This window comes from Scyliorhinus canicula, chromosome 9, assembly GCF_902713615.1.
Source record: "Scyliorhinus canicula chromosome 9, sScyCan1.1, whole genome shotgun sequence".
Classification (NCBI taxonomy): domain Eukaryota; kingdom Metazoa; phylum Chordata; class Chondrichthyes; order Carcharhiniformes; family Scyliorhinidae; genus Scyliorhinus; species Scyliorhinus canicula.
Genome location: NC_052154.1, coordinates 158,484,664 through 158,556,752, shown reverse-complemented (window position 1 = coordinate 158,556,752; position 72,089 = coordinate 158,484,664). Strand labels below are relative to the sequence as shown.

Sequence of the window (72,089 nt, the reverse complement as noted above, 5' to 3'; positions counted from 1 at the left end):
TGGGGCTCGTGGAATACGAGCTCCCCCGGTTTTGGGGGGGGGGGGGGGAGGCCCAACAGGGGGCTCGTTAATTCCCCGAGATAAAAGCCAGCCCAAGAAGGAGCTAACATCTCAGGATGGTCCCCGCTGGAATGTTGCTCAGTTGTTGTATTTCCTAACTGAGTAGGAAATCAACTACTTTTGACTGATCTTTTCGGGGCTCCAGTATTGGCAATGAGGATAAAACAGAACACCAGGTGGCACTGCTGAACACTCAGACCACGACTGCATCTCAACACAGAGGAGCAAGGTTAGCACTGTTTCAGAAATGCCATTCTCCAGGAGACTCAATGTTTTTGAACGGGTGCGGAAGATTGGGCTAAGTACGCGGAGCATATGCAATATTTTTTCAGGGCGAACGCTATTATAGAGGAGGCCTGCCAGAAGGTGATTGTTTTGCCTGCCTGTGGGGTTCCCACTTTCAGCATCGTAAAGAGGCTAACTTACCCGGCTGCCCCAGAGTCTAAGACTTTTGACAAATTGGTGGCGCTCGCAACGAATCACTCTGACCCCAAGTCATCAGTTGTTGTCGAAAGATACCGATTCAATATGGCTGAGAGAATTCCAGGGAGTCTGTTACTGAGTTTCTTTTTTTTTATAAAGTTAGAGTAGCCAATTATTTTTCTTTTCCAATTAAGGGGCAATTTAGTGTGGCCAATCCACCTAACCAGCACATCTTTGGGTTGTGGGGGTGAAACCCATGCAGACATGGGGGGAACGTGCAAACTCCACACGGCCAGTGACCCAGGGATGGGACAGGGCTGGTTTAGCTCGTTGGGCTTGACAGCTGGTTTGTGATGCAGAACAAGGCGGGCGGGCTCAATTCCCATACCTGCCTCCCCGAACAGGCGCTGGAATATGGCAACTAGGGGCTTTTCACAGTAACTTCACACTTGTGACAATAAAAGGTTATTATTATCATACTGAGTTTCTGACACGCTTGCACAAACAGGCAGAGCACTGCGACTACAGGCCACCCCTACTGGAGATAGTACCCGACCGCGGAGTTAACAACATGGTAACCTAGTGGAAATTGCTGGCTGAACCATTTTTGGATATGAAAATGGATGATTCCTAGGCTCTCCAAATCTCTCTCTCCTGGAGAGCACGGGGAAGGGAGTCCAGGAGTTCAAGGGTACATCAGAGATGGAGGTGAATAGCGTAGGACAGTCCTAATTCAGGCGAGCAAAGCCCCCGAGGAACAAAGGCTCTGGGAGCCAGCCCTTTCCCACATACCGGAGCCAGGCCCATTGGCCAACGGCCACTCCAGCCAGGCACTACACCTCCTCTGAACCACTGGAGGAGGACTCCAGAAGTGCTGCATCTGTGATTAGACAAGCATTGGGACCAGCAACACCAGGACCGCCAACAAGCCATCGCCCTGGTCAAAGGACATGCTTGCCTCAAGCCAAGACCTACCACTTAGAGCAGCCTGACAAAGATAAGTGCATGCAGTTGAATTGCATCACCACGCCACGGGTTGCCCACATAAAAGTCACAGTTGAGATGAATGGTCATGCACTCGTAATCGAACTGGACTTGGGGGCTGCGGTCCCAGTGATAGGACAGCAGACCTTCGAAAAGATCCGGACGTAAACCAGCGTTTGAACTGAAAGGACACCAAAGCAAGGTTGGCAATGTGCAGGGGAGAACCATGAGCCATTACAAATACAACAATGGCCCCAGTTGCCTCTGGACAGCAGTCCGTCAGGATGCTCTTGATAATCGTACAGGGCCCTGGCTCAAGTCTGCTGGGCCATGATTGGCTGCAGAGGCACCGTTTAGACTTGCAGCGGATTTTCAGGATGGGTACTGGGGGATTATACGAGGTCCTGGGGACGTACCGAAAAGTTGTACTTGAGGGCCTGAGTAAGATCAAAAGAGTTATGGCCAAGATTCATGTGGACCCTGAGGCCCAAGCGAAGTACTTCAGCACCCGCCCAGTTCCCTACGCATTGCTGACAAAGGTAGAGGATCAGCTCAACTACTTGGAGAGCCAAGGAATCATCCAGTTGGTAAATTTGCAGATTGGGCAGCGCCTGTAGTCCCGTTACTGAAACTAGATAAAACCATCCGCCTCTATGGGAATTACAAGCTAACAGTGAACAAGGCCTTTGGACAGATACCTGATGTTGTGAATGGAAGACCTCCATGCAAATCTGAGGGGGGGGGGGGGGGGCATTCTTTTACTAAACTCAACATGAGGCACGCATACCTCCAATTGGAGCTAGACGTGGCTTCCAGAAGGTTTGTGACCATTAATACCCACCAAGGTCTCTATGAATATACAAGGATGTCGTTCAGAGTGTCATCGGCTTACGCTATTTTCCAGAGAGTTATGGAGAACATCCTGTAAGGAATGCCATGAGTGGCGGTCTACCTAGATAACACCCGGTCACCAGAACATTGAAAAGAAGCACCTGCCCATCTTGGAGGAAGTCCTCCGCTGGTTTTCCAAGACAGGCATCCGCCTTAAGAGAGGAAAATGCATTTTCCGCAGCAAAGAGGTCACGTACTTAGGGTAGTGTGCTAATCGAGATTGCCTGTACCCAGTAGAGGAGAACATGCGAGCAATCAAACAAGCCCCCCATGCCTGAGAACACGACCAAATTGAGGTCGTTCTTAGGACTCGTGAATTATTACGGGAAATTCATTCCTAACTTGGCGACCTCGTACTGCTGCACGTGCTACTGAAAGAAACTCCAGGATTGGGCCTGGAGAGCGCAGGAAGAAGGAGTGTTTGCCAAGGTGAAGCAGTAACCGCCGGCATCAGTTTGTTGAGCCATTATGACCCCTCAAAGCCACTTTTAACCACTTTTGAAGCCTCCTCATACGGAATCGGGGTGGTGTTACCCACCGCATGGACAACAGAACAGCGAGACCGTTAGCCTACGCGTCTAGGACTTTGGTCGCTGTGCAGCACAACTATGTCCAGATTGAGAAGGAAGGGCTGGCTGTTGGTTCTGTGGTGAAGAAATTCCACCAGTATGTGCATGGACGGCATTTCACCTTCATGAGGGACCACAAGCCATTGCTCGGATTGTTTAAAGAGGACAAGGTAATTCTGCCAATAGCATCTGCCCAGAAAAAGCAATGTGCTCTATTGCTAACGGCGTACGGGTACGTGTTTGAGTGTCGCCTGGGCATGCAGATCGCAAACGTGGATGTTCTGAGCCGACTCCCATTGCTGACACCTCCCCCCCCACCCCCACCCAATGGCATAACTTGACAAAGTTACACCATGTTGTTTTACATGGCAATGAGCAAGGGAAACTGCCTAAAGAGCTGTGGGTTTTTGAGGCCAAGCAGCAAGAGCTCAGCTTGGTGGACAGCCTCCTGTGCGGAGCCCACGTTCTGTTTCCAAGTCAGGGCAGACAAGCCATACTCCAAGATCTACACACTGGACACCCAGGGGTGTCAAAGACGAAAATGTGAGCCAGGAGCTAGATATGGTGGCCAGGCCTGGATGGCGACATCGAGCGACTGGCCCCACATTGCACCACATGCCAAGAACATCAGAAGCTCCCGCCATTCACAGCCCTCCACCCATTGGAATGGCCGGGCGGCCTTGGGTTCGTCTGCATGCAGATTCTGCAGAACCGTTTCAATGCTCAATGTTCTTGCTGATAGTGGACACCTATTCCAAATGAGTAGGCAGCCATCATTGGTTGAAGCTGCCCCCACCCTAATTGCTGAGAGACAGTTATCTGTCAATCACCTGAGGCCTGTTTAGGGGCACATTGTATTCTTCTCTTTGAAGTTTAGGTATTTTTTGAGTCATCGATTAGCTGAGGTCTGTATAAAAGACAGACAGAGAGCGCACTCAGTAAGCTAGCGCTTTTCCAGGAGACACATCCAGAGTGAGACTCATCTAGAGTGGGATTGCAACTTGGTAATTTGGTGCAGTGAGGTAATTCGGTGCAGAGTGTGAGGAGGTGCTTTTTCAGAGGTGCTTTTTAATCCTGGTAAGTGACTGGTAAGTCGTTTTTCTTTTCATTCTTTTCATTGTCTAATTTATTTATTTTTATTTTGAAATTGTTGTTGTATAAGTTTACCTAAGGTTTAAGACATGGCAGGAGATTCCAGATGCGTATCATGCTCCTCGTGTGCGATGTGGGAGCTCAGGGACACGTTCACTGTCCCTGGCTCTTTCACGTGCAAGAAGTGTGTTCAGTTGCAGCTCTTGTTAGACCGCTTGACGGCTCTGGAGCTGCGGATGGACTCACTTTGGAGCATCCGCGATGCTGAGGAAGTCGTGGATAGCACGTTTAGCGAGTTGGTCACACCGCAGGTGAAAATTAATGAGGGAGATAGAAAATGGGTGACCAAAAGAAAGAGCAAGAGTAGGAAGGCAGTGCAGGTGTCCCCTGCGGTCATCTCCCTGCAAAACAGATATACCGCTTTGGATACTGTTGAGGGAGATGGCTCACCAGGGGAAGGCAGCAGCCAGGTTCATGGCACCGTGGCTGGCTCTGCTGCACAGCAGGGCAGGAAGAAGAATGGCAGGGCTATAGTGATAGGGGACTCGATCGTAAGGGGAATAGATAGGCGGTTCTGTGGACGCAATCGAGACTCCAGGATGGTATGTTGCCTCCCTGGTGCAAGGGTCAAGGATGTCTCGGAGCGGCTGCAGGACATTCTGGGGGGGGGGGGGGGGGGGGGAGGGTGAACAGTCAGCTGTCATGGTGCACATAAGCACCAACGATATAGGTAAAAAACGGGATGAGGTCCTACAAGCGGAATTCAGGGAGTTAGGATTTAAACTAAAAAGTAGGACCTCAAAGGTAGTAATCTCAGGATTGCTACCAGTGCCACGAGCTAGTCAGAGTAGGAACGTCAGGATAGATAGGATGAATGCGTGGCTCGAGAGATGGTGCAAGAGGGAGGGATTCAAATTCCTGGGGCATTGGGACCGGTTCTGGATGAGGTGGGACCAGTACAAACCGGACGGTCTGCACCTGGGCAGGACTGGAACCGATGTCCTAGGGGGGGTGTTTTCTAGAGCTGTTGGGGAGGGTTTAAACCAATGTGGCAGGGGGATGGGAACCGATGCAGGAAGTTGGAAGGTAGTAAAACAGGGACAGAAGCAAAAGGAAGTAAGGGGAAAAGTGCAAGGCAGAGAAGACATAGTCAAAAATCTAAAAGGGCGACAGTACAAGGTACAGTGACTGAGGGGAGCTCAGTGAATAGGCCCAGTAATAACAAAAGGAATAAAACTGGAGATGTTAAGATTCAAAACAGAGGTAAAAAAACCAACATAAGTGTACTTTACCTGAATGCTCGTAGTATTCGGAATAAAGTAAACGAGTTGATGGCACAAATCATCGTAAATGACTATGATTTAGTGGCCATTACTGAAACATGGTTAAAGGATGGTCACGACTGGGAGTTAAATATCCGAGGGTATCAAACTATTCGGAAGGACAGAGTGGATGGCAAGGGAAGTGGTGTTGCTCTGTTATTTAAGGATGACATCCGGGCAATAGTAAGGGATGACATCGGTGCTATGGAGGATAAGGTTGAATCCATTTGGGTGGAAATCAGGAATAGTAAGGCGAAAAAGTCACCGATAGGAGTAGTCTATCGGCCGCCAAATAGTAACGTTATGGTGGGGCAGGCAATAAACAAAGAAATAACTGATGCATGTAGAAATGGTACAGCAGTTATCATGGGGGATTTTAATCTACATGTCGATTGGTTTAACCAGGTCGGTCAAGGCAACCTTGAGGAGGAGTTTATAGAATGTATCCGCGATAGTTTCCTAGAACAGTATGTAATGGAACCTACGAGGGAACAAGCGGTCCTAGATCTTGTCCTGTGTAATGAGACAGGATTGATTCATGATCTCATAGTTAGGGATCCTCTCGGAAGGAGCGATCACAATATGGTGGAATTTAAAATACAGATGGAGGGTGAGAAAGTAAAATCAAATACTAGTGTTTTGTGTTTAAACAAAGGAGATTACAAGGGGATGAGAGAAGAACTAGCTAAGGTAGACTGGGAGCTAAGACGTTATGGTGGAACAGTTGAGGAACAGTGGAGAACCTTCCAAGCGATTTTTCACAGTGCTCAGCAAAGGTTTATACCAACAAAAAAGAAGGACGGTAGAAAGAGGGAAAATCGACCGTGGATATCTAAGGAAATAAGGGAGAGTATCGAATTGAAGGAAAAAGCATATAAAGTGGCAAAGATTGCTGGGAGATTAGAGGACTGGGAAATCTTTAGGGGGCAACAGAAAGCTACTAAAAAAGCTATAAAGAAGAGTAAGATAGAGTATGAGAGTAAACTTGCTCAGAATATAAAAACAGACAGTAAAAGTTTTTACAAATATATAAAACAAAAAAGAGTGGCTGAGGTAAATATTGGTCCTTTAAAGGATGAGAAGGGAGTTTTAATAATGGGAAATGAGGAAATGGCTGAGGAACTGAACAGGTTTTTGGGTCGGTCTTCACAGTGGAAGACACAAATAACATGCCAGCGACTGATAGAAATGAGGCTATGACAGGTGAGGACCTTGAGAGGATTGTTATCACTAAGGAGGTAGTGATGGGCAAGCTAATGGGGCTAAAGGTAGACACGTCTCCTGGCCCTGATGGAATGCATCCCAGAGTGCTAAAAGAGATGACTAGGGAAATTTGCAGATGCACTAGTGATAATTTACCGAAATTCACTAGACTCTGGTGTGGTCCCGGTGGATTGGAAATTAGCAAACGTGACACCACTGTTTAAAAAAGGAGGTAGGCAGAAAGCAGGAAATTATAGGCCAGTGAGCTTAACTTCGTTAGTAGGGAAGATGCTGGAATCTATCATCAAGGAAGAAATTGTGAGGCATCTGGATAGAAATTGTCCCATTGGGCAGACGCAGCATGGGTTCATAAAGGGCAGGTCATGCCTAACTAATTTAGTGGAATTTTTTGAGGACATTACCAGTGCAGTAGATAACGGGGAGCCGATGGATGTGGTATATCTGAATTTCCAGAAAGCCTTTGACAAGGTGCCACACAAAAGGTTGCTGCATAAGATAAAGATGCATGGCATTAAGGGTAAAGTAGTAGCATTGATAGAGGATTGGTTAATTAATAGAAAGCAAAGAGTGGGGATTAATGGGTGTTTCTCTGGTTGGCAATCAGTAGCTAGTGGTGTCCCTCAGGGATCCGTGTTGGGCCCACAATTGTTCACAATTTACATAGATGATTTGGAGTTGGGGACCAAGGGCAATGTGTCCAAGTTTGCAGATGACACTAAGATGAGTGGTAAAGCGAAAAGTGCAGAGGATACTGGAAGTCTGCAGAGGGATTTGGATAGGTTACGTGAATGGGCTAGGGTCTGGCAGATGGAATACAATGTTGACAAATGTGAGGTTATCCATTTTGGTAGGAATAACAGCAAACGGGATTATTATTTAAACGATAAAATATTAAAGCATGCCGCTGGGCAGAGAGACTTGGGTGTGCTAGTGCATGAGTCACAGAAGGTTGGTTTACAGGTGCAACAGGTGATTAAGAAGGCAAATGGAATTTTGTCCTTCATTGCTAGAGGGATGGAGTTTAAGACTAGGGAGGTTATGTTGCAATTATATAAGGTGTTAGTGAGGCCACATCTGGAGTATTGTGTTCAGTTTTGGTCTCTTTACTTGAGAAAGGACGTACTGGCACTGGAGGGTGTGCAGAGGAGATTCACTAGGTTAATCCCAGAGGGGGGGGGGGGGGGGGGGGGGAGTTCAGATGTTCAAAACTTTTTTCAGAAGGAACTTTCTCCATTTCTGCGGTTGCTGCCCATCTCTGATGGATAAGGTGGTGTCTGTGAATGAGATAGGGGAAGGAAGGATTTCAGATATCTATGGGCTGTTGATGCAGAGGAGGGAGAGCTACGCTGGAGGAGATAAAGAGAATATGGGAGGAAGGTTTTGGTTGCGCATTTTAGGGGGGATGTGGAGTGAGGCCCTTCAGAGAGTAAACCCTGCCTCCTCATGCGCAAGACTGAGTTTGATTCAGTTTAAAGTGGTGTACAGAGCACATATGACTAGGGCACCGATGAGTGGGTTCTTTCTGGGGGTGGAGGATAGATGTGAACATTGTTCAATGAGGCAGGCAAACCACTCGCATATGTTTCAGTCCTGCCCTAAGTTGGTGGAGTTCTGGGCTTCCTTTTTCAAGATAAAGTCAGAGGTTTTGGGGGTCACGGTACCTTGGGAGGGGGAGAGGGCTGATGTCTTGGCCTTCATCTCTCTTATAGCCCGGAGAAGGGTTCTGCTTGGGTGACAGGAATTGGAGTCACCTGAAGCGACGGCATGGCTGGGGAAATGTCGGCGATTTTGCACCTGGGAAAAAATCAAGTATTCCATTAGGGGGTCAGAGGAGGGGTTCTAATGGAAAATTTATTGAATAGAAGTATTTAACAAGGTGTATAAAACATCCATTATACATAAGAGGGAGCTGAAGGCCGTACCAATAGCTGAGGATTGAGAAAATGGGAAAACCTACTGATGGAATAGCAAGACAAGTTAAAAAAATTAATGAGAAGCATTATGATCAAGATAAGTATGTGCTGTAAACCCTGTAGCTTTGAGAGATGATCTTTGGTTGGATGAGGTGCTCTCACTCCATTGCAAGTCCTTGAATTAAAATCTTTGCTTACTCGAAGCTCATAGATTCGAGAGTGGTCAATTTTACCACAGCTGTGGATACTGTCCCAGATACAGATGAGGGCACATTATGAAGTGATTGCTGCACTTACACATATGATGGTGGTCCATTTGCCCTCATTTTCAACAGTTTGACCAATAGCTTTTTTTAAATTCCTGGATTTTATATTCACCGATTGAAGTGGAATGCAGTGCTCCAACACAATTCTCCTTGGCTCACAGTTGTCTTTGAGACCTTGGAGACAAAGGCTCTGCCTTGATCATAGTGTAGGATTCTCAGTGCACCAACTATAATAATAATATCAGTCATAATACTGATGAGTGTGTTTTCCGAAACAGCTTTTGTAGGGACAGCCAGCAGAGGCAACATAAACGAAAACAGCTGGGGAAAGGGAGGAAATTTGAAATTGGCAACCTATTTCACTGCGGAATGTGGACTATAAAATGTTGTCCAAGGTCATTAACAATCGGGTCAAGTCTGCTCAGCAGTGGGTGGTCCACCCTGGCCAGACCTGCTTTATACCCAGCAGCAAAATCTCTGATAGCCTTCACTGTTCAGGGATATGATTTCTTATGTACAGCACAGGGATGTGGCAACCTACCTCATCAGCCATGACCAGGAGTCGGCCTTTGACAGAATACCACACATCTACACAATGGATGTGCTCTCCAAAATGGGGTCTGGGGAGGGAATCCGCAATTGGATCCAACTTCTCTAAACAAACTGGAGAGCGGATGGTCACGTGATGGTGCGGCGACAAAAAGGGTCACATGATGGTGCGGCGACAAAAAGGGTCACGTGTCGGGAGCACACGAGTTCTTCCTGCAGCGCAGGCAGAGCACAAGCACGGAGGTGGCTGCTCGGCTGGTGAATACAGTGTTGATTGTTGCAAGTCTTTCTTGTCAGTGCTTGGGAACCCTGCATTTCTATAGGGTGTCAGGAGTTGGCAGTATGGCACAAGGATTTTGCCGCATTTACCCACTTTTTGTCTTTAATGAAAACATTGGTGACAGTTGGGGAAAGTTTGCAAAACAGTGGTGTATTTACTAGAGTGCTGCATTACCTGTTAATGCGTGTTCTCAGACTTTTGTATCTCCTGCTCAATGGAAGAGGTTGGAAGAGTGAATAATCTGGGTTGGAGTGGTCTTTGATTATGCCGTCTGCTTTCCCAAGGCAGCGGGAGGTGTAGACAGTCGATGGATGGGAGGCGGATTCGTGTGATGGACTGGGCAGTGTTCACGACTCTCTGTAGTTCCGGTCTTGGGCCGAGCAGTTGCTACACCAGGCTGTGAGGCAGCCAGATAAGATGCTTTTTATGGTGCATCTGTAAAAACCTTGAAAAAGTTTGCGAAAAGCTGCAGATTGAAATCACAGTAGCCTTCCTCTACCACCAGCCACATTGTAGTCAGTCAGTCCTCCAAGGCCAGGAGTTCGGGCAAAGCAACAAAGCCACTGAACCTCCAACAATATTCTATTGCGAGAATGTTGACACAGTCACAGAAAAGGGTGAGATCTTCACAGCCCTCAACATGATTTGCAGCAACACAAGACTAAAGGTAAAGATTGACTCTGAAGCAAAGTGTACGATATTGTCCAGCAGAATGCTCCAGGAACTAGGGGTGGGATTCTCCGATCCTGGGGCTAGGTATTGACGCCGTTGTAAACGCCGGAGCATTTTGCGACGGTGTCATCTGGCCCCTAGGAGCAGCAATCCTGCGCCGCGCAGGGGGCCAACAAAGCACTGGAGAGCTTCAAGCAGCTCCAGCTGCTGATACGGGTGCCAGCACGGCCGGCTCAAGCTCGCGCTTGGGTTGCATTCTCCACGCTAGCCCCTGGGCAACATGGTGGAGCCCTACAGGGGCCCTAACCTCCCCCCCCCCCCCCCCCCCCCGAGATACGCCAACCCACCAATCGGTAGGCCCCGATTGCGGGCCTGGCCACCACGGAGGCCCTCCCCAGCGTCGGATCCCTCCTCCCCCACACCGGAATGACCCCCGCAGCATGAACGCCGAGGTCCTGCCGGGTAGGACCACACGCGAACGACGCCGGTGGGACTCAGCCAAACCCGGCGGGCATTTAGCCCGTCCAGCGCGGAAATTCGCGCCGGCGCCATTGCCGCCGATTCTCTGGTTGCCAGAGAATCGGCGGATTGGTGTTAGATCAGCGTCGCGTGATTCGCGTCTCCCCACCCGGCGGTACTCTGACCCGGTGCGGGGGTCAGAGAATCCCACCCTAGATTCGCATGCAGCATCAGACCCCAGTACCCAGGTGGACCTCATGGCGGACAAACCATCCACACTGAAGGTGTGGCCACTTTCCACTCCAAACAGGGCAGTTTTAAGTTTTCTATAATTTTTTTATTTAAAAATAAATTTTGTGTACCCAATTCATTTTTTCCAATTAAGGGGCAATTTAACATGGCCAATCCACCTGCCCTCCACATCTCTGGGTTGTGGGGGCGAAACCCGTGCAATCACGGAAGAATCACGGAAGAGGGGCCTCACGGTAGCATGGTGGTTAGCATCAATGCTTCACAGCTCCAGGGTCCCAGGTTCGATTCCCGGCTGGGTCACTGTCTGTGTGGAGTCTGCACGTCCTCCCCGTGTGCGCGTGGGTTTCCTCCGGGTGCTCCGGTTTCCTCCCACAGTCCAAAGATGTGCGGGTTAGGTGGATTGGCCATGCTAAATTGCCCGTAGTGTAAGGTTAATGGGGGGGGATTGTTGGGATATGGGTTACGTGGGTTTGAGTGGGGTGATCATTGTTCGGCACAACATCGAGGGCCGAAGGGCCTGTTCTGTGCTGTACTGTTCTATGTTCTATGTTAATGTGCAAACTCCACACAGACAGTGACCCAGAGTCAGGATCGAACCTGGGACCTCGGTGCCATGAGGCATCTGTGCTAGCCACTGTGCTAACATTTCCTATAATTGACCAGAAGGTAAGGCCACTGCTAGTTCTTTGGGACAGCATCACATTGGGGCTCATCCAACTTGATCCAGAGATCCATGCCCCAGAAATGATAAAGTATAAAGAACTCTTCAACAGTGACGTCATTGGTAAGCTACCAGTAATATAGCACATGAGACTAAATGACTCGGCACCACAAACAGTTTACGGTCTGAGAAGAGCACCAATAACCAAGTAACAGAAAGTAAACACTTGGTGCCATAGCCCCGATAGACGAGGCCACAGAATGGAGTTCAGCAATGGTGGCTGCAGTACAGAAAGATGGCACAGTCAGCATATGCATCGATACTGTGCACTTAAACAAGGCGCTACTCAGACCTCATCACCTCATGAAGACAATGGAACAGGTGATAGCCGACATGCCAAATGCTAAGGTATTCAGCATTCTGGATATGAAATGCAGCTTCAGGTAGATCCCACGAGATGAAGAATCCTTAAAACTTACCAAATTCATGTCTCCAGTCAACAGATATCATTTTCTTTACATGCCCCATGGGATCTCCACTGGCTGTGAGGTCTTCCAGCGGTGCATGGAGCAACTCTTTGCAGGCCAACCCTGTGAAATCATTGTTGATGACTATTATTGATGTGTTGGGTAAGCTGGGTCTGCGAGGACTGCGTTTACTGCAGCAGTGAGAGAGACAGGCTTCCAACACTTGAAGAAATGCAACTCTATTTTATTCAACTCTTAACTGTTAAACGTACTTTAACTGTGGGTTGACACTATGCTGAGTTGACTGGAGACCTGAGGCTAACATGATCAGACTATCTTACTACCAGATGGTGGCTCACAGGCTCTGACTGTCTCAAAGGCTGCATCCTCAGTGAGCGGGAAAACTGGTGCCCTCTGGCTTCATAGTGGCCGTGTCCTGTCTGGTGATTGGCTGCTGTGTTCTGTGTGTTCATTGGTCATCCTTTGTGTCAATCAATGTCTGTCATATACTTGTGTGTATATTATGACATCTCCCCCCCCCCCCCTTTTAAAAATGTGCATGTGTCAATAAATAGTGTGTGTGTATGAGCCTGACTATGTACAAAGTATGGGAGCTTACTTACATGAGTAGGAGCCTAACTATATACAAAATACGTGAACGTATTTACATGGGAAGGTGCCTAGTGTAGATAGAGGGCATACAACAAATTAGGAAGAAACAATATGTACAAATGTATTAACGAAGCACAAGGCAATGCAACATTCAGTCTATAAGTTCAGTCTCTGTGGCGGGCGACAAATTCTGGTTGACTGCCTCAAGGGTGGGTCAGGGGCCGCCTGCTCTGGAAAGGGCGGAGCTGCATCCAATGTAGAGGGTGGCAAAAGAAGCGGCAGATCGGTGACCTCTTGGAAGGGTATGTCTTGAGGAATCAGCAGGCGAGGCGGGACATCACGTTCAGGTGACGGGCGTGGAAGCAGCCGCAGTGCCCGCCTATTACGCCGAAGAAAAGAGCCATCATGCATGCGAACGAGAAATGATCTGGGGGCCACTTGCTTGACCACCACAGCTGTGGCAGACCAGCCACCGTCAGGTAGCTGAACACGAACTCGGTCAGCAGGGACCAGAGCAGGGAGATCTGTGGGATGGGTGTCATACGCCAACTTGCATTGGGCCCGAGGCAGTTGCATTCTTTGCAGGACCAAAAAATTGTGATGTGAATAGATGGCACCATCGTCCAGAGTGTGCAGTTCATTAGCAGCTGTGCTGGGGACAGACCAGCGGACAAAGGAGTCGCCCTATAGGCTAGCAGCACCAGGTGAAAATCTGAACCCGAATCAGCCGCTTTACACAGGAGTCGTTTGACAATGTGGACCCCCTTTTCAATGTGTACCCCCTTTTCAATGTGGACCCCCTTTTCTGCTTTCCCATTCGATGAGGGGTAGTGGGGGCTTGAAGTGACATGCGTGAAATTGTACTGTTGGGAAACATCCATCCACTCCTGACTGAAGAAGCACGGGCCATTATCTGTCATGACCATAAGTGGAAGGTCTCTTTGCACGCCCTGATGACTGTTGCTGATGTGAGGTCGTTCAGTCTGACCACCTCGGGGTAGTTTGAAAATTAGTCCACGAGGAAGACGTAGTCCTGGCCTTTTGCGTGAAAGAGATCAATGCCAACCTTGGTCCATGGGGACGACACCAGTTCATGCGGCTGCAAAGTCTCTTTCGGCTGAGCCGGCTGGAATCGTTGGCACTTCGGGCAATTGAGGACAGTGTTGGAGATATCCTGATTGATGCCAGGCCAATATACTGCCTCTCGGATTCGCCGGCGACCCTTTTCCACCCCCAGGTGACCCTCGTGGAGTTGGCCGAGGACGAGCTCTCGCATACTCTGTGGTATTACTATCCTGTCCAGTTTCATGAGTATGCCATCGACCACTGCCAGGTCGCCTTTTATATTATAGACCCATGGGCACTGGCCCTTCTGCCAGCCATCTGTGAGATGGCGCATGACCCGTTGGAGTAAAGGATCCCTGGCCGTCTCTTGACGAATCTGCACAACCCTTTCATCAGTGGCCGGAAAGTTGGATGCGCAGAACTCAACAAGGGCGTCGATCTGGCAGACGAAGTCCGACTGCTCACACGGTGTGGTGATGGAGTGAGAGAGTGCATCGGCCACAATGAACTCCTTGCCCGGGGTGTAGACCAGTTTGAAATCGTAGCGTCGGAGTTTGAGGAGGATACGTTGTAGGTATGGCGTCATATCGTTGAGGTCCTTCTGTATGATGTGAACCAGTGGCCTGTGGTCCGTTTCGACCGTAAACTTGGGGAGTCCATACACGTAGTCATAGAATTTGTCAATCCCCGTGAGGAGGCCCAGGCACTCTTTCTCGATTTGAGCATAGCGCTGCTCAGTCGGTGTTTTTCTTTTACAAGATTGCGGAGAGCTGTGGTGTGAGATGCAAGGTTGAGGATAAACTTCCCAAGGAAGTTGACCATCCCTAGGAAGTGGAGGACCACTGCCTTGTCCTCCGGAGTCTTCATGGCATTGATCGCCGACATCTTATCTGCGTCTGGCTGCACACCGAACTGCAAAATATGGTCGCTGAGGAACTTTATTCCTGCTTGACCGGACAGGCATTTGGCTCTGTTGAGTCAGAGGTCATGTCCGTGGATCCTATGGAACACTCGTTTGAGGCGATTGATGTGTTCCTGAGGAGTTGTGGACCAGACAATGATGTAATCGACGTACACTCGCACCCCCTCGATGCTCTCCATCATTTGCTCCATTTTCGGTGGAACACCTCCAAGGTGGAGATGATGCCAAAGGGCATCCGGTTGTAACAGTAACAACCAAATGGAGTGTTAAAGGTGCACAGCTTTCGACTGGACTGTAGTCCAGCTGTATTTGCCAAAACCTCTTTGAGGCATCTAGCTTCATATTGGCGTAAACTTGGCGTGAGCCATTTCGCTGGTGAGCTCTTCTTGTTTAGGTATAGGGTAGTGTTCCCTCATGATGTTACGGTTCAAGTCTTTAGGGTCGATACAAATGCGAAGTTCCCCTGACGGTTTTTTGACACAAACCATGGAGCTAACCCAGTCCGTGGGTTCCGTGATCTTAGAAATTATGCCCTGGTCCTGGAGGTCTTGCAGCTGCTGCTTGAGGCGGTCCTTAAGGGGTGCCGGCACCCGACACGGTGCATGAACCACAGGTGTGGCATTCGGCTTCAGCAGTATCTTGTATGTGTAGGGGAGTGTGCCCATACCCTCGAAGACGCTGTGAAATCGTGCTATGATGTCATTTAATTGGGTTTGAAAGTTGGCATCTGGCAAGGTCGATGCCTCAGTGGGAGTGAACCCGCAGCACAAGATTCAGGATTTAGCAGGTCTGAACACCGAGCAAGAAAGCTTTGTTGGACCCTACTATTTCAAAACGCAGGGTGGCTCTTGAGGAATGATGAGAAACCACAAGCTGGCATGAGCCACTGGCAGCAATGGCATTGCCATTGTAGTCGAGAGGCTGGCAGGCCGATGGAAGAATGCTTGGCTTGACGTGGATGGTATCCAGGTCAGACTTCGAAATGAGGTTCGCTGAAGCGCCGGTGTCCAGCCTGAATCGTATGTGAGATTCATTGATCATAAGGGTGGCACACCACTCGTCGTCCGGATCAATACTCATCACTGGGAGTGGTTTAGCCTTTTTTTTTTAGAAAGCATTGTATGCTTGGTGATGATGCCCACCCGGAATGGGGATGTGAGATCCTCGGTGTCGGGATCTGGAACCATGTCAGAGTCGGAGTCTGCAACGGGTTGCTGCACTGACCGGATGTTTCTGCGCTGCGGCTGGGATCACTGTGTGGTGGGCAGTTGAGCAGATCTGCACAGGGCTGTGTAGTAGCCAAGCTTGCCACACTGGAGACAGCGTCGAGATTTCGCAGGACATTGCCGCTTTAAGTGGGCGGAGCCACAGTTGTTGCACGTCATGACGCCGACGTCAGGACGTTCCGCGTGCCACTGCGCATGCGTGGTGTGGTCAAAAGATGTGCGCACATGTGCAGTTCGATCCTCGGCCTCGCCGTCCGCTCGGTCGTTGTGTGCATGCGCAGGAGCCCGGGAAAAAGCGCGCGAAATGGCTGCCTTCATCCAGACTCAGGCCCTGGAGCTGTTTTACAGCCTGCACCCGCTCCGCATCGAGGGGGCCTTGTCTCGCCGTCTCTGCCGCCTTGATATGGGAGTACCGGTTATTAGCGTGCTCATGTAGGACGCAGGTTTTGATGGCGATGGTGAGGGTGAGCTGCTTAACTTTGAGGAGTTGCTGGCGAAGGGGGTTGGAATGGACCCTGAAAACGATCTGGTCGCGGATCATGGAGTTGGAAGTGGAGCCGTAGTTGCAGGGCTGCGCGAGGATACGGAGATGGGTTAAGAAGGACAGAAAAGGTTCATCCTTACCCTGAAGCCTCTGCTGGAACACATAGCGTTCAAAGCTCTCGTTGACTTCGATGTCACAGTGGCTGTCAAACTTCAGCAGGACTGTTTTGAACCTTGTCTTGTCCTCACCTTCAGCAAAGGTGAGGGAGTTAAAAATGTGGATAGCGTGGTCCCCGGCTGTAGAGAGGAAGAGAGCGATCTTCCTGGCATACGATGCGGCTTCGAGGTCGGTGGCTTCAAGATACAGTTGAAACTTCTGCTTAAAAATCTTCCAGTTGGCACCGAGGTTGCCGGCGATGCAGAGCTGCGGGGGAGGGCGGACGCTGTCCATGTTACCGGATGGCTGATCGCTGATCAAAGGCAGATTATCTCAAGGTGGGTCCGTGAAACTCAAACATAACTCACTGGTACCCTGATGTGTTGGGTAAGCTGGGTCTGCGAGGACTGCGTTTACTGCAGCAGTGAGAGAGACAGGCTTCCAAAACTTGAAGAAATGCAACTCTATTTTATTCAACTCTTAATTATTAAACATACTTTAACTGTGGGTTGATACTATGCTGAGTTGACTGGAGTCCTGAGGCTAACCTGACCAAACTATCTTACTACCACATGGTGTGTGTTCTAGTTGCTGCTCACGGGCTCTGACTGTCTCAGAGGCTGGATCCCAAGAGAGCGGGAAAACTAGTGCCCTCTGGCTTTATAGTGATCGTGTCCTGTCTGGTGATTGGTTGCTGTGTTCTGTGTGTTCATTGGTCATCCTTTGTGTCAATCAATGTCTGTCATATACTTGTGTGTATATTATGACATCTCCCCCCCTTTTTAAAAATGTGCATGTGTCAATAAATAGTGTGTGTGTGTATGAGCCTGACTATGTACAAAGTATGGGAGCATACTTACATGAGTAGGAGCCTAACTATATACAAAATACGTGAACGTATTTACATGGGAAGGTGTCTGGTGTAGATAGAGGGCATACAACAAATTAGGAATAAACAATATGTACAAATGTATAAACGAAGCACAAGGCAATGCAACATTCAGTCTATAAGTTCAGTCTCTGTGGCGGGCGACAAATTCTGGTTGACCGCCTCAAGGGTGGGTAATATACTTGTGTGTATATTATGACAATTATGTCCACAGAGGACTCCACACAAGAGGTGTGAAGGAACTGGTCATTTATTTATATAAGTAACTATATACACGATGTACACAAATCCCAGTTGGGACTTCTCTGCTCGGCTCCCACTCCGGCTGAGCTTTTATACATACTGCCCACAGCTCCACTGATAGCGGCTCTCACCCCTCAGAAGGAAAAATCATACTCAACGAGACTCCCTGGGAGACTAATTGGTCTGGCCCCATAGGTCTCGTGCAGGTTATAACAATGACATTCTGATTTGGGATCGTACTAAGCAAGAATATGAGGCATGCCTTTGTCTCGTCCTTGACAGAATCAGGACCCCACAGCTGAAGCTTAACCCTGTGAAATGCAGATTCAGGGTCAGTCACATTCCCTGTGTGGTCCATCACAGCAGATGGTGTAAAGCCTGATCCAGACAGGGCAAAGGCTATGTCACAGATGACCAGCCCCGTGGCTTTACACCATTCCTTGGTGTGACAAATTGTTTTTGTAAGTTCATCCCGTGTAATAGTCAGGTCCCTGGGCCTCTTTGTCGGCTCCTCCAATAGGCCATTGCAAGGTGCTGGCAAGGTCACCACACAGCGGTCTTCAACAGACTCAAACAGGCACTCACCACCCCATTGATGCTCTAGTACTTTGACATTTGAGCACCCAGAAATGTATCAGCAGACACCTCTCAGCACAGTATCCAGAATGCAGACCAATAGTCTTTGCTTCAAGAGCCCTCACTGAGACTCGATATGCACAGAGCTAAAAGGAACTCCTCGCTCTCATCTTCGCCAGTCAGAAATTTCATGGCTTCATATATGGTCATCCTGTAAGTGATCATTAGCCACTCATAGATATCTTTAAAAAGTCTCTTCACATTGTGTCTGCAGTGCATGATGCTAAAGCTACAACGTGACAACCTCAGCATTGTCTACAAACACAGTAAGGAGCTGGACTTGGCTGATGTCCTCTCCAGAGGCTTCCTGCCCACCACTGACCAGGCAAATCATGAGTATGACATAGACATCATGGCAATAGAGGTACTGTCCTCTTGTAGAATCCTGGAACTGCCTTCCAGACAGACATCACATGCAGACAACTGCACAATATCATCATGAGGGGTTGGCCAGAGTTCTCAAGGGAGCTTCCCCACAAGCACCACACATTCTTCATCATCAAGAGTCTCCAGATGTGCACCATGCAATGCACTCGAGCTACATCAAGCAAAAGAACAGCTGCACTTATTGAGTTCCAGACCTCCCATAGTCATTCACAGCAGCTGATATGGTAAACAACATTTAATCTTAGTTAATTTGTATTCTGGGTGGTTTGAACTGGACTACCTGGCAAACATGATGAGGGAAACAGTCATCATCGAGCTCAAGAGAAACTTCGCCACTCATGGCAACCCTCAGAGACTCATGACGGACAAGCTCACCAATTTGCCTCTCCTGAATTTAAAAACTTTGCGCACACATAGGACTTTCAGCATACCATATACAGTCCCCGATACCCACAGTCCAACCACCTGGCTGAACGGGCGGCATGCTCAACCAAGCATCTTCCAGAGAACTGTGCACAGGATCACGCAGATTACTAGGCTGCACTACTCAGGCTGTGAAGTCTGCCACAACAAGGCCTCATCAGCACAATGATTCTTTTCCCAATGCATGAGGACCGTGATTTCTACTGCTGTAGCTCAAACTGGAAACCGTGTGAATGATGCCTTCATCTGACTCTGTTTGTTCTGGTTTCCTTGGGCACAATGCCAGTAAGGGTCTCCATGTACAAGTACCGTTGGATTCTCGTTTGCTGGGACCAATAGCTGAATCATTTCCGCATGGTTGCCCTTTTTGTCCCAGTGATAACACTAACTTTTTTCAGGCCCTTCTTGAGCGTGTGTCTTGTGGTAATCACCTGTTTGTTCCGGAGGTCTGGATGGCGGGTTTCGGGGGTGGCATCGGGTGGGCATTGAGCGGTTTGGGAATCTGTTCATTGACAGTGGCTATCTGAGCTTGGAGGAGTTGGAGGAGGAATTTCAGCTGCCCGCCGGGAATGGGTTCCAGTATTTGCAGGTGAAGGGCTTTGTTTGGAGGCAGGTACTGTCCTTTCCTCACCTACCACCCCAGGGGCTGCAGGACAAGGTGGTGTGAAGAACCGGGGGAAGGAAGGGGAAGGTGTCGTAAATTTACAAGGAGCTGATGGACTGGGAGGGAGCCCCGATAGGGGTAGTGAAGCACCAGTGGGAGGAAGGGTTGGGTGGGGAGTTGTAGATTGGGCTGTGGGAGGAGGCCCTGAGGAGGGCAAATGCATCCTCGTCATGTGCTAGGTTTAGCCTTATCCAGTTTAAGGTGGTCCACAGGGCACATACGACTGTGGCCAAGATGAGCAGGTTTTTTGAAGGGGTGGAGAATAGGTGTGGGCGGTCTGCAGTGGGGCCCGCGAATCATCCATATGTTTTGGGCTTCTCTGAAGCTTGAGGGATTCTGGCGGGGGTTTGCCAATGTTATGTCGAAGATCCTGAAGGTGAAGATGGTCCCGAATCCAGAAGTAGCAACCTTCGGAGTGTCAGAAGACCCGGGAGTCCAGGGGGCGAGAGAGGCCGATGTCTTGGCCTTTCCCTCCCTGGTAGCCGGGAGACGGGTATTGTTAGAATGGAGAGACTCGAAGCCCCTGAAACCGCGTGTGTGGGTGAGTGACCTGGCAGAGTTCCTCAGGTTAGAAAAAGATAAAGTTCGCCTTGAGAGTGTCTGTGGAGGGGTTTGCCTTGAGATGGCAACCGATTATCGACTTCTTCAAGAAAAGTTAAAGTGTCAGCAGTGGAGTGGGGGGGGGGGGGGGCACAGTTCGCGTGTTTTGATTTGTGATTATGTTTGTTGTGTGAATATATAAATGCCTCGATAAAACATTTTTTTTTAATTGTATCTGCCCCAACCTCCTCATGCAAGAGGTTGAGCTGGTTTAGGGGCTGGTTTAGCACAGGGCTAAATCGCTGGCTTTTAAAGCAGACCAAGGCAGGCCAGCAGCATGGTTCAATTCCCGTTTCAGTCTCCCCGAACAGGCGCCGGAATGTGGTGACTAGGGGCTTTTCACAGTAACTTCATATGAAGCCGGCTTGTGACAATAAGCGATTTTCATTTCATTTTTTTTCATTCACCCTTCGCAGGACCTCGTACCACAGGCCCTCTTTCACCGTTCTTCTTCCCACTTCACCTTAACCCCCTCCATGGACACCCTACCCTCCTCCAGAATCCTCCCATAAATTGCCGATACCACACCATTCTCTACCACTACGTCTTGGTGTTTCCCCAGGATGCACATCTAAAGTGGATGCAGCCAGCTGTTTACTTCGTCCTGTGGCCCTCGATGCCCCTGGTGGGCGTCCTCTTGGGGCCAAAGGGCCCCAGCGCACTTGTCAGCGGCACATGCACAGCCGTGCCGATCTGTCCCGTGTGCTGCCTGCGAGATGCAGCCTCATCAGTGGGGCGGAACTCAGGGGATTCTGGAATTGCTGGCCACCATCGCCACTCCATGGGACGGGTCCAGGTTGGCACCCAGTGCCCCCTCCTCCCATAGGGCCCTGGGTGTTCATCTTGGGACGGAGGGGCAGCTGGGTCGAGCTCCGGCTACCCCTGCATCGTCATACCCCTGGATTGGCCAGACCTGTGCAGTGTTGGTGATTGTCACTGAGTTTCAGGGTATTAAGTGGTTATAGGGTTAGTAACATATGATACGGGGGGGTTAATGGCCCAATTTCAGTCAATAAACTAACAATCACAGGTCGAATTAATGTTCCTCTCGCCTCCGATTCAGCAAAGTTTTCAGTAGCTCAGTTTTGACATAATTTCCTCACCCTCTCCTCTTTTCCCTTCAATTCTCCCTCCCTCCCTATTTCCTCCTTCTTTGCCACCCCCCTTCCACAATCCCCTCAGTTTTTTACACTCTCCTGTTTCTCTCCTTCTTCACCCGCAGGTTTGCCCCCTACAGCTCTTCCCACCCCTTTCCCCCGCCCACAGTTTCCACATCTCACCCCTTCCAGTGCTCAACACACTTTCCACAATTTATTTTCCTCCCCCCCAAGTTTGTCCCTCTTTATCTTCTCTGGGCCCCCCAATTTCTCCCCCAGTTTCTCGCCCTCTTCTACCCACAAGCTTCCCCTATCCCTCTCCCAGTTTCTTCCCCTATCTATGCCAGTTTCTCTGTCTCCGCAACCCCCCCCCCTCAGCCCACTGCAGATTTCGCCCACTCTTCCACCTCAATACTGTTTTTCTCCGCACAACCCCGTTTCTCCTCCGCTTCCCCAACGCTCCTCTCCCTCATTCCCTCTTCTCTTTGCCCCTTCCCCTGGTTTTACCCATATTTCTCTTCCTGCTACTCCCCGTCTCTCCCCCAGTTTCTCCCCCTTCCATTTGTTTTCCCCCTTCCCTCCAATTTCTCTCCCTCATCCTCGCAATCTCTCACATCTTGCCTCATTTCTATCCAAATTCTTCCCCTATTCCCATCTCTCCTCAATTTCTCCTGATCCTTCTCCACCATTATTGCCCCTTCTTCCCCGACAGGTCTCCTCTCTTGCCTGTTTAGTTTCACCCTCTCTTGCTGCCTCAGTTTCAACCTGAAATTTTTCCTCTCTTCCCCCCTCCCCACAGTTTAACCACCTCTCTCTCCCATTATCCCACCCTCTAGTTTCTCCTCCTCGTTTCTCCAGGACTCCTCCTCTAATTTCTCCTTCACTTTCTCCACCGTTCCTTCCCCACTTCCATATTTCTTCCAATATTTTGTCCGTTTCCTCAATCCTCCCCCTTCCCTTCATTTTCACCTTGTGCTCCCAGTTTCTCCCACTCTTCACGCCCCCCCTTCCACATGTTTATCTCCTGCCTGACAACCCCAGTTTTTCCCTTCTTCTCTCCTTCCCCTAATTTCTCCCCCATCCCCGCCCTGCCAGTTTCTATTCTCCCCTTCTCTCCAGTTCCTCCCTCGCCTCCCACTCCCATTGGCGTCTTCTCTTCCTTCAAGTTTCTCTCTCTATCTCATCCTTTAATGTCTCCCCTCCCTCTTTTTTTATTCTTTCACGGGCCGTGGCGTTCCTGGCTGGGTGAGCATTTATTGCCCTCCAGACGGTGGCGGTGAGCTGCTTTCTTGAATATTTCCAGCTTCTTCTCTCCTCCAGTTAATGCTCCTTCTTCCCGATATCCACAATTTCTCTCATCCAATTTTTCTCCCTCATCCCCCTCACTTCTTCCCCCTCTCTCCCTCATGTAATCCCTCTTTCCGGTTTCCATGACTCCCCAGATTTTCACTCAGTTTCTCCCCTTTCCCCAATTTTGCGGGCCGGGTCCGCAAACGACATCTGCCATGAAGCAGGGCATGGCCGCTGCAGGCTGCCAATGTGTGTAAAGCTCCGCGTTAAGGCTGCCGTAGCCGTCCTGGTGTGGGGCGGGGGATCTTGCCTTCTTCCGCGTCGGCCCGCTGTGTGGGTCGGCCATGTTGAGCAGGGCCCCCGTCGCAGGAGGCTGTTGCGAATGCGCAGTCCAGCGGTGCAGGGCACCGTATCGGCAGCAGGAGCTCCACTGGGCACGCTGGGGCCCTGCTATCCCTCTTAAAAGCGGAGAATCACCCCGGATTTTTTGGGGGAAAAGTCCGGAGTGATTCGTGCCCGTTTTCTGGTGGGCCTGGGGACATTGTCCTATTATTGGTGAATCCCGGTAGTCTCCAGAACGGAGAATCCAGCCCCCAGTTTTTTCTTCTCCACGCCATTTTTCCTCTGCCAATAAGTCTGCTTCCTAGTTTCTCCCCAACGAATTCCTATCCCTCTATTCATTTCTTCCTTTTTCCCAATTTCTCACTCTTCTCCTGTTTCCCCTTTCCTCCGCAATTTTCTCCCAATTTCCCTTTCCCCGCTCTTGCCTTACCCTCAGATGAAGCCATTTTTCTCCCTCCCTCTTTGTGACTCTCACCCCTTATCCGCAGTTTCTTACAATCTTCACCACTTACTCCCCTCCTCCAGTTTCTCCCAGGTTTCACCCACTCTTTCACTTTGTTTTGCCCCCTCTTCCCCCCCCCCCCCCCCCCCGCAGTATCTACCCAGTTACCTCCTTCTTCTCCCAAGGCCACCAGGTTTCCCCCATCTTCCCACAATTACTCTCCTTAATTTCTTCCCCTCTTCCCACCCCAAATTTATTCCACCCTCGCCCCCCCTCTCCCTCGTTCCTGCCCCATTACACGTTTCTCCTGCCTTTAACTCCAATTTGCAACCTCGTCCAACAAGCTTTTCCATTTCTTTTCCTGATTTCAATCCCTCTTCTCCATTCTTCCCTCATTTATTCCAATTCCCCCCCTTCACCTTTCTCTCATCACCCATTTTTATCCTCGATTTCTTCCCGTGTTCTCCCAATTTCTTCTCCCCATTTCATCCCTCTTCCCACCAAAATTTACTCCCTCTTCACCATGGTTAATCCCCTCTCTCCTCCCCCTCCCCAGTTTCTCACCCTCTTCCTTGCCCTAGTCTTAATTCAAACCCCACACCCCCTAAACCAGCACGGTGGCACAATGGTTAGCCAGGGACCCGGGATCAATACCAGCTTCAGGTGACTGTGTGGAGTTTGCACTTTCTCCCAGTGTCTGCGTGGCTTTCCTCCGGGTGCTCCAGTTTCCTCCCACAGTCCAACAAAGATGTGCAGGTTAGGTGGATTCGCCGTGTTAAATTGCCCGGAAGTGTCCAATGGTTAGGTGGAGTTACAGGGATAGGGCGGGAGATTGGACTTCGGTAGGGTGCTCTTTCAGAGTGTTGGTGCAGACACGATGGGCGATGGGCTGAATGGCCTCCGTCTTCGCTCTAACAATTGTGACCAGCCCCCCCCCAAAACCCCAGGACAGATCAAGGGAACTCCCAAGTTTTAATTGGTAGAATCTGAAAAAATACTCTTTCCCAGAACAAAGAACATCACTGTCATGGAAACCCAGCACTTCACCGTGGATGAACATATTCGATGCAATGTGGTTGCAAGTACAAGGTTTTTTTTTTAAAAAAGGATCAACAGCAAGTGTTTGCAATTCAACACAGAAAGCTTCTTATCATGAAACTACAAGACACCCCAAAATATAATCAGTTGCTTTATTATTACAATCAAGGTCACACCTTGTCCAAAGCTTTATAGTGAAAATAGAAATCTGTACTACTGCGAATTTACTTTGAACATGCCAGTACTAGTTAAGATATTAAAGAAGCAAAAATATAAAGAGGTCGGAGAGCATGAAAAGAGTCCGATCATATAACAGCTCCGGCCATGGAAGATGAGGCGCTTACACCTTAGCTTCAATTTTAACCATGATGATATGGATTGACAGACTGTGCATGAAGCATTTTACCGGCACCAATAACTCCACCGAACATCAAGGCAATGATGATTATGTACAGCAGGGTATTCAGCACTGTGGCCGCAATGTTGAGTGAGCGGGCTGTCGACCCATACTGCCGAGCTCCTTCGGTATCTCTCATTAATTTCCGATCTCTAGACTGAATGAAAACAATTGTGAATGCACACAACCAGGCATGAAAATCTCAATGCTCGAAGACACGATAATTCAGCACTTAAGATTCACTAACTCTGAAACTGTCTCTGTGAGGAGAGGTAAATGAGCAATCTCAGTGTCCAAGTTCGCACTGTGTTATCCAGATTAGTTTTAGCTGTTAAAAATCGATATTGCACTCCACAATTTAACTAATTTAATTGCACACCACCCCCTCCCATGCCCGCGCTCCCTGCACCACCCCCATTTCCCTCCCCCACACCTGCAACCACCTCAGTGGTTCCTACCTGCCTCACTATGGAGTGAGGGGGCCATGGGTTGGCAGTATCAGCGGGTCTGGTTCATGGGATGGAGGATGATGACAACCCGCTCTGTGATGAGCTCTGTTGCTCCACATCGTTTGGCAACATCTGACTCCTGCCCATGGTAGCACTTTCCACTGTCCACCTGGGTGATCGCTACCTGCAAGCTGACCATTCCATCACATGGTGCCACAGAATCCATGGGGAGGCGGGGGGGGGGGGGGGGGGGGCGGAGACAGGATGCAGTGTGGGGTGAGTGGTCCACCTCCAATGGACGCTCATTAATCCCCCCCTCCCGCCTCCTTTGCAGAGAGCCCAGCCCATCCCTTTGTGTCTGAGCCCCTAATGCTATCCTGTATTCTGTACCCATGTCAACTTAACTGCTGTCTAGCTTTCTGGCCTTACGGGCCCTAACACTCTGTCCAAGTGGTTCCCCAGGCAATATATCAGGGTAGAGGCAATCTGATGCAATTCCTGCCCTGTGACTTGGGTCCCCTTTGGCAGCCATCCTCTGGCATAATCAAGCCTGGATGGGCCCGGCAGTCTCTCAGTTGTACCAGGTGATGTGGTGCCACCCTGTTCTGCCTGCAGCCCTTCAGGTGTGCCAGGGATGGGGGGTTGGGGGCGGAGCCTGAGGCACTGTAGTGTTCCAGCAGCTCCCCTGCGAGGGTCACTGAAACGGACCCCATCACCTCTGCCTACCTCGGGGTGCCCGATAGGCCCCGAGGTACACCTTGGGACAGGGGTCCGGCCTGAGCGTGCTCCGGGGGCTCCCCCACCATCTGGAGCTGCCAATCCTCGAGGCCTACTCTCATCTTGACCAGGGTCTCAATGCCCGTGGCCATAGAGCACAGGTACTGGGCTACCTTCCTCTGGGACTGGCTCAGGTCAGCTAGCGCCTGGGCAATGCCATCGACGCCCGCAGCCATGACCCGTTGTGACTGGACCAAGCTCTGGAGCGCTGCTGCAAAGTCCAGATGGCCCTGGTACATGGTTGCCTGTGACAGTGCCGCACTGTCAGGCGCCTCGTCCACTGCCTGCACAGAGTACCCCAGGCCTTGGACATCTTGACCCATGGCCGATACCTTAGCCCTCCAAGGCCTCCACCGTGGATGCCACCCTTTCAATGTTAGCTTGTATAGCACGCATGTTGTATCACCTCCTGTCCCTGCAGGCGGTTGGACTCCTCCAATTGCGCCTGCAGGTGCCGGATGGTTGCTGACACCCCCTCTTGTAGTCCCTGGCTCTGTGTTTGCATCTCGAGCATTGATGGGACCGCCCTTTCCGGAAGCCAGTGACCCAGCTGGACAGCAGCTCGTTCCCGAGGTCGGCCCGCCCTCCAACCGTCCGCCCCCTTGGGGGTTCCTCCCTCCATCTGATGTACCACCGCACGTGTGTGGTACGCACCAGATAGTGCCCCAGGATCTCTTCACCACTATAATGCCCAGTGTGTCCCTGGGATGGTGGAGGGTGTTGAAGGCAGCTGTGATGGAAAGTCGGTGTTGCGGGCTGGTGTTTGGTGGCTTGCGTCGCTGTCTGCTACAACATTGTTGCTCGATGTGTCAAGGGGTTGTGACCAGGGGCACCAGAATCACCCGGCAAATCACCAGATGATCCTACAAGGCACAAGACATGATGTATGTTTGGATCACGGGTGGGGTTGCTGGAGGGGCAGTGCGGAGGTGGTGGGTGCTGAGGTAGGGGTGGTGTAGGGATGCTGAGGTGGGGGGGGTGCAAGCAGGTGGTTTGGAGGTGGTGGGGTGAGGTGATAGAGGGGAGGTGTGGAAGTGTGGTATGGGGTGATGGGTTGCTGGGCTGGGGCTGGTAGAGGTATGATAGGGGGTGGTGAGGTGCTGGGATGGGGCTGGTGGGAGGTGGTGTGGTGCTGGGGTGGGAGGGTGGGTGAGTGGTGTGGAGGTGGTGGGGTGCTGGGATATGGGTGGTGGAAGCGTGGTGTGGGGTGCTGGGGGCAGTGGGATGCTGGGGAAGGAGGACGGTGCAGTAGGGTGAGGGTGGTGCCTCATTTGCCATAGGGACACCGCAACTCAGCAGGGTCGCATTTGGTTCCCAATGTCTACCTCTGCCACGGCGACTGCCCGCTCTCCATGACCAGGTCCAATACCTGCTGCTCTACAACAGTGAGGAGCCGCAGGTCTGGCGGGCCCCCTCCAGTCTACTTTCTCTCCCTACGGTTGTGCACCTTCTTTTCCAGGAGGTGGGAGGGGGGCGGGGGGGGGGGGGGGGGGCAAGAGAATAGGGGGACATAAATGCTCAGTGTGAGGAAGTCGGACGCAGGCAGCATAAAGGGTAGCCAGCTAGTGGCCTTTGTGAACAGAGCACCTGGCCATGGCGGGTGGTATGGGTATTGTCATATGGTGCAGAGTGGTGTGCGAGCAGACTGCCGAAGGGTGGGGTTCGGTTGCCCTCCAGGTGTGGGAGAAGGTGGTGTGGATATGGGTGTATTTGATGGCGTTGACGCTGGAGAACGATGCTGGTTACTCATCCTGGCCGTCCCGAGGAAGTTGTGCAGCTTTTCACGACATTGCTGACCAGTCCTGGCGGTGGGGCCCACAGTGCTCATGACCTCTGCCACCTGTGCCTGGGAGTTGGCTCTTTCCCATGCTGGGGAACAGGGTGCCCTGTCTCTCCTTTGCAGCATCGAGCAGGGTCTCGAGCTCTGCATCTGCAAAACAAGGAGCCGCCCTTTGGGATACCAAAGTGTGTGTGGGGAGTGGAGAGCTTATGTGCAGCTGCAGCTTGTCAACCTCTCAAATGCCAATTCCAACCCCAGTGTATTGGATACCATTTTGCATTGGAATTGCACTAGTTCCACGTGGCGCCAATGCTAGTCCATTAACGGATCCTGAATTGCTCTGGGACCGGCGTCGCTCTTAGGGTCAGAGGTCACCACCGATTCAGTGCCGGCGTCAGCACTTAGTCTCTGAAACTGAGAATCCAGCTCCCAGTTCTTAAAAATAACTCGTATTAGTGATATAGAAGTGATCAAATTATTTGTTTTCTCATCCGTAAAATTGTTTTGGGAAGTGTCTACAATCTGTGTTCTGTAGAAATGCCTGATCCAGTGTTATCTTCAGGAGAATGGAAGTTATCCGCTGTGAGACTAGATAAGCAGACTGGACTGCACCAGTGGATTATGTGACATCCTAGAGCTCAAACTAAAATAAATGGTTGTGTCAGTGTCAGCTTGGTGCGCTGGAAGCTCTCGCAACTCTCACCAGACATGGGTTCAAACCCCACTCCAGGACCTGAATCCAATTTCATCCAACACTAACAACATAGAAATAACAGCACAACAACAGAGCATTTGGCCCAAATGTATTTTGCCAAACTTGGATGCACCATACAAGCTTCCTCACACCCTCTGAATCTCAGCTTAATCAGTATACTCTTCTGTTCCTTCCTCCAAAGTGTGCTTATAAAAATAGAAAGTGTTAGAAAAACTCGGCAGCACGGTGGCGCAGTAGTTAGCACTGTTGTCTCACGGCGCCGAGGTCCCAGGTTCGATCCCGGCTCTGGGTCACTGTCCGTGTGGAGTTTGCACATTCTCCCCATGTTTGCATGGGTTTCGCCCCCACAACCCAAAGATGTGCAGGCTAGGTAGATTGGCCATGCTAAATTGCCCCTTAATTGGGAAAAATGAATTGGATACTCTAAATTTTTTTTAAAAAAAGAAAAACTCAACAGGTTTGACCACTTCGGTGGAGAGAGAAACAGAGTTAACGTGTTAAGTTAAATATAACTCCCCTTCGAATAGTGTCCCAAAGAGGGGTCGTAGTGGACTTGAAACATTAACTCTGTTTCACTTTCATCCCATGTGCGCAGAGCTGCTGGGACTTTCTAGAACTTTCTGTTAACGTCTCAGATCTCCAGCATCTGTGTATTATGCTTTTATCCTAAATGTGCTTATCTTGTTTCCTCGACCACTCCCTCTGGTGGAAAGCTTCACTTCCTCACCATTCTCTGGGTAAACATCCCTCTAAAATGTCCTTGTTTCCATACAGTGTAACAGTGACTGAAACTCATGGAGACATCTGGTGGTCATGAGAACAGTGATAGAGGTGCAAGTCTCTCTTTCATTGAATTTATTGTTAACTATCTTATCTTTATGCTGCCTGCTCTTTCTCCATCCAGCACGTGGAAACATCCAGGACCAGAGGGTATAGGTTTAAGGTGAGGAGTAAGTAGTTCAGAGAGGACCTAAATGGAACAGTGTAGGATTTAATTGTCTAATATGACGTCAAGGGGCTTTTCACTATAACTTCATTGACGCCTACTTGTGAAAACAAGTGATTATTATGGGGCTGGTTTAGCACAGTGGGCTAAACAGCCAGCTTGTAATGCAGAACAAGGCCAGTAGTGCAGGTTCAATTCCCGTACCGGCCTCTCCTAACAGGCGCCAGAATGTGGCGACTAGGGGCTTTTCACAGTAACTTCATTGAAACCTACTTGTGACAATAAGCGGTTATGTTAAAACTGCCATTGGTTAGTAGATTACATGGACTCAATCTGTAATGCTTTGTTGCTTTCAGATACAAACAGATCATTGAGTCAAACAGTACAAATGAGACTATTCAGCCCATCAAACCTGTACTGACAAAAAACTATTCTGAATCGACACTAATCCCATTCCCGCTCTTGAATGTTATGGCATTCCCAGTGCTGATCCAAGTACTTTTTAAAGATTGTGAGGTTTCCTGCCTCAACTATCTTCCCAGGCAGCGCTTTCCTGATTTTAAAAAAAATCATGCCCCTTTGTTACTGACCCTTCAATGAAGGGGGGCATCTGCTTTCTATCCACTGTGTCCATGCTGCTCATAATCCTATACACCCCAATCAGAACCTTTCACATCCTTCTCTGCTCCAAAGAAAACAACCCGTGTTTATCCAACCTCTCTTGACAGCAAAAAGATGTACAGACAGAGGTTAACGAAGGAAAGCTAGATCGGATGGTTTAAGACAAAATCAGGTGTAAAATGATTGGATTGTTTGATGGAGTAACAGAGAAGGTTGGTCAGGGATGCTGTCAGGGACTTCAGTTATGATGAGAATTTGGACAAGTTAAGAGAAGTTAAAGTTAAGTTAAGAAACGTTATAGCACTGCTAGGAAAGAAAACTAGGCGATCTGGAACATTCCACTGGAAACGCTGCTGGATCGTCAATCCGTGAATAATTTGGGGCAGGAGTTTGAGAATGAGGAATTTCCAGAGTTACGGTCAATAAAACAGGAGTGAGCGACTGAGCGTGACTGCTCTTTCAGAGAGTCAGCACAGACTGGATGGGCCAAATGGTCACTTTCTGTGCTGTCAGTTTCTGTGACAGTCAGTCTGTGACACTTTGTAGATTACATGTGTTTGATTTGTAACAGTTGGCCGAGTAAGAAATAGACACAAATGATTAACAACACGGCAGAGATTGCCCAGTGAGACTTTCTCATTGTTAAACACAGTCCAGCAGCCCCGGGATATCGCAGCTCTGTGAACTTTTCACAGGCATTTTGCAAAACTGACAAACAGCTTCTGTCCCTCTCAGGGGTCTGTGTCCGCTGCGCAGCGCTCTGCCCCCGCCCCCAACCCCACTCCCCCTCCCCGGGGTCTCTGCTCCCTATCCCCCACTCCCCTCCCCGGGGTCTCTACCCTCCCCCCCCCCTCCCCGGGGTCTCTGCCCCCCCCCCCTCCCCGGGGTCTCTGCCCCCTACCCCCCTCCCCGGGGTCTCTACCCCCACCCCCGGGGTCTCTGTCCCCCCGCTCCTCCCCGGGATCTCTGCCCCCCCCCCCCCCCCCCCCCCCGCGCCTCACTCACTTTGACGGAGAAAACCAGCGCCACGAATCCCAGGCAGCAGAAATTCATGTAGAAGAAGTTGAAGATGGACCAGGGCAGGTGGTCCCGGACGGGGGGCACATTCGGGGCCATGGTAATGACGGTGGACTGGACCTGCTGCTGCCCCTGGTACGGATAGACGCCGGGATTCATCGGCACTTGGTCTGCTCTGTACTCCATCCTGGTCCCGGTGGCAGTGAGAGGGGAAACTGAATGCGGACCACCTTGAACTTGGCAATTTATAGAGCGGGGCGGAGCGAGAGACTGAACCCACCCCCAACAGCCCAACTGATAGAGTCTGTCATCCTCCCAGAGACACACACCCAGAGACAGGCTACATGCAGAGGCAAGTTAGACACACACTCTGTATTCCTCCCAAAGACAGGCGGCAGAATTCTCCGTTCCCGAGACTAAGGGCAGGATTCTCAATTGACAGACGTGCAGGTCATATATTCTCTTGCATCACTGGGTGGGCTGTACTGTACTCAGCCCCACGTTAACCCTATATGTGCCAGATCCTTCACACTGCACAAAGATCTGTCCTATTGCAGATTTCTGAGCATCCACAAGCTGAGAGCCAGAATGTGGCAGGTGGAAAGTTGGAAATATTTTGGCCCTCAGATATGGCATTCTCAGCATCTCCCCCCAGTTACTCCCATCCCCCACCACAGCATCTCCCCCGCCATCTCCCAACCACCACCACAACATCTCCCACCCCCCACCACAGCATCTCCCCCACCATCTCCCACCCCCCACCACAGCATCTCCCCCACCATCTCCCCCCCACCACAGCACCTCACCGCCATCTCCCACCCCCCACCACAGCATCTCGCCCACCATCTCCCACCCCAACCACAGCATCTCCCCGCCATCTCCCACCCCCCACCACAGCATCTCCCCCACCATCTCCCACCCCCACCACAGCATCTTCCCCACCATCTCCCACCCCCCACCACAGCATCTCCCCCGCCATCTCCCACCCCCACCACAGCATCTCCCCGCCATCTCCCAACCACCACCACAACATCTCCCACCCCCCACCACAGCATCTCCCCCACCATCTCCCACCCCCACCACAGCATCTCCCCCACCATCTCCCCCCCACCACAGCACCTCACCGCCATCTCCCACCCCCCACCACAGCATCTCGCCCACCATCTCCCACCCCAACCACAGCATCTCCCCGCCATCTCCCACCCCCCACCACAGCATCTCCCCCACCATCTCCCACCCCCCACCACAGCATCTTCCCCACCATCTCCCACCCCCCACCACAGCATCTCCCCCGCCATCTCCCACCCCCACCACAGCATCTCCCCGCCATCTCCCACCCCCCACCACAGCATCTTCCCCACCATCTCCCACCCCCCACCACAGCATTTCCCCCGCCATCTCCCACCCCCACCACAGCATCTCCCCCACCATCTCCCACCCCCACCACATCGTCTCGCCAACCATCTCCCACCCCCACCACTGCATCTCCCCCGCCATCTCCCACCCCATAACCACAGCACCTCCCCCCCCAATCTCCCACCACCCACCACAGCATCTCCCCACCATCTCCCACCCCCCACCACAGCACCTCCCCCACCATCTCCCACCCCCCACCACAGCATCTCCCCCACCATCTCCCACCCCCCACCACAGCACCTCCCACCCCCCACCACAGCATCTCCCCCACCATCTCCCACCCCCCACCACAGCATCTCCCCGCCATCTCCCACCCCCCCACCACAGCATCTCCCCCACCATCTCCCACCCCCCCACCACAGCACCTCCCCCACCATCTCCCACCCCCCCACCACAGCATCTCCCCCACCATCTCCCACCCCCCCCACCACAGCATCTCCCCCACCATCTCCCACCCCCCCACCACAGCATCTCCCCCACCATCTCCCACCCCCCCCACCACAGCATCTCCCCCACCATCTCCCACCCCCCCACCACAGCATCTCCCACCCCCCACCACAGCATCTCCCCCACCATCTCCCACCCCCCCCCCCCCACCCACAGCATCTCCCCCACCATCTCCCACCCCCCACCACAGCATCTCCCAACCCCCCCACCACAGTATCTCCCCGCCATCTCCCACCCCCCACCACAGCATCTCCCCCACCATCTCCGCCCCCCCCCACCACAGTATCTCCCCGCCATCTCCCACCCTCCACCACATCATCTCCCCCACCATCTCCCACCCCCACACCACAGCATCTCCCCCACCATCTCCCACCCCCCCACCACAGCATCTCCCCCACCATCTCCCACCCCCCCACCACCGCATCTCCCACCCCCCACCACAGCATCTCCCCCACCATCTCCCACCCCCCCACCCACAGCATCTCCCCCACCATCTCCCACCCCCAACCACAGCATCTCCCACCCCCCACCACAGCATCTCCCCCACCATCTCCCAACCCCCCCACCACAGTATCTCCCCCGCCATCTCCCACCCCCACCACATCGTCTCGCCAACCATCTCCCACCCCCACCACTGCATCTCCCCCACCATCTCCCACCCCCCACCACAGCATCTTCCCCACCATCTCCCACCCCCCACCACAGCATCTCCCCCGCCATCTCCCACCCCCCACCACAGCATCTCCCCGCCATCTCCCACCCCCCCACCACAGCATCTTCCCCACCATCTCCCACCCCCCACCACAGCATCTCCCCCCGCCATCTCCCACCCCCACCACAGCATCTCCCCCACCATCTCCCACCCCCACCACATCGTCTCGCCAACCATCTCCCACCCCCACCACTGCATCTCCCCCGCCATCTCCCACCCCCTAACCACAGCACCTCCCCCCCCAATCTCCCACCACCCACCACAGCATCTCCCCACCATCTCCCACCCCCCACCACAGCACCTCCCCCACCATCTCCCACCCCCCACCACAGCATCTCCCCCACCATCTCCCACCCCCCCACCACAGCACCTCCCACCCCCCACCACAGCATCTCCCCCACCATCTCCCACCCCCCACCACAGCATCTCCCCGCCATCTCCCACCCCCCCACCACAGCATCTCCCCCACCATCTCCCACCACCCCACCACAGCACCTCCCCCACCATCTCCCACCCCCCCACCACAGCATCTCCCCCACCATCTCCCACCCCCCCACCACAGCATCTCCCCCACCATCTCCCACCCCCCCACCACAGCACCTCCCCCACCATCTCCCACCCCCCCACCACAGCATCTCCCCCACCATCTCCCACCCCCCCACCACAGCATCTCCCACCCCCCACCACAGCATCTCCCCCACCATCTCCCACCCCCCCCCACCCACAGCATCTCCCCCACCATCTCCCACCCCCCACCACAGCATCTCCCAACCCCCCCACCACAGTATCTCCCCGCCATCTCCCACCCCCCACCACAGCATCTCCCCCACCATCTCCGACCCCCCCCACCACAGTATCTCCCCGCCATCTCCCACCCTCCACCACATCATCTCCCCCACCATCTCCCACCCCCACACCACAGCATCTCCCCCACCATCTCCCACCCCCCCACCACAGCATCTCCCCCACCATCTCCCACCCCCCCACCACAGCATCTCCCACCCCCCACCACAGCATCTCCCCCACCATCTCCCACCCCCCCACCCACAGCATCTCCCCCACCATCTCCCACCCCCAACCACAGCATCTCCCACCCCCCACCACAGCATCTCCCCCACCATCTCCCAACCCCCACCACAGCATCTCCCCGCCATCTCCCACCCCCCCACCACAGCATCTCCCCCACCATCTCCCACCACCCCACCACAGCACCTCCCCCACCATCCCCCACCCCCCCACCACAGCATCTCCCCCACCATCTCCCACCCCCCCACCACAGCATCTCCCCCACCATCTCCCACCCCCCCACCACAGCATCTCCCCCACCATCTCCCACCCCCCCACCACAGCATCTCCCCCACCATCTCCCACCCCCCCACCACAGCATCTCCCACCCCCCACCACAGCATCTCCCCCACCATCTCCCACCCCCCCCCACCCACAGCATCTCCCCCACCATCTCCCAACCCCCACCACAGCATCTCCCAACCCCCCCACCACAGTATCTCCCCGCCATCTCCCACCCCCCACCACAGCATCTCCCCCACCATCTCCGACCCCCCCCACCACAGTATCTCCCCGCCATCTCCCACCCTCCACCACATCATCTCCCCCACCATCTCCCACCCCCACACCACAGCATCTCCCCCACCATCTCCCACCCCCCCCACCACAGCATCTCCCCCACCATCTCCCACCCCCCCACCACAGCATCTCCCACCCCCCACCACAGCATCTCCCCCACCATCTCCCACCCCCCCACCCACAGCATCTCCCCCACCATCTCCCACCCCCAACCACAGCATCTCCCACCCCCCACCACAGCATCTCCCCCACCATCTCCCAACCCCCCCACCACAGTATCTCCCCCGCCATCTCCCACCCCCCACCACAGCATCTCCCCCATCTCCCACCCCCCCCCACCACAGTATCTCCCCCGCCATCTCCCACCCCCCACCACAGCATCTCCCCCACCATCTCCCACCCCCCCACCACAGTATCTCCCCCGCCATCTCCCACCCCCCACCAGAGCATCTCCGCGCCATCTCCCACCCCCTACCATAGCATCTCCCCGCCATCTCCCAGCCCCACCACAGCACCTCCCACCCCCCACCACAGCATCTCCCCCACCATCTCCCACCCCCCAACACAGCATCTCCCCCACCATCTCCCACCCCCCCACCACAGTATCTCCCCCGCTATCTCCCACCCCCCACCACAACCTCCCCCCCCACCATCTCCCACCCCCCCACCACAGTATCTCCCCCGCCATCTCCCACCCCCACCACAGTATCTCCCCCGCCATCTCCCACCCCCCACCACAGCATCTCCCCCACCATCTCCCACCCCCCCCACCACAGTATCTCCCCGCCATATCCCACCACCCACCACAGCACCTAGCCCACCATCTCCCAACCCCCCACCACAGCATCTCCCCGCCGTCTCCCACCCCCCACCACAGCATCTCCCCCGCCATCTCCCACCCCCCCACCACAGCACCTCCCCCGCCATATCCCACCACCCACCACAGCACCTAGCCCACCATCTCCCAACCCCCCACCACAGCATCTCCCCGCCGTCTCCCACCCCCCACCACAGCATCTCCCCCACCATCTCCCACCCCCCCACCACAGCACCTCCCCCGCCATCTCCCATCCCCCACCACAGCATCTCCCCCGCCGTCTCCCACCCCCCACCACAGCATCTCCCCCACCATCTCCCACCCCCCACCACAGCACTTCCCCCACCATCTCCCACCCCCCACACCACAGCATCTCCCCCGCCATCTCCTACCCCCCACCACAGCATCTCCCCCGCCATCTCCCAGCCCCCACCACCACAGTATCTCCCCCGCCATCTCCCACCCACCACCACAGCACCTCCCCCGCCATCTCCCACCCCCCACCACAGCACCTCCCCAACCATCTCCCACCCACCCCCCCACCACAGCATCTCCCCGCCGTCTCCCACCCCCCACCACAGCATCTCCCCCACCCGCCCACCACAGCATCTCCCACCCCCCACAACAGCACCTCCCCCGCCATCTCCCATCCCCCACCACAGCATCTCCCCGCCATCTCCCACCCCCCACCACAGCATCTCCCCCACCATGCCCCACCCGCCACCACAGCACCTCCCCCACCATCTCCCACTCCCCCACCTCAGCATCTCGCCCACCATCTCCCACTCCCCACCACAGCATCTCCCCCACCATCTCCCACCCGCCACCACAGCACCTCCCCACCATCTCCCACTCCCCCACCACAGCATCTCGCCCACCATCTCCCACCCCCCACCACACCATCTCTCCCACCCCCACCACAGCATCTCCCCCACCCCCCACCACAGCATCTCCCCCGCCATCTCCCACCCCCACCACAGCATCTCCCCCACCATCTCCCACCCCCACCACAGCACCTCCCCCACCATCTCCCACCCCCCCACCACAGCATCTCCCCCACCATTTCCCACCCCCCCACCACAGCATCTCCTAACCCCCACCACAGCATCTCCCCCACCATCTCCCACCCCCCCCACCACAGCATCTCCCACCCCCACCACAGCACCTCCCCCGCCATCTCCCACCTCCCCCACCACAGCATCTCCCCCACCATCTCCCACCCCCCACCACAGCATCTCCCCCGCCATCTCCCACCCCCACCACAGCATCTCCCCCACCATCTCCCACCCCCCCACCACAGCATCTCCCCCGCCATCTCCCACACCCCACCACAGCATCTCCCCGCCATCTCCCACCCCCCACCCCCCCACCACAGCACCTCCCCGCCATCTCCCACCCCCCACCACAGCATCTCCCCCGCCATCTCCCACCCCCCCACCACCACAGCATCTCCCACCCCCCCACCACAGCATCTCCCCCGCCATCTCCCACCCCCACCACAGCATCTCCCCACCATCTCCCCCCCACCACAGCATCTCCCCCACCATCTCCCACGCCCCCACCACAGCACCTCCCCCACCATCTCCCACCCCCATCCCCACCGCAGCATCTCCCCCACCATCTCCCACCCCCCACCACAGCATCTCCCCGCCATCTCTCACCCCCCCACCACAGGACCTCCCCGCCATCTCACACCCCCTACCACAGCACCTCCCCGCCATCTCCCACCCCCCCCCCACCACAGCACCTCCCTGCCATCTCCCACCCCCCACCACAGCACCTCTCCCGCCATCTCCCACCCCCCACCACAGCACCTCCCCCACAATCTCCCACCCCCCACAGCACCTCCCCGCCATCTCCCAACCCCACCACAGCATCTCCCCGCCATCTCCCACCCCCACCACAGCATCTCCCCCACCATCTCTCACCCCCCACCACAGCATCTCCCCCGCCATCTCCCACCCCCCCACCACAGCATCTCCCCGCCATCTCCCACCCCCACCACAGCATCTCCCCGCCATCTCCCACCCCCACCACAGCATCTCCCCCACCATCTCTCACCCCCCACCACAGCATCTCCCCCGCCATCTCCCACCCCCCCACCACAGCATCTCCCCCGCCATCTCCCAGCCCCCACCACAGCATCTCCCCCGCCAAGGGAATAGTGTAGAGGGACATTAGAGGGGTTTCACTGGACGGCGCAACATCGTGGGCCGAAGGGCCTGTACTGCACTGTAATGTTCAATGTTCTATCTCCCACCTCCACCACAGCATCTCCCCCACCATCTCTCACCCCCCACCACAGCACCTCCCCACCATCTCCCACCCCCCACCACAGCAACTCCCCCGCCATCTCCCACCCCACACCACAGCACCTCCCCCGCCATCTCCCACCCCCCCACCACAGCACCTCCCCCGCCATCTCACACCCCCCACCACAGCATCTCCCCGCCATCTCCCACCCCCCACCACAGCTCCTCCCCGCCATCTCTAACCCCCCACCACAGCATCTCCCCACCATCTCCCACCCCCCACCACAGCATCTCCCCCGCCATCTCCCACCCCCCACCACAGCATCTCCCCCACCATCTCCCACCCCCCCACCACAGCATCTCCCCCGCCATCTCCCACACCCCACCACAGCATCTCCCCCACCATCTCCAACCCCCACCACAGCACCTCCCCGCCATCTCCCATCCCCCCACCACAGCACCTCTCCGCCATCTCCCACCCCCCACCACTGCATCTCCCCCGCCATCTCCCACCCCCCCCCCACCACCACAGCATCTCCCCCCCCCCCACCACAGCATCTCCCCCGCCATCTCCCACCCCCACCACAGCATCTCCCCACCATCTCCCCCCCACCACAGCATCTCCCCCACCATCTCCCACGCCCCCACCACAGCACCTCCCCCACCATCTCCCCCCCCCATCCCCACCGCAGCATCTCCCCCACCATCTCCCACCCCCCACCACAGCATCTCCCCGCCATCTCTCACCCCCCCCCCACCACAGGACCTCCCCGCCATCTCATACCCCCCACCACAGCACCTCCCCGCCATCTCCCACCCCCCCACCACAGCACCTCCCTGCCATCTCCCACCCCCCACCACAGCACCTCTCCCGCCATCTCCCACCCCCCACCACAGCACCTCCCCGCCATCTCCCACCCCCCCACCACAGCACCTCCCTGCCATCTCCCACCCCCCACCACAGCACCTCTCCCGCCATCTCCCCCCCCCCACCACAGCACCTCCCCCACCATCTCCCACCCCCCACAGCACCTCCCCGCCATCTCCCACCCCCACCACAGCACCTCCCCGCCATCTCCCACCCCCCACCACAGCACCTCTCCCGCCATCTCCCACCCCCCACCACAGCACCTCCCCGCCATCTCCCACCCCCGCACCACAGCACCTCCCTGCCATCTCCCACCCCCCACCACAGCACCTCTCCCACCATCTCCAACCCCCACCACAGCACCTCCCCGCCATCTCCCATCCCCCCACCACAGCACCTCTCCGCCATCTCCCACCCCCCACCACTGCATCTCCCCCGCCATCTCCCACCCCCCCCCACCACCACAGCATCTCCCACCCCCCCACCACAGCATCTCCCCCGCCATCTCCCACCCCCACCACAGCATCTCCCCACCATCTCCCCCCCACCACAGCATCTCCCCCACCATCTCCCACGCCCCCACCACAGCACCTCCCCCACCATCTCCCACCCCCATCCCCACCGCAGCATCTCCCCCACCATCTCCCATCCCCCACCACAGCATCTCCCCGCCATCTCTCACCCCCCCCACCACAGGACCTCCCCGCCATCTCATACCCCCCACCACAGCACCTCCCCGCCATCTCCCACCCCCCCACCACAGCACCTCCCTGCCATCTCCCACCCCCCACCACAGCACCTCTCCCGCCATCTCCCACCCCCCACCACAGCACCTCCCCGCCATCTCCCACCCCCCCACCACAGCACCTCCCTGCCATCTCCCACCCCCCACCACAGCACCTCTCCCGCCATCTCCCACCCCCCACCACAGCACCTCCCCCACCATCTCCCACCCCCCACAGCACCTCCCCGCCATCTCCCACCCCCACCACAGCACCTCCCCGCCATCTCCCACCCCCACCACAGCATCTCCCCGCCATCTCCCACCCCCACCACAGCACCTCCACGCCATCTCCCACCCCCACCACAGCATCTCCCCGCCATCTCCCACCCCCCACCACAGCATCTCCCCCGCCATCTCCCACCCTCCCACCACAGCAACTCCCCCGCCATCTCACACCCCCCACCACAGCACCTCCCCTGCCATCTCCCAGCCCCCATCACAGCATCTCCCCCGCCAAGGGAATAGTGTAGAGGGACTTTAGAGGGGTTTCACTGGACGGCGCAACATCGTGGGCCGAAGGGCCTGTACTGCACTGTAATGTTCAATGTTCTATCTCCCACCTCCACCACAGCATCTCCCCCACCATCTCTCACCCCCCACCACAGCACCTCCCCACCATCTCCCACCCCCCACCACAGCACCTCCCCCGCCATCTCCCACCCCACACCACAGCACCTCCCCCGCCATCTCCCACCCCCCCACCACAGCACCTCTCCCCGCCATCTCCCACCACAGCACCTCCCCCGCCATCTCACACCCCCCACCACAGCATCTCCCCGCCATCTCCCACCCCCCACCACAGCTCCTCCCCGCCATCTCTAACCCCCCACCACAGCATCTCCCCACCATCTCCCACCCCCCACCACAGCACCTCCCCCACCATCTCCCATCCCCCCACCACAGCATCTCCCCCACCATCTCTCACCCCCCACCACAGCATCTCCCCACCATCTCCACCCCCCACCACAGCACCTCCCCCACCATCTCCCACCCCCCCACCACAGCACCTCCCCGCCATCTCCCACCCCCCCACCACAGCATCTCCCCCACCATCTCCCTCGCCATCTCCCAGCCCCCACCACAGCATCTCCCCGCCATCTCTAACCCTCCACCACAGCATCTCCCCGCCATCTCTAACTCCCCACCACAGCACCTCCCCGCAATCTCCCACCCCCCACCACAGCATCTCCCCCACCATCTCCCACCACAGCATCTCCCTCGCCATCTCCCACCCCCCACCACAGCATATTACCCCCACATTTTTCCCATTTTTACACTTGAAGATACTTTCAAAAATGAACCATAAGTGTTCTGTAGAAATGTCTGCTCCAGTGTTATCTTCAGGAGAATGTGTGAAGTTATCCGCTGTGAGAGTAGATGAGGCACACTGGACTGCACCAGTGGATTATGTGATGTCCTAGAGTTCAATATCCCCCCACCATCTCCCACCCCCAACCACCACAACATCTCCCCAATTTCTCTCCCTCTTCCTCCCTGCCTCTCTCCCCTATTCTTAGTTTCTCTCCCTCGCCGTCCACCCCAGCAATCACTGACGACCTTCAATTCTTGAACTTATCGCACAAGTCCATGAGCAGGATAGCCAATTATCAAACCCCACGGAATGTCTTCAATCAGATTGGTGAACTCAGGACAGGGCGTAACAGATTCCGCACCATAACTTCGGCCTCGCAGAATGAAAGCGAGGCAATCAGGGAACGCTATCAAAATCCTTTCGACTGAACCACCAGAATCCGGTCTCCTCAACTTACTGGCACTCATAAAATCTGTTCAGTCCAGTTCACATAGGAACAGAGCGGCTGGTCCATCTAGATTGTCCCATAGGGCAGTGATAACCGCCTCTCACAATTCGGAAACTCTGTACCTACCTGCAACCTCCAAGGAGAGAGCTTTCTCTTATCTATACACTCAATGAATTGGTCCACTGAGCAGACCAATTCAAAGCACTGACCTTTTACCACCCAGGACCTATCACGACAACTTCAAGTTTTAATTAGCAGTATCTGAATAATAAAATGTTTCTCATTTGCTCTTTGCCAGAACATCACTGCCATGAAATAACAGCACTTAATCGCAAACATATTCGATGCAATGTGGTTGCAAGTTTTTTTAAAGGGTCTGCAGCAAGTGTTTGCAATTCAACGCGGGAAGTTATCATAAAACTCCAAGAGTCCCCAAAACAGTCAACAGTTGCTTTATTGATACAATCAAGGTAACACCTTGGCCAAATGTTATAGAAAAGGTATATGTATCGCTACAAGGTAATCACTTTAAACATGTCACCGTATACATTATTATCAGAGAAGCAATAGAGAGAGTTCCGGCGAGGGAAGATTAGGCACTGCCATCTTGGCTTCAGTTCCAACCTCCTTCTGAATTCTGAGACTGTCAATTATAATCCTTAATTGCAATAACTCCAGTGATCAGCAAAGAAATGATGATTATGAACGTCAGGATGCATAGCACTGTGTCCGCAATGTTGAGTGCTCGGGCTGTCGACCCATACTGCCGAGCTCCTTCTACATCTCCCACAACTTTCCGATCTCTAGACTGAATGAAAACAATTGTGAATGTACACAACCAGGCTTGAAAATCTCAATGTTCGCTGGACACGATAATTCAGCACTTGAAGTTTGCTAACTTTGAAACTTTGGAAAGGTCTTTGCAAAATGCCTTACCGGAAGGGGCACGATTATACTGTTTGAGTTAGCACCGTGATATCCAGTTCAGTTTGTGTTGTTTAAAAAAAAGCTTCAACATTGCAAACCATCTCCCGAAACAAATACAACTGGATTTTGTCACCCCACTCGATAATATTGCGCAATATGTTTTAAAAAAACAAAACAATTACTTGCCCATGATTGACATCCACAAACATAAAGCAGTATAAATAACCGGTTATTCGAAATAATTCTTATTACAGTGACATTGAAGTGAGCAATGGTTTGTTTTCTCATTTTTAAACTTGTAGATACTTTCAAAAACAATCTGTAAGTGTTCTGTAGAAATGCCTGATCCAGTGTTATCTTCAGGAGAATGGAAGTTATCCGCTGTGAGAATAGATAAGCAGACTGGACTGCACCAGTGGATTATGTGACGTCCTAGAGCTCAAACTAAAATAAATGGTTGTGTCAGTCAGCTTGGTGCGCTGGAAGCTCTCGCAACTCTCACCAGACATGGGTTCAAACCCCACTCCAGGACCTGAATCCAATTTCGTCCAACACTAACAACATAGAAATAACAGCACAACAACAGAGCATTTGGCCCAAATGTATTTTGCCAAACTTGGATGCACCATACAAGCTTCCTCGCACCCTCTGAATCTCAGCTTAATCAGTATACTCTTCTATTCCTCCAAAATGTGTTTATAAAAATATAAAGTGTTGGAAAAACTCAATAGATCTGTCAGCTTTGGTTGAGAGAGAAACAGAGTTAACATGTCAAGTTCAATATAACGCCCCTTCGAATAGTGTTCCAAAGAGGGGTCATCCATAGAACATACAGTGCAGAAGGAGGCCATTCGACCATCGAGTCTGCACTGACCCACTTAAGCCCTCACTTCCACCCTATCTCCCGAACACAATAACCGAACACTTCCACCCTATCTCCCGAACACAATAACCCCTCTTAACGTTTTGAACACTGAGGACAATTTAACATGGCCAATCCACCTAACCTGCACATCTTTGGACTGTGGGAGGAAACCGGAGCATCCGGAGGAAACCCATGCAGACACAGGGAGAACGTGCAGACTCCGCACAGACAGTGACCCAGCGGGGAATCAAACCTGGGACCCTGGTGCTGTGAAGCCACAGTGCTAACCACTATGCTACCATGCTGCTCTTTATGGACTCAACATGTTAATTTTGTTTCACTTTCATCCCATGTGCCCAGAGCTGCTGGGTGTTTCCAGAATCTTCTGTTATTATCTCAGATTTCCAGCATCCTTAATGCTTCACTTTTACCCTCAATGTGCTAATATTGTTATTCCCTCTGGTGGAGAGTTTCACTTCCTCACCATTCTGTGAGGCAGCAGTGCTAACCACTGTGCCACCATGCCGCCAACGCGAATAAACAGATGTACAGGCATGGGTTAATGAAGGAAAGCCAGATCAGATTGTTAAAGACAAAATCAGGTGTAAAATGATTGGATTGTTTGATGGAGTAACAGAGAAGGTTGGTCAGGGATGTTGTCAGGGACTTCAGTTATGATGAGAATTTGGACAAGTTAAGAAAAGTTAAAGTTAAGTTAAGAAACGTTATAGCACTGCTAGGAAAGAAAACTAGGCGATCTGGAACATTCCACTGGAAACGCTGCTGGATCGTCAATCCGTGAATAATTTGGGGCAGGAGTTTGAGAATGAGGAATTTCCAGAGTTACGGTCAATAAAACAGGAGTGAGGGACTGAGCGTGACTGCTCTTCAGAGAGTCAGCACAGACTGGATGGGCCAAATGGTCACTTTCTGTGCTGTCAGTTTCTGTGACAGTCAGTCTGTGACACTTTGTAGATTACATGTGTTTGATTTGTAACAGTTTGCCGAGTAAGAAATAGACATAAATGATTAACAACACGGCAGAGATTGCCCAGTGAGACTTTCTCATTGTTAAACACAGTCCAGCAGCCCCGGGATATCGCAGCTCTGTGAACTTTTCACAGCCATTTTGCAAAACTGACAAACAGCTTCTGTCCCTCTCAGGGGTCTGTGTCCGCTGCGCAGCGCTCTGCCCCCCCCCCCCCCCCCCCCCCCCCGGACTCTGCCCCCCCCCCCCCCCCCCTCCCCGGGGACTCTGCCCCCCCCTCCCCGGGGACTCTGCCCCCCCACCCCCTCCCCGGGGTCTCTACCCTCCCCTCCCCGGAGTCTCTGCCCCCCATTCCCGGGGTCTCTGGTCTCTGCCACCCCCATCCCGGGGTCTCTGCCCTCCCTCCCCCCGCCCCCGGGGCCTCACTCACTTTGACGGAGAAAACCAGCGCCACGAATCCCAGGCAGCAGCAATTCAAATAGGCGAAGTTGAAGATGGACCAGGGGAGGTGGTCCCGGATGGGGGGCAAATTCGGGGCCATGGTAATGACGGTGGACTGGACCTGCTGCTGCCCCTGGTACGGATAGACGCCGGGATTCATCGGCACTTGGTCTGCTCTGTACTCCATCCTGGTCCCGGTGGCAGTGAGAGGGGAAACTGAATGCGGACCACCTTGAACTTGGCAATTTATAGAGCGGGGCGGAGCGAGAGACTGAACCCTCCCCCAACAGCCCAACTGGCATATTGGCCAAGTGCATCATGTCCTCCTCCTGAGGGCTCGGCAACACAGATGTTCATTCCATTCACTCCACATGATATCAAGAAAGGACTGGATTGCAGCAAATTCTCTGGGCCCTGACAACATTGGACAGTTACAGCACAGAAAGAGGCAGTTCAGCTCCTCACGTCTGTGCCTTATCTCAGCAACGTTTTTAATTAAGTAGGGCTTAAGAAGGGTGGTCTTTCCAAGGGCCGGTGAAATGAAATGAAATGAAAATCAGTTATTGTCACGAGTAGGCTTCAATGAAGTTACTGTGAAAAGCCCCTAGTTGCCACATTCCGGCGCCTGTCTGGGGAGGCTGGCCGGTGCAGACACGATGGGCCAAATGGCCTCCTTCTGCACTGTAGGGATTCTATTTTATCATTCTATTATATGGTGGAATTTGGGATTTCATTGGTGAAGCTTGCCCAGCCCTGAATTTCCCTTGGACTGAGGGGCAGAGGACAGTATTGAGTAAATCAAATTTCTCTGGGTCAACTGACAACAGTTCCATTGTCACATATCAGACAAGCTTTTAATTGCAGATTTCATGAATTGAATTTAAATTTCATCATTTGCTCCAGAATTGGTTTGGGCCTCTGGATTACTAATCCATGAGTAAAATTACCCTCCACTGCAACTCAGCTGGTCCCACTCATTGGCTTTTTCCCCATGCTCTTAATTTTTTTTCTCTTACCAAATTGTCCAATTCTCCTTTGAATCTGCTCCCTCACACTCTCAGGCAATGCATTCCTGATCATAACCAGGAGCTTTGCTGAATAAATGTTCTCCTCATGTTTCCTCTGAAATATGAGCAGATGTAGGTCATTTGCCCCCTCGGGGGCCTGCTCTACCATTCAAAGAGATTAAGGGCGTGATTCTCCGGAACAATTTCCAAGTGCCGTAGCGAGTGGGAATTGCTGTGTGTTTCCCGGTGCTCGGCCCGACAAGGCCGGTGTCATGGAACTGTCCCTTTAAGAAATGTTTTGTCTTATCACGTGGCTTCAGTGATGTCATTGTGTGGGTGGAGCTGGGCTGTGGCACTGGGTTTTACTTTGGTTTTTGAGCTGGGAGCTGTGTGGCTCTGGGTTCTTTGCTTTCATCTTCACATTTGGCTGCTGTATTCAGACAGACAAATATTTTGAAGTGTCTCCCTCTACCTTCAGTTTAAAAGCTGTCTCCAGATGACTTGTTAACTTAAAAGTGATAACTGTTTTCTGGAAGAAATTCAAACCTACTGTTTTGGTAAAAGGTGTTTCTGGTTTATGGGATGGTGTTATTAAATAGGAACAGTTTAAAGAGATAAATTTATTAAGGGTTATACATATAGTAATGTAGCTGTCTGGGGTATTTATGTTTGTAGTTGATTAAAATGGCTACTGTGTGTGTTTATAGAAATGTTAAGTGAATTCATAGAATAAACTTTGTTTTTGATTAAAAGTGCTTAGAGCTTCTGTTGAATAACGCCTGAAAGGTAGGCTCTTGTGCTCCCTGTAACCAAAATCAATAAACAGTTGCAGGTCAGGTGAACTCCATGATATACTTTGCTGTTTTTGAAACCCTGACCGGCAACACTAGTCAACGTTAATTGACCCACTTAACGAGGCCTCACGGGCTTCCCGCCCCAAATGCTCGCCAGCTGATTCGCCGGGACCGCGCTCGCCAACCCCCTACTAATAAGGTCGAGCAGCACTGAGGCTGCACTTCCTCAGCCAATCCCAGGCTTCTCACAACAATGGCACCGAGGAGCCTGGCACCAAGATTCAGGGATGCTGACCTGGGGAGGTTCCTCGATGAAATAGAGACCAGGAGGGATGTCCTGTTCCCCCAGGGGCCAGGAGGGTGAGGTACAAAGCAGCCAGTGCTGCCTGAGATGAGGTGGCGGCAGCAGTCAACTCGGGCAGTGTGACCAGGGGGGCTCGCCTCCAGTGCCGGAAGAAGGTCAATGACCTACACCAGACAGCAGGCGTGAGTAGACATCAATGTCCCAACCCCTAACACCCCCCCCCCCCCCCCCCAAGCAACATCTCCAACAGCAGCGCACCCCTCCCCGATGAGCTCAATGCATTCTATGCTCATGATGTGGAGATGCCGGCGTTGGACTGGGGTGAGCACAGTAAGAAGTCTTACAACACCAGGTTAAAGTCCAACATGTTTGTTTGTTACAAACACTTGCTTTCGGAGCGCTGCTCCTTCCTCAAGTGAATGAAGAGATATTGTTCTTGAAAATACGGAAAAATGTGTCATTTGAAACATGGAAGTCTGGCAATATCTGGTCTGAGAGAAACCTGAGAGGATACAGGGAAAGATCCCACAAAAGGTTAATAGCAGCTGCAAAGAGCAGGATTATAAAATGAAGATTATTTCTCACAAATAGGTTTAGCAAACACACAGGATTCATGTATTAAGCTAAAACAATGGCTCACACCTTCATTGAATGTAACTATCTTAGGAAGCATCTGGAAAAGCATGGATGAGAGTTTCAATTGAATTAAGTGATGAATGTTTAAAACAGGCAGGTCTTTCAAGTCATAACCAAGTTAAATTTTAGCATACAGCTAAAAGCAAAGGTTTCACACCTTCATTGAAATTAACTCTCTTAGTAAACAGCTGGAAAGGAAATGAATGTTCAGTTGAATTTGGTGTCAATTCTAAGTGTGAAATTCTACTAATACCAAGTAAATTAAAAGAAAATTGGAGACAAAATCAAAGACAAAGTTATGAGCTGGGGACAATTGGAAAATTAACCTATTGAAATTACAGGTATTAAAAGTAACACCTCTATTGAAACCAAAGCATTTTTGAACATCACAAAGGACAATGTAATCAGATATGAGAGGTGAGGCCATGCCCAAAATGAATACTTAGTTGTATTAGAATGTTTAGATCAAAGATACTTTTTTACAATCAAAGTGAAATAAGCTAATTTATAATAAAGTCGTCAAAACATAATAACTGTTCGAAAGAGAATATAAACCCGAAGAAAGGGGACAGCCAGCAGAGCCAGCTCTCACAGCTCGGTACATGGGAAGGATAGGACACAGCAACCGAGTTCACCAGCGAATACATCTAAAGAAGACCAGATTTTAAAAAGAAGATTGAGTGTCAAGGTGGGCCTGAAGGTCCCTTCAACCAACAGGAAGGATCCAGAAGCAAGATCGTTTTACCTTTCTGTAAAGAAAGTGCTTGCAGATTTTAAAAGAAAAATTATAATAATAAAATAACTTAAAAGTTTTAACCTGAAACAATAGTTATTAGCCTACTTTGTGATTTTCATTAATGACTTGGATGAGGGAGTTGAAGGGTGGGTCAGTAAATTTGCAGATGATACGAAGATTGGTGGAGTAGTGGATAGTGAGGAGGGCTGTTGTCGGCTTCAAAGAGACATAGATAGAATGCAGAGCTGGGCTGAGAAGTGGCAGATGGAGTTTAACCCTGACAAGTGTGAGGTTGTCCATTTTGGAAGGACAAATAGGAAGGCGGAATACAGGGTTAACGGTAGGGTTCTTGGCAATGTGGAGGAGCAGAGAGATCTTGGGGTCTATGTTCATAGATCTTTGAAAGTTGCCACTCAAGTGGATAGAGCTGTGAAGAAGGCCTATAGAGGGCAGCACGGTGGCCTAGTGGTTAGCACAACCGCATCACGGCGCTGAGGTCCCAGGTTCGATCCTGGCTCTGGGTCACTGTCCGTGTGGAGTTTGCACATTCTCCCCGTGTCTGCGTGGGTTTCGCCCCCACAACCCAAAAATGTGCAGAGTAGGTGGATTGGCCATGCTAAATTGCCCCTTAATTGTAAAAAATAATTGGGTAATCTAAATTTTTTTAAAAAGAAGGCCTATAGTGTGCTAGCGTTCATTAGCAGAGGGATTGAGTTTAAGAGCCGTGAGGTGATGATGCAGCTGTACAAAACCTTGGTCAGGCCACATTTGGAGTACTGTGTGCAGTTCTGGTCGCCTCATTTTAGGAAGGATGTGGAAGCTTTGGAAAAGGTGCAAAGGAGATTTACCAGGATGTTGCCTGGAATGGAGAGTAGGTCATACGAGGAAAGGTTGAGGGTGCTAGGCCTTTTCTCATTAGAACGGAGAAGGATGAGGGGCGACTTGATAGAGGTTTATAAGATGATTAGGGGAACAGATAGAGTAGACAGTCAGAGACTTTTCCCCTGGGTGGAACACACCATTACAAGGGGACATAAATTTAAGATAAATGGTGGAAGATATAGAGGGGATGTCAGAGGTAGGTTCTTTACCCAGAGAGTAGTGAGGGCATGGAATGCACTGCCTGTGGAAGTAGTTGAGTCGGAAACATTAGGGACCTTCAAGCGGCTATTGGATAGGTACATAGATTAGGGTAGAATAATGGAGTGTAGGTTAACTTCTTAAGGGTAGCACGGTAGCATTGTGGATAGCACAATTGCTTCACAGCTCCAGGGTCCCAAGTTCAATTTCGACTTGGGTCACTGTCTGTGTGGAGTCTGCACATCCTCCCCGTGACTGCGGGTACTCCGGTTTCCTCCCACAGTCCAAAGATGTGCAGGTTGGGTGGATTGACCATGAAAAATTGTCCAAATTTCTATGATTAACCTAGGACAAAAGTTTGGCGCAACATCGTGGGCTGAAGGGCCTGTTCTGTGCTGTATTTCTCTATCTACGTTACTTACTTAGCAATGCAGGACCCAGGACATCGATGTTACTAACGGGTAAGTAGGTAAAATTCTTCGGTGATGGTATGGGTTATACCGGGGGATAACTTGAAAATATAGTTTGACCTGAATAGCACCCATCGAAGCCTGCATCGGAGCCAGGGAGTGTTCACCATTTAGAATATCGACCCTTTTTTGGTATAGGGGGAATTCTAAGAATAGTGGTGAGTTTTAACTTCAGTATGTTCCAGAAACATATATATAGACAAATTCAAAGATGCCAGACAATGCTTAGAATGCGAGCATTTGCAGGTAATTGAATCTTTACAGATCCAGAGATAGGGGTAACCCCAGGTTAAACCCCAGGTAAACCCAAAGGGTTGTGAATCTATGGAATTCCTTGCCCAGTGAAGCAGTTGAGGCTCCTTCATTACATGTTTTTAAGGTAAAGATAGATAGTTTTTTGAAGAATAAAGGGATTAAGGGTTACGGTGTTCGGGCCGGAAAGTGGAGCTGAGTCCACAAAAGATCAGCCATGATCTAATTGAATGGCGGAGCAGGCTCGAGGGGCCAGATGGCCTACTCCTGCTCCTAGTTCTTATGTTCTTATGTTCTTATGAATTGTCTCAAGCCAGGACAGTTGGTAGGATTTCGCAAACCCAGGCCAGATGGTGGGGGATGAATGTAATGCGACATGAATCCCAGGTCCCGGTTAAGGCCATACTCATGTGTCCAGAACTTGGCTATAAGTTTCTGCTCGGCGATTCTGCGATGTTGCGCGTCCTGAAGGCCGCCTTGGAGGAAGAACGCTTATCCGGAGATCAGAGGCTGAATGCCCTTGACTGCTGAAGTGTTCCCTGACTGGAAGGGAACATTCCTGCCTGGTGATTGTCGCGCGATGTCCGTTCATTCGTTGTCGCAACGTCTGCATGGTTTCGCCAATGTACCACACATCGGGACATCCTTTCCTGCAGCGTATGAAGTAGATAACGTTGGCCGAGTCGCACGAGTGGGTGGTGTTCTCACGTGTAATGGTGGTATCCATGTCAATGATCTGGCACGTCTTGCAGAGATTGCCATGGCAGGGTTGTGTGGTGTCATAGTCGCTGTTCTGAAGGCTGGGTAGTTTGCTGCAAACAATGGTTTGTTAGAGTTTGCGCGGTTGTTTGAAGGCAAGTAGTGGGGGTGTGGGGATGACCTAGGCAAGATGTTCACCTTCATCGATGATGTGTTGGAGGCTGCGAAGAAGTTGTCATAGTTTCTCTGCCCCGGGAAAGTACTGGATGGCGAAGGGTACTCTGTCTGTTGTGTCTTGTGTTTGTCTTCTGAGGAGGTCGGTATGGTTTTTTGCTGTGGCACGTTGTAACTGTTGATCGATGAGTCGAGCGTCATATCCTGTTCGTAAGAGGGCATCTTTCAGCGTCTGTAGATGTCTGTTAAGCTCCTCCTCGTCTGAGCAGATCCTGTGTATACAGAGGGCTTGTCCATAGGGGATGACTTCTTTAATGTGTTTAGGATGGAAGCTGGAGAAGTGGAGCATCGTGAAGTTATCTGTGGGCTTGCGAAATCCTACCTACTGTCCTGGCTTGAAACAATTCACACCTCCTTAACCTGGGGTTACCTCTATCTCTGGATCTGTAAAGATTCAATTACCTGCAAATGCTCGCATTCTAAGCATTGTCTGGCATCTTTGAATTTGTCTATATATATGTTTCTGGAACATACCTCTTCATTCACCTGAGGAAGGAGCAGTGCTCCGAAAGCTAGCGTTTGTAACAAACATGTTAAACTTTAACCTGGTGTTGTAAGATTTCTTACTGTGCGATTCTATGCTCCGTTCATGCATAAAACCAACAATCCGCTGTTGAGTGCCCCAGCAGCCCATAACACACCCATCCCCACCATCACATCTTCTGAAGTCAGATCAGCCTTCCTCAGAACCCTCGGAAGGCGACGGGTCTGGACGGGATCCCTGGTCATGAACTCAGAGCCTGAGTGGACCAGCTGGCAGATGTGTTCGCGGACATCTTTAACCTGTCCCTACTCCACTCCGAGATCCTCACCTGCTTCAAGAAGACCACCATCATACCGGTGCAAAAGAAGAACCAGGCAACGTGCCTCAATGGCTACCATTCGGTGGCCTGACTTCAGTCGTAATGAAGTGCTTTGAGAGGTTCGTCATGAAGCGCACCACCTCCATACTCCCAGAATGCCTTGATCCACTGCAATTCACATACCACCACAACCGGTCCACAGCAGACGCTATCTCCCTGGCCCTACACTCATCCCTAGAACATCTCGACAACAAGTACTCCTACATCAGACTCCTGTTTATTGACTACAGCTCCGCCTTCAATACCATAATTCCAGCCAAGCTCATATCAAAGCTCCAAAACCTAGGACTTGGCTCCCCACTCTGCAACTGGATCCTCGACTTTCTGACCCATAGATCACAATCAGTAAGAATAAACAACAATACCTCCTCCACAATAGTCCTCAATGCCGGGACCCCACAAGGTTGCGTACTTAGCCCCTTACTATACTCCGTGTACACACATGACTGCAAGGCAAAATTTGGTTCCAACTCCATCTACAGGTTTGCTGATGAGACGACCATAGTGGACCAGATCTTGAAAAACGACGAGTCAGAATACAGGAGGGAGATACAGAACTTAGGGGAGTGGTGCAGCGGCAACAATCTATCCCTCAATGCCAGCAAAACTAAAGAGCTGGTCATTGACTTCAGGATGCAAAGTACAGTACACACCCCTGTCAGTATCAATGGGGCCGAGGTGCAGATGGTTAGTAGTTTCAAATTCCAAGGGGTGCACATCTCCAAAAAACTGTCCTGGTCCACCCACGCCAACGAAGCACAACAGCGCCTATACTTCCTCAGGAAAGTAAGGAAATTCAGCATGTCCACATTGACCCTTACCAACTTTTACAGATGCACCATAGAAAGCATCCTATCGGGCTGCATCACAGCCTGGTATGGCAACTGCTCAGCCTAAGACCGCAAGAAACTTCAGAGAGTCATGAACACAGCCCAGCCCATCACACGAACCTGCCTCCCATCTATTGACTCCATCTACACCTCCTGCTGCCTGGGGAAAGCGGGCAGCATAATCAAAGACCCTCCCACCTGGCTTACTCGCTCTTCCAACTTTTTCCATCAGACAGGAGATACAAAGGTCTGAGAACGCGCACCAACTGACTCAAAAACAGCTTCTTCCCACTGTTACCAGACTCCTAAACAAACCTCTTATGGACTGACCTCATTAACACTACACCCGGGTATGCTTCACCCGATGCCGGTCCTTATGTAGTTACAATGTGTACCATGTGTTGCCTTATTATGCATTTTCTTTTATTTCCTTTTCTTTTCATGTACTTAATGATCTGTTGAGCTGCTTGCAGAAAAATACTTTTCACTGTACTTCGGTACACGTGACAATAAACAAAATCAAATCAAATCAAATTATTTTCTTTTCCAATTAAGGGGCAATTTAGTGTGGCCAATCCACCTACCCTGCACATCTTTGGGTTGTGGGGGTGAGACCCACGCACACACAGGGAGAATGTGAAAACTCCACACAGACAGTGACCCTGGGCCGGGATCGAACCTGGGACCTTGGCACCGTGAGGCAGCAGATCTGATCACTGCACCACCGCACCACCCCCGAATCTCTCCATTTTAATAACATTCTGCTTTACTGTTTGTCCCACCAGAGTAAAAACCTCCCATTTTCCATCTGCCAATTTGTGGCCTATTCACTTCGTCCTCTTGTTACAATCCTCTGGGAACTGGAAACCAAAATAAACAAATTGACTGAATGATCACCAAATGAAGAAGTTAGCAACAAGGTTTCATTTCTTGTAGTTTTACTGTGATGAAAGTCAGAGCGAAAGCAAATTAAATACAAATTAACAGGCAAGTCATACTTCAAATTAAAAGGGTAAATTTGATTTTAAATAGTTTATACAGCAAAAATACGTCCTATAAATTGTGATAATGGAGGTCTTATTCAAAAAAGAACAGGATTTGGGTTCAAAATATTGTGGAAAGAAGCTGTGCATGAACAAAGGGAAGAGAGGAAAAGGGGTGGCAGTTTTGATTGAGGAGAATCTTCCCGTTCTGGAGACGAAGCATGTCCTAGAAACTAGAGGAGTCAAGGACAGAATCTATTTGGTTGAAGATAAGAAATAGATTTATTCCTCTACATCTCTCCCACTCGTTAGTTGCCTGTAGAATACATACAGCAGTTTTCTTACACTTCTGTGTATATTCTAGAGGCAACGGACTAGTGAGAGAGCTAAAGAGGAACAACATTTCAAGGAAATTACTCCATCAAGGGCTGTGGCTGTTGCAAGCTAGTCTGGCATTTATTGCCAATCCTTAACTTCCCTTGAGAAGGTGGTGGTGGTGAACTATCTTCTTGAATCATGCAGTGCGTATGGTGTATGTACACCCACTATGCTACTGGGGAGGGAGTTCCACATTTTGACAGTGAAAGAACGGGTATGTAGTTCCACGCCAAAGTGGTGTGTGGCTTGGAGGGGAGATTGCAGGTGGTGGTGTTCCAATGCCTCTGCTGTCCTTGTCCTTCTCGTGATAGTTTGCAAGTTTGGAAGGTGCTGTCAAATGAACCTTGGTGAGTTGCTGCAATGCATCTTTTCTCTGTTGCTTAGGTTGAGTTTTTAACTTGAGAAGGCTCTGCAATATGAAAGAAATGAAAATCGCTTATTGTCACAAATAGGCTTCAAATGAAGTTACTGTGAAAAGCCCCTAGTCGCCACATTCCGGCACCTGTTTGGGGAGGCTGGTACGGGAATTGAACCCGCGCAGCTAGCCTGCCTTGGTCTGCTTTAAAAGCCAGTTATTTAGCCCTGTGCTAAACCAGCCCCTAAACCAATACATCTTTTACATAGTACACACTGCTGTCAATGTGCATCAGTGGTGGAGAGGATGAATGTTTAGGTTGGTTGATGGGGTGCTGCTCAAACAGGTCCTTTTCCTGGATGGTGTCAAGTTTTTTGAGTCTTGTGGAGCTGTACTCATTCAGGCAAGTGAAGACTGCTGACCTGTCAATGGTAAACAGGCTTTGGGTTGTCAAGGAGTTACTTATGTTGTACCTACAGTATAACCAGTCTCTATATTATTCCCTGTCGCTGAGAGTATTAATAACCCTGGTCCGGTTTAGTTTCTGGTCAATGGTAACCTTCAATAATGGGAATTAAGTGATGATAATGTTATTGAATGTCAAGGGGAGATGAGTAGATTCTCTCTTGTTGAAGATAGTCATTGCTTGGCACATGTGTGGACAAATATCACTTGCCACTTGACAGCCAAAGTCTGAATGTTATTCAAGGGCTGGATTCTCCAATTCTGGGGCTATGTCCCCATGCCGGCGTGGGAACAGTGGGAAAACTGTCACAAATGGCCACTGATTCCCCGTTTTGCTGGGGGCTAGCAGGGAGGCAGTGCAAAGCACCCGACTCTAACTGCCGAAACGGCCTGGTGCATTTCCAGGTCCGTGGCCACATATGCACCGGGCGGCGGCCTGCAGCGGCTGCTTGGGGGCCCAGCCCGCAAAATATTCCCTCCTTTCTGCCGGCTCATGGGCCCGGACTGCCCCACCACAGTGCCCCCCCCCCCCCCAACCCTGGGATCAGCCCCCCCCCCCCAACTATGCTGGACTGTGTCTACAGCTACCACGCTGAGTTCCCGCCAGTGAGACCACACGTGCCCTGCGCCGTCGGCAACTCGGCCGGCCGAGGGTGGAGCATTGGGGGCAGGCCTCAGGAAATGGCCTGAGGCCATTGATATGTGGCATGGCGACCATAAAATCCAGCCCCAGGTCTCGCTACATCTGGACACAGGCGGCAGAATTCTCAGTTCCTGAGACAAAGGGCTGGATTCTCCGTTTCAGCAGCTTAGTGCCAGCTGCTCAAACACAGAATTCGCGGGAGGTTTGCGATGAAAAAAATCGGTGCCGACCCCTCACCGATTCCGGGACCGGTGAGGGGCTAGCAGCGGCACCGGATGAAACTCCCAGCTCCCGCGCCGAAAACGGACAGAGAATGGCCGGGTCCCGGGCAGTTGTTGGGATCTTAGGATTGTGAAGTTTATTCAAGTTATGGTTACCGGTTGTTCTTGAGACATTGCTGAAACTCAGTAGAAATTCAAGTTAAAAACTTGTCAGGTGCAAATAAGAATTGTTTTATTTGAAGTTCATTGGTTAAAACTTGAATTGTTTAAAAAGGTAGTTTGTAGACAATTTGATTTTCTTCAAAGAATCACAGGAATTATCTTCTGAGACAATAGCCTGAACACAACTTTAAAAGTCAAAGTCTGAAGTCAAAGTATGAAAATGAAATAGGAATACAGAACTCTTTTCTAATTCTCTTCCTTTACTTTCTCTCTCTCTCTCTTTCTGTCTTTCTTCTCTTTGTCTCTTTCCTGTCTCTTTCCCTTTGTCTCTTTCTTCTCTTTCTCTGTCTCTTTCTAAAATGGTGGCCAAATCATCCATGGATATATACTATTTCATATCTGTCTTAAGCAATCCGGTCACACCCCAATATAATCCTAATTGGTTTAACTTATACTCAAAACACATTTGATTTGATAACAAGCCGTCCATCTTCACGATGTAACGTTACTTCCAATTGTTGCTTATCTGCAACAATGGAGACGTTATGTCATCTCATCATACTATAATTCCGAAAATATAATTGAAACTGTCTTTTGACACAGTCTAAAATGTTTCGGCTTGTATGCGTTATGGAATGTGGTTCAGGCTGTTATCACAAGTGGCCTGAAATCAGAACAATGGAGCCTTTAATGCTTCCACCTCATTGCCATGGGATTCAGTGCTGTGCAACATGGCGCTGGCTCTGCGCGGAACCAACCCACCATCCGCGAGCCCACAGGCAACCCCCTGGCCATCCCTCACCAGTTCCCCCAGCCGTCACGGAAATTCCCCCCGGCCAGTGACACAGATCTCAACCAAGTGCGGCGGCGCTGGACACAGTCCGCAGACTCCACGCTGGATTCCTGACCGCTGGGTCTGCACATGTCCCGCGCCATTGGGAACTTGATCCATTGGGGCCGGGCATCGCGAGAGGGCCGACCGATGACGCGCCAACGCCGTTGCAACGGCGTGCGGCATGCAATGCGATTAAACCATTTCCAAGGCGGCGGAGCATGGCTGACTGGTGTCAAACCAGCGCCGGCCCCGATTTGGGCGTCGGAGTCGATTCTCTGCCTGATCGCCTATTACGGTTTCAGCGTCGGGCAATGGAGAATCCCACTCAAAGTGTTGAAACTAGGGCAGGATTCATGGACTTCTACAACAACAAAACTGGCGTCGCACCTGGACAGACTCAGTGACCTTTACGGGGCTACCACAGGTGGCTGGTGGAGCACAGTCGATTCCAATGAGAAGTAGTGTCGTATTTGCCCGATTTGCGATTGACACTCAGGAGGCTGACCAGCTGCAGCTGCATATACACACTTCACTCCCCATACACACCATCCCAGCCAACAAGGTGGCAGCGAATAGAGCAGCATCCAGTTTTTCGGATGCCAAGCTTGCGACTTTGCTAGACGCTATGGAGGAGAGGTGGGCAACTCTGTACCCTGCCCCGAGAAGGTGGCTGCCAGCCTCCGCTGTTTACCATGTCTGGGCACAGTGGCAGAGGCGGTGAGCGCCGTGGGTAACACAGTCCGGACCGGCTACCAGTGCCGGAAGAGACGGCACATCCTCCTCAGGGTGGCCAGGGTGAGTAGGCAGCACTGTGCTCCTGGCACCAACCCCCGCCCCACACATTCGTAACCCGCCTCCCCCAGCCCATCCCACCCCAGCCCAGCCTGGAGGGCGGCCGAACCACCACCCTGCCAGCACCCGTACTGGCCGCCGTGGAAACTGAGGTCACCAGCTACCCACCCCTGGGCTGCATGTGTCGGATATCTAACACTGCCATTTTCCATGTGCCCCACCCCATGAGAAGGCCGCCCTTAACCGCCAGGTGCGGGAAAAGACTGGAGGGGTACCTCTGGGCTTGCAGCCCCTCAACATGGCAGAGCAGAGGGCCCTGGACGTGGTCGGCGGCCCGGAGGAAAGGGAGGTTGCAGAGGTGGAGTTCGGCAGCAGGTGAGGAAGTGAGACCCTGCTGAGTGAGGTGTGCCAAACACCCCCTCCAACACCACCTCCAGACCACCCTCACCCCTACCCTCACCCCCACACCACCCTCACCCTTACTCTCACCCCACACCACCCTCACCCCACACCACACTCGCCCCCACACCACCCTCACCCCCACACCACCCTACCCTCACCCCCACACCACCCTCACCCTTACCCTCACCCCACACCACCCTCACCCCACACCACCCTCGCCCCCACACCACCCTCACCCCCACACCACCCTCACCCCACACCACCCTCACCCCCACACCACCCTCACCCTCACCCCCACACCACCCTCACCCCCACACCACCCTCACCCCCACACCACCCTCACCCCACACCACCCTCGCCCCCACACCACCCTCACCCCCACACCACCCTCACCCCCACACCACCCTCACCCCCACACCACCCTCACCCTCACCCCTACCCTCACCCCCACACCACCCTCACCCCTACCCTCACCCCCAAACCACCCTCACCCCTACCCTCACCCCACACCACCCTCACCCTTACCCTCACCCCACACCACCCTCACCCCTACCCTCACCCCCAAACCACCCTCACCCCTACCCTCACCCCTACACCACCCTCACCCCTACCCTCACCCCCACACCACCCTCACCCCTACCCTCACCCCCACACCACCCTCACCCCTACCCTCACCCCCACACCACCCTCACCCCTACCCTCACCCCCACACCACCCTCACCCCCACACCACCCTCACCCCTACCCTCACCCCAAACCACCCTCACCCTCACCCCCACACCACCCTCACCCCTACCCTCACCCCCCCACACCCCCCTCACCCCTACCCTCACCCCCCAAACCACCCTCACCCCACACCACCCTCACCCCTACCCTCACCCCCACACCACCCTCACCCCTACCCTCACCCCCCAAACCACCCTCACCCCCACACCCCCCTCACCCCTACCCTCACCCCCCACACCACCCTCACCCCACACCACCCTCACCCCTACCCTCACCCCCACACCACCCTCACCCCTACCCTACCCTCACCCCCACACCACCCTCACCCCCACACCACCCTCACCCCTGCCCTCACCCCCACATCACCCTCACCCCCACAACACCCTCACCCCCACACCACCCTCACCCTCACCTCCACACCACCCTCACTCCTACCCTCACCCCCACATCACCCTCACCCCTACACCACCCTCACACCACCCTCACTCACACCCTCTTCTCACACCACCCTCACCAGCCCCTTACCTCTACCCTTTCCCCCACACCACCCTCACTCCCACATCACCCTCACCCCCGACCCTTACCCCCACACTACTCTCACCTCTACACCACCCTCACCAACACACTTGCCCCCACACCACCCTCACCCCTACCCTCAACCCCACACCACCCTCACCCCTACCCTCACCCCACACCACCCTCACCCCTACCCTCACCCCACACCACCCTCACCCCTACACCACCCTCACCACCCTCACCCCTACCCTCACCACCCTCACCCCTACCCTCAACCCCACACCACCCTCACCCCTACCCTCACCACCCTCACCCCTACCCTCAACCCCACACCACCCTCACCCCTACCCTCACCACCCTCACCCCTACCCTCACCACCCTCACCCCTACCCTCACCCCACACCACCCTCACCCCTACACCACCCTTACCAGACCTTCACCCCCACACCACCCTCACCCCTACCCTCACCCCACACCACCCTCACCCCTACCCTCACCCCACACCACCCTCACCCCTACCCTCACCCCACACCACCCTCACCCCTACCCTCACCCCACACCTCCCTCACCCCTATACCATCCTCACCCACAACATCATGCCCACATCACCCTCACAAGCCCCTCACTCCCCACCCTCACACTACCCTCACCCCCACACCACCCTCACCCCCACTCTAAACCACCCTCATGAGCCCCTCACCCTCTCCCACCGCTCACCCCCACCACCTTCATACGCCTTGTCTTGTGTCTTGTAGGGCCTGTTGGAGATGGGGCGGGTCCATGTGGTGGGCCTCGCCCCCAGCCAGGGCCACAGCTGGATGGCAGCCCTCCGCTCGAGATGCTGGAAACCCCGGAGCTCAAGCCTGAGGATGAGGCTGACTTCCCGTCACAGCTGTCTCTCCAACATCCTCCACCATTCCAGGAACATTCACCTCGGTTGGGCACTTTAGTAAAAAGGCTCCTGGGACACTATCTGGTGCGCACCACACAGCTGATCCGGTACAGCAGGTGGAGGTAGGAACTCGCGACGGGTCGGACGGTCAGAGGGCAGGCTGACCCCAGGGACTAGCTGCCCTGCAGACAGGTTTTGGGCTTCTGGAACGGACAGTCCCATCAATTGTGGAGGTGCCGTCACAGATCCAGAGACTACGTGAGGGGCTGTCGGTCAGCATCCAGCACCTGTAGGTCCAGGTGGAGGAGTCCAACCGCGTGCAGCAGCAGGAGGTTGTGCCAACCATGCGTGCCATCCAGGCCGCACGGTGGCGTCTGTGGTGGAGGCATTGTGGGCGATGGTTTTGGCTATGGATCAGCATGTCCAAGGCCTGGGGTATTCTGTGCAGGTGCTGGAAGAGCCTCAGACAGGATTGCCACCTCACAGGCAGCCATGTGCCAGAGCCATCTGTAATTTGCAGCGGCGCTCCTGAGCGTGACCCAGTCACAGCAGGCCATAGCTGAGAACAGCGGCGGCATTGCCCAGGCGCTGGACGATGTGGCGCAGACACAGAGCCAGGTGGCCCAGTCCCAGAGGGTGATGGTCCAGTGGCCGCCTAAGATGGCGTCCTGCAAAAGATGCTGGGAGAAGTGGCCAACTTCCAGGACAGGCAGGCTGCAGCTCAAATAGACACCAAAGCTGCAGCACAGACTCTTGCAATACGCAGGAGAAAGGTCATCTCCAGACCAGCCCAGAACAACAGAACTTCCATGTTAATTTCACCCAGCTAACAGACACAATGGCGCCTACCTTCATTATTTGGAATGGCTTATGTGCCCCGCACACCTACAGACATGGCCAGTAAGGGCACACCCCACCATCAAGGTGGCGGAGCTTGATTGGACTTTATCGATCAGGGTGATTGAACCCCGATTGATTGATTGGTGGCCCACCTGGGACCGCCCAAAAGGATAAAAGATGCTGCGCAACCCTATGATCTCTCTCCGCAGCAGCCCAACAACAGTGACCTTCACCGGCCAACCCGAGGAAGACCATCACCCAACCAACAGAAGGAAGACCAGAGCGGGGAACAGACCAGACCATGAACCGAACATCGAGCACTGCAAGAATTAGGATAAAAGATAAAGGCCAATATCTGTCCGGTACTTGTCAGTCACTCTGAAAGTTAAATTAAGGTCTTGTATGAACTTGCTCTGTAGTATAACCTATATTGTATAACCTTAACATTGAGTGCATGCCAATAAATATTGATTGTTTAATGAACAGACTTGCAGTCATTGGGCCACCGTATATGGGTTAAGACACACTGTGGTTTAGCAACAGTCCGCTCCCTGTACTCCATGGCCACAAGCAGGCCGACCCTCATCGAGACCAGAGCGGGCCTCTGGAATTGGCAGCGCCAGGTGGCGGGGGAGCCTCAGGGGTTAGCTCTGCTCGCACCTCCGTCCCATGGAGTAGCCCGGGGCCCACATCAGGCATTCCCCCCCCCCCCCCCCCCCCCCGAGGGAGGAGGAGGTGATGGGGCCTGTACCGGTGTCCCCCGCAGGGGAGGTGCCAGAACACCGCAGTACCCTGGACTCTCTCCCTCCCCTGCGCCCGCTTTTTGCTTCTGTTAATTATTTTTTCACTTACTTTATTATTTAAACGATAAAATATTAAAGCATGCTGCTGTGCAGAAAGACTTGGGTGTGCTAGTGCATGAGTCACAGAAGGTTGGTTTACAGGTGCAACAGGTGATTAAGATGGCAAATGGAGTTTTGTCCTTCATTGCTAGAGGAATGGAGTTTAAGACTAGGGAGGTTATGTTGCAATTGTATAAGGTGTTAGTGAGGCCACACCTGGAGTATTGTGCTCAGTTTTGGTCACCTTACCTGAGAAGGGACGTACTGGCACTGGAGGGTGTGCAGAGGAGATTCACTAGATTAATCCCAGAGCTGAAGGGGTTGGATTATGAGGAGAGGTTGAGTAGACTGGGACTGTAGTCGTTGGAATTTAGAAGTATGAGGAGGGATCTTATCGAAACATTTAAAATTATGAAGGGAATAGATAGGATAGATGCGGGCAGGTTGTTTCCACTGGCGGGTGAAAGCAGAACTAGGGGACATAGCCTCAAAATAAGGGGAAGTAGATTTAGGACTGAGTTTAGGAGGAACTTCTTCACCCAAAGGGTTGTGAATCTATGGAATTCCTTGCCCAGTGAAGCAGTTGAGGCTCCTTCATTAAATGTTTTTAAGGTAAAGATAGATAGTTTTTTGAAGAATAAAGGGATTAAGGGTTATGGTGTTCAGGCCGGAAAGTGGAGCTGAGTCCACAAAAGATGATCTCAGTGAATGGCGGAGCAGGCTCGAGGGGCCAGATGGCCTACTCCTGCTCCTAGTTCTTATGTTCTTACCGGCTGAATCTTGTTGGCTGAATTCTCTGCCGGCGGGATTCCCGTTTTGCCGGCAGCTCGGGGTTTGCCGACGGCGTGGGGCTGCCCCACAATGGGAAACCCCATTGACCGGCCGGTGAAATGGAGAATCCCGATGGCTTGCTGAACCAGAAAGGTGGTGCAGCGGGGTGGAGATACCCGCCCTGCATGTACACTTTGGTTCCCAATTCTATTTTCAACCTGACTTCTAAATTCTCAGGGCATATTACATTTCTCTGAGAGGATTCCAAACTGTTGCTGTATTTCTGGAAGGACTAATTTCCTCAGGGTCTATTACCAGCCTCTGGATGTATTAACTATCGCTGAGAGAATTACCTACAGACATGGCTGGTAAGGGCACACCCCACCATCGAGGTGGCAGAGCTTGATTGGACTTTGTCGCTGTTGGGGTGTATTACCTCTGTCTCTCAGTCAATTACTTTTCTGGGTGTATCACTTTTCTCTGAGTCTAACACCTGTCTCTGGGTGGGAGGATTATCTCCCTCTGAGAGTATTACCTGTCTCTGGGTGGGAGGATTACCTCCCTTTGAGAGTATTACCTGTCTCTGGGTGGGAGGATTACCTCCCTCTGAGAGTATTACCTGTCTCTGGGTGGGAGGATTACCTCCCTCTGAGAGTATTACCTGCCTCTGGGTGGGAGGATTACCTCCCTCTGAGAGTATTACCTGCCTCTGGGTGGGAGGATTACCTCCCTCTGAGAGTATTACCTGCCTCTGGGTGGGAGGATTACCTCCCTCTGAGAGTATTACCTGCCTCTGGGTGGGAGGATTACCTCCCTCTGAGAGTATTACCTGCCTCTGGGTGGGAGGATTACCTCCCTCTGAGAGTATTACCTGCCTCTGGGTGGGAGGATTACCTCCCTCTGAGAGTATTACCTGTCTCTGGGGGGTTTCCCTGGGTGGGCGGGATTCTCCATCGACCAACGCCGAAATCGGGAAATGCGATTGGGCGGGGAATAGCCTCCAACGTCAAAATCAAGGTAGGAGCTGGTTTGACTCCAAATCGCGATTCTCCGTCTCCTCGATAATGGCGTCAATGCGACGCACGTCACGTGTAGTTTAAACACCGTTTGCATCTCATTAGTGGGCCGACCCGCGATTCTCCGCCTCCGATGGGCCGAATTCCTGACGGCGTGGGGTCCACGTGTGCTCTCAAAAATCGTGAACCTGGCGCGGTGGCTGCTGAGGGAGAGAGAGAGGATGTAGGACACGGAGAGGAGTGACTGCGGGATACCGGGCCAGACACTGGCCATGCTGGCTGGGGAAGGAGGGGGGGGAAATGGGCTTGGCAGCCGGGGTACCCCCCCCCCCCCCCCCCCCCAACCACAGGACAGGGGTGGTGCCCAGGCACCAGCTGCCATTACAGCGGCCACCGTGCTGCGGTGACCACCCACCTTGGCTCCTGGTTGTGCACTGTGACACCGGCTGTATGGGTGTCTGCCCCAAACCTCCTGTCCAACCGGCCACCACCCACCAGTGGACCACCCAGGGCAACATCTACTACAGCCCCCAGCGAGGACCGTACCAGTCAATGGTAGCCTTGGCATCAGGGACGGGCGCCAGGGGCCCCCACGATGCCGGCCACCGAAGGGACAGGGGTGCAGGGGCGGGAGTATGCACCACACTAACATGTTGACCTTTCACCCCCGACAGACAATGGATTTTGGAGTTCGACCAGCAATGGTGGCCGACCTGCTAGTCGCCGCAGCCCTGCGAGATACCTTGCGGCTGTAAGAGCTGGAGCTGCTCGAGGAGGAGGAAGCTGCAGCAGTGGAGCATGCTCCAGAAGGGCAGGTGGCAGCCGCCCAGGTTGGAGAGCCGGCTATCCAACAGGCCGAGGAGGAGGAGGTGCCAAGGAGGTGCCACACGAGGCCTCGTGTGTACCGGCACCGCTTGATATTTGCGTACCTACTGGACCAGGCATGCCGTCGAAGACTCCGACTGAGCAGGGAGACAGTGCGACACATGGCACCGCGGGAATATGGGAGAGGACACCCGCTCCCGGTGACCGACAAGGTGACGGTCGCCCTGAACATGGATGGCACAGGGCCCTTCCAGGCACCGAGTGGGAACCTGTCTGGGATCCCACAGGCCTCGATGCAGCCATGCCATCATGGAGGCCCGATATGCCAAGGCGGATCAATACATCCATTCCGATGAAGACAGAGCCCACCAGGATTCCTGGGCAGCGGGGTTCGCCGCCATTGTTGGGATGCCCCGGGTCCAGGGGGTGATCGACGGGATGCATGTAACCCTACAGGCACCTGCGGATAACAGGCCGCTGTACACAAACCGAAAGGGGTGCCACTCAATGAACATTCAGCTGGTCTGTGGCCATCAGCTGTGCATCGTACACCTCTGCGCCCGACACCCGGGCAGTGTGCACATGCCTTCACCCTGGCACATTTGGCGATTCCTGATATGTTCAAGGGGCACCCCCCCCCCAGCTGAGGGGTTGGCTCCTGGGTGACAGGGGTTACCCGCTGTGGCCGTGGCTGATGATACAAATCCAGACCAACGCGGAGACCCGCTAAAATAGCCCATACAGTGACCAGGGATGTGATCGAGAGGTGCTTCAGCATCCTGAAGATGCGGTTCAGGTGCCTGGATCGCTCTGGAGGGGCCCTCCGGTAAGGTGCTAAGAGGGTAGAGGGAGAGGACTGGCCAGGTACATGGACACCACATCCCAACCCACTCACTTCCTTTCCCAGCCACCGCCCTGCCAGCACACTCTCCGTGATACATACCTGCAGCACTACGGGTGGGGGCCTTGAGTTGGCAGTAACAGCGGGTCTAAGGGGATGGAGGATGATGACAATCCGCTCTGCGATGAGCTCCATGGCTCCGCATCGTATGACGTCTGACTCATGCCCACGGTTGCATTCCCACCCCACCTGGGTGACCCCTGCATGCGAGCTGGCCATTCCGTCGCACGGTCCCGTCGAATCCCTGGGATGCCCGTGGTGGGGATGGTCGGCAGTTGCAGGAGGGGGGAGCACGGGCCACCCACGGGGACTGCACCATTCTCCTGCCCCGCCCCCAACCCGGCCAGCCCAGGCAAGCTGACCCCTCACACCCACCAGACAGAGCACCAGGTAGGTTGTAACAGTGGTAATAGGTGTTTATTGTGAATGAACTTGTACAGGTTTGTGCCCTAACCCCTATCACTAAACTGTGCCCTTAATCTGTGCCAACTCAACTGGTGTCTAACTTTCTGGCCTTACGGGCCCTAACGCTACGTCTGGGTGGTTCCCCAGTCGGTACAGCAGGAGTGGAGGTGGCCTGCTGTGACTTCTGCCATGCGACAAGATTCCCCGTTGGCGGGCGCCTTCTGGAGCGACCGAGCCTGAATGGTCCTGGCCGCTGCTCGGGTGATCCAGGTGGTGTGGTACCGCTCTGTTCTGCCCGCTGCCCACCAGATGCACCAGGGACAGGAGGGGGGAGGGGGAGTCCCATGGTCCCCGGACTACTCCAAGGGACGGGGATACGGGCATAGCTGCCCCCTGAGGCTCCCCCGCTGCCTGGCACTGCCAGTTCTGGAGATCCGCTCTGGTCTCGTCCAGGGTCTGCATGCTCACGGCCATGGAGCACAGGGAGTAGACCATCTCCGTCTGGGACTGTGTCACACCGGCCAGTGACTGTGCCATCTCTCTCTGGGACTGGGCCACATCCCTCTATGTCTGCGTCAGGCCGGCCAACGCCTGGGCAATGCTGCCAACGTTCTCAGCCATGGCCTGCTGTGACTAGGCCATGCTCAGCAGAACGACTGCAATATCCAAGTGGCCCTGGCGCATGGCTGCCTGTGTGATGGCAACCCTGTCCTGAGCCTTGGCCAGCACCTGTACAGAATCCCCCAGGCCTTGGACATGCTGATCCATGGCTGTAACCGTCGTCCCCAATGTCTTCACCGCGGATGCCACCTGTGCGGTGTTGGCCTGGGTGGCACAAATTGTCGGCACCACTTTCTGCTCCCGCACGCGGTTGGACTCCTCCACCTGCAGGTGCTGGATGCTTGTCGACAAACCCCTCATGCATTCCCTGGCTCTGTGACTGCATCTGCACTGTAGTTCATACTGTCCGTTCCAAAAGCCCGGGACCAGGGCGGGGCAGGAGAATGGTGCAGGCCCATTGGGTGGCCCGTGCTCCCACGCCCCCCCCCCCCCCCACCCCCCCCCACCCACTGCTGACGGTACACCCCCTCGGGTGCTCCTACCTTCACCTGCTGCACTGGATCAACTGTGTGGTGCGCACCAGATAGTCTCCCAGGGGCCTCTTCACTAAAGTGCCCAAACGAGGTGATTGTCTCCGGGATGGCAGAGGGTATTGGAGATAACTGTGATGGAAATTCTTTGTTATCCTCTGACCCCAGCTCCGGGATTTCCTGGGTCTCGGGCGGTGTGTTGTCCGCATCACCAGTCGGCTCACCGGGGGCTCCAGCTGTGGCACTGGCTGGGGGGCGCCAGATGGACCCGCCCCATCTCCGGCAGGTCCTGCAAGACACAAGAAAAATGCATGAGTTATTGCAAAATCTTACTTAATAAATTCTATTTGACTCATAAATACTAGCTATCTGTACATTATTACAAGTATAACAGAGAATCTGAGAGTTAGAAATTAAGAATTCGAAACATAGACATTTTCATTAGAATGGTTTTACGCCTTGAAACCCCAAAATCTTGCACGTCTCTGTCTTATTCCCTTGCTCTGGGAGTATCTCCTGTTTCAGGGTGCACTACTTGTCTCTGGGAGGATGATCCGTCTGTGTTATTACCTGGCTCTGGGAGGATTACCCTCTCTGGAGGTTTTACCAGTCTCTGTCCCAGACAGCATTCAAAATCCAACCCACACCTCAACAAGGTGAATGGGTGAAAATTAGAAGTAGAGGATTTGCCACAGTGGCAAAGTCTTGACTGAACCACAACCTAGGGCTTGTTCTGGAAAAACGAAGGGCCCACGATCTTATTTACCCAAACAGCACTATGGGCAATGGTTTCTAAGCAGAACTCCTACCAGCTTGGAGACTGCCCAGCAAACCAAGGTTAAGTAACCAGGACGGCATCGGAAAATGTGCTACTGGAAACAAAGGAAAAAGGATACGATTATCAGTATCAAAGGGATCATTTGATGTTAATTCAATTCTTTGTAAGATGTTCAGAGTTGGAACATGGAATGTGTGTAGCCTGCTACAGTTGGCAAAGTACAATTTGTTACGGAAGCCCGGTCAGCTCTCGACAGTGGCTGGATCAGATCCATAATTTTGTTACATTTTAATGCAACGCAAAAAGATAGATTTGTTCCTGGAGGGTTAACATAAGAAACAGAGCTTCGTTATTTTATAAACAAACTTTATTACCATCAAAGAAAACAATATTTAAACGTTTTACTTCTGCTCTAACACTAAAAGATTACATGCAGTTTCTTAACCTTATCACACTAGTTCCCATTCAATATCACTTTTAATAACCATGCCACTCTCATGCCACTTACACAGACAGGCCAAAGCAATACTTGTATTTATTTACTTATTTAAATTTAGAGTGCCCAATTCACTTTTTCCAATTAAGCGGCAATTTTAGCGGGGCCAACCCACCTACCCTGCACATCTTTGGGTTGTGGGAGCGAAACCCACGCAAACACGGGGAGAATGTGCAAACTCAACACGGACAGTGACACAAAGTCGGGGTCGAACCTGGGACCTCGGCGCCGTGACGCAGCAGAGCTAATCACTGCGCCACTGTGCTGCCCCGGAATACTTGTGTTTATGAAGCAATTGTTCTTCTGCTAGGGACATTCGTTCAGAACCCTTTTCCAAAGCCTGTCTCGGTGGCAGCTTTCATGACCTCTCTGGTCGATTTCCACAGCCTTTTCCGCGTAACTATTCAGAACTATCTGTCTATCTGTCTCTCTCTCCCTCTTTAAGCTCTGCCCAGCTCCTCAAAAAAGGTTCTCTCGGGTTTCCGGACTTGGACCTATTATCGTCATCTTGGCTGATTGCCCACTCCCATTTATAAAGAAGAACAGAGCCATGCTATTGATATGCATCTCACCTTCCATTTATGGACAGATAAGTCATCAGACTCCGTGAACGGCTGGTCAAACAAGGTTGTCCCGAATGACAACGGATCTTGAATGGATCATCCTGGCTGAACCGGGGCATCATGTGTGTTCTCACTAACGAGGTTAATTCTGAATGCGGCAAGGTAACTCAGGCTGTGGATATTCCTCTGACTCTGCTGCTAACAGTTTGTTCCCTCCATCTGTTTAAACCCCTAAATTGTCTGTTACATCTTGGACCCCATTTCTGGTCCCAAGTTTCTAATATCTCTCTATGATGTCACGTTGCTGACAAGGAACATGGAGAAAACTGGTGTGGATATGTATGGGCTGGCAGAAGAGTGTTGGGAAGGTCAAGGTCACTTCCCAACACTGGAAGGACGTACAATGGTTTACACTGGAAGAGGTGGGTGGTTTATATGGAGTAGCAGGTATGGATACATATGCATTTGGTTGGTGATCAAATCAGATGTGAACCAATCAGTGATATGTTCATAGTTGTGTGCCTGAATGCAAAACTAAGAGACATCACATTGATTCAAGCTTATGGATGTACATTGACTGTCACAGATGAAGATCCTGTGGATTTTTACCACAATGTGATGAAGACAGTGAAACATAATCCATAGATGGACATTTTGTTAGTTATGGGTGACTTCAGTGTCAAGGTTGGTACATGGGTTATGGATAGGGTCCAGGCTTAGGAGAGGCTAATGAAGTTGGAGAGTGCCTTCATGAGTTATGTGAAGAACATGATTTAGTTCTGGACAACACATGGTTTAAGCATCATCAAGACAACATTTGAATCTCACCAAATGAACAAGCTAAGAATCTGATTGATTGAATTGCTGTAGAAAAATTATGGAGATACCATCTAACGAACTGTGAGATGCGTCCAGAAGAAGGCTGTGATTTGTTTTCTAGTGGCCATACTGAAGGTGTGATGATTGGAAGACTTTAAGAATATTGGGCTATTTAAGGGGTAAATGTCTGGGGGGTATAGTGTTTTTAAAAAACAGAATTTTGTTTTACTCCTCAGAAACAACTGGTGAAATTACCAAAGTATGTGTTTTTCAGTCTAGGCTAATGGACTGAGGTTTAACTGGGCAGGTCCCTGGGGAGTTAATGTGCTTTCGAAGCCTGCAGAGATAATGAGCGGGATTCTCTTGTGTTTTCCAGCCTGTGAGGTGAGGTCATTGCTGGGTGGAGCTCAGAAAGGCAGAGAAGCAGTTTTGGAGAAAGCTGTTAGAGATACAGAGTTTTGGAGAAAGTCTTTGGAAGTGAAGTCTGATCTGGCAACCTTTGTCTTTTTAGTCCATGAGGAAAAGCAGTTTTCTTTTTCAGTAGTAGAGTTTAAGAAAAAGAGTAATAATATTTTGAAGCAGAGCAGTCTTGTCTGAGACAAGGAAGGGGCTGAAACAATCCAGTTGAAAGAGCCATTTGAAGATATTCAGACAGAGTCTGATGTAATTCTGACCAAGGCCCAAATCTGTCCTGGAAAACAAGTATTACTCTATGTCCTGCTTATTTTTAAGCTGGATTGAGAGCTGAATATTTATTTTCTTGTTGTTTAATGGAAAATAGTGTTAAGGGGTAATTTTAAGCTCTTTTTTGGGTGTGAAGTTTAAAAGTTTAATATTGTTTATAATACAATATTTATTCACGTAATCACTCCCAGAGCGAATCATTCTTTCTTCAAAGTCTTAAAATAAACTAAAATATTGGGGTTTTGGTCCTGTATCCTAGGCACTGTTAGGGTTTGGTCTGGGATTGTAATAAAGGTCAGAGTGGACAAAAGAATAAAACAGGTTTTAACAACACAACTAAATTTAGATGAATTTAAAGATGATAAGATAGCGCAGTAGTCAGTGGAAATCACCAACATGTTTGAAGCTCTACAAATGGTGGCTGATTAGAGAATACTAGAAGAGCATCGGCAAACCACAAAAACTGTTCTCTTGAAGGTAGCACAGGAAATGGGGGATTTCTTGCAGCCCATGGGACAAAACGGATGGATATCTGATGAGAGTTTTTCTCTGACTGAAGCCGAGATGGAGGTCACGAGGAAAAGGGACAAAGGAGCAGATAAAGAGGAAAAGCTAAATGACATCGGAAATGAATTAGAAGCGGAGAATCAGAAGGGCAATATATGGAAAGGCAATATATGGAAACCTTTCCAAAGAGTTTAATTAAGTACACAAAAGTTTCAACCTGCCTTGCATTGCATCCATTCCGCTTCTGGCTGGACTAGGTGAAGAAAATTGCTGCATTTTGGCATCTATCTGGTGAGTATCTTTCGAAGGATTACAAGTAGTTGGAATTTAAAAGTCATGTTGAAAGTGAGTCTTTTCCATGTCGAACTCAGATAGAGCCATTCATTAGAGTTCCAGCTGTAAAGCCACAGGCATGGACGATACAATCACTTGGGGTGAGAGCAGAATGGGTTGTGGACAGGATGCATAGAATAAATGTGGCACTGTGATTGGCTGGTCGAGTAAACTGAGTCCAGCTTTATCCCTGTCCCAAAGAAAGGTGACCTGAATCAGTAATAAACACGTCCATCTTTGATTTTCAGAAGGTATTTTATTTGGTCTCACCAGAGGTGGATTTACACCATTTGGGGTCCCGCGCTCAACTTCATTTCTGGGCACCCACACGCATCCCACCCCCCCCCCCCCCCCCCCACCTCCTCCCCCCCCCCCCCCCCCACCCCCATGATGTCACACCTCTCTGAACCTCGTCCCCTTGTCCCACAGAATGCAAAGGCTCAAGTCACAAAAATACACAAATTGATCACTTTTTAACTTGTAAAAGCATACTTGTGTGAATAACTGCTGAATGTAAATATAAGCTCACCTCTTGTCAGAATGACATTAAAAGTTAAAAGGGACTTTTCACAGTAACTTCATTTGAAGCCTACTTGTGACAATAAGCGATTTTTTAAAAAAGTGGCCAATATTGCGATGTGAGTTTTCAGGCGAGCAAACATGGAACTTGCTGATGCGCAACGAGATGGAAAATCCAGCCGATGACATCACTGCAGCACAGATCAGTGCACGGCAGAATGAGCTGGTCCAGTGCAGGAGCAAATACTCCAATAAACAAGTT

General features: G+C 52.3%; 2 protein-coding genes across 2 annotated transcripts; both read right to left on the bottom strand.

The window, feature by feature from the left end:
* Positions 1-24,738: 24,738 nt before the first annotated feature.
* Positions 24,739-31,546, bottom strand: LOC119971835 (dispanin subfamily A member 2b-like). Its single transcript, XM_038808042.1, has 2 exons — positions 31,291-31,546; positions 24,739-25,154 (listed from the first exon to the last, which is right to left on the bottom strand). Exons 1-2 carry the CDS (start codon positions 31,486-31,488, stop codon positions 24,960-24,962), a joined length of 393 nt encoding a protein of 130 aa, XP_038663970.1. The 5' UTR covers positions 31,489-31,546; the 3' UTR covers positions 24,739-24,959.
* Positions 31,547-42,378: 10,832 nt separating this feature from the next.
* On the bottom strand, positions 42,379-45,406 carry LOC119971834 (dispanin subfamily A member 2b-like). Its single transcript, XM_038808041.1, has 2 exons — positions 45,153-45,406; positions 42,379-42,750 (listed from the first exon to the last, which is right to left on the bottom strand). Exons 1-2 carry the CDS (start codon positions 45,348-45,350, stop codon positions 42,589-42,591), a joined length of 360 nt encoding a protein of 119 aa, XP_038663969.1. The 5' UTR covers positions 45,351-45,406; the 3' UTR covers positions 42,379-42,588.
* Positions 45,407-72,089: the final 26,683 nt, after the last annotated feature.

Excerpts from the sequence above, each read along its gene's own strand:
- LOC119971835 (XM_038808042.1), bottom strand. The coding sequence starts at position 31,488 with ATGGAGTACAGAGCAGACCAAGTGCCGATGAATCCCGGCGTCTATCCG. Across the intron at positions 25,155-31,290 it reads CGCTGGTTTTCTCCGTCAAA|TCTAGAGATCGGAAATTAAT; the intron begins GTGAGTGAGGCG and ends GTTTTCATTCAG.
- LOC119971834 (XM_038808041.1), bottom strand. The coding sequence starts at position 45,350 with ATGGAGTACAGAGCAGACCAAGTGCCGATGAATCCCGGCGTCTATCCG. Across the intron at positions 42,751-45,152 it reads CGCTGGTTTTCTCCGTCAAA|TCTAGAGATCGGAAAGTTGT; the intron begins GTGAGTGAGGCC and ends GTTTTCATTCAG.